At 39.0% G+C, this 60,948-nt stretch overlaps 1 non-coding gene across 1 annotated transcript; it reads right to left on the bottom strand.

The window, feature by feature from the left end:
• Positions 1–51,395: 51,395 nt before the first annotated feature.
• Positions 51,396–51,501, bottom strand: LOC125997669 (U6 spliceosomal RNA). The gene has a single exon (XR_007491708.1). It is a non-coding gene; the product is annotated as a U6 spliceosomal RNA (small nuclear RNA).
• Between the last annotated feature and the right edge of the window lie 9,447 nt (positions 51,502–60,948).

Raw genomic sequence — 60,948 nt, forward strand, 5'->3', positions numbered from 1 at the left:
ACTGCCCGTGTCCACTCTGCGGGTGTCCAGCGGTGTCTCTGGACTGCCTTGGGTGGGATCCCTGTCTTCCTTTCACTGAAGATCCAGCCTGCCCTTGTTGAGATCCAGCCTGTCCACGAGTTGATCCGGAGAGTCCATGAGAACCTCTCGAACGACCCTCACTGTCACTGGTTTCACTCTGACCAGATCCTCTTTTCCCAGTGTGACTGGAGCTCGTACGCGACCTTTGACCTTGGCCAGCCTGGGAGTGTGCGGAGGTGTCTCTAGACTGCGTTGGGTGGGATCCCTGTCTTCCTTTCACTGAGGACCCAGACTCTCTCTGTTGACTTCCAGCATGTCTGCCAGGTGATCTTGATTGCTCCCTAGAAACACCAGACTGACCCTCACTGTCACTGTTCTCACTTGTGGTAGATCCTCTTCTCCCGGTTTGACTGGAGCTTGAATGAGGTGACTGCCCGTGTCCACTCTGCGGGTGTCCAGCAGTGTCTCTGGACTGCCTTGGGTGGGATCCCTGTCTTCCTTTCACTGAAGATCCAGCCTGCCCTTGTTGAGATCCAGCCTGTCCACGAGTTGATCCGGAGAGTCCATGAGAACCACTGGAACGACCCTCACTGTCACTGGTTTCACTCTGACCAGATCCTCTTTTCCCAGTGTGACTGGAGCTCGTACGCGACCTTTGACCTTGGCCAGCCTGGGAGTGTGCGGAGGTGTCTCTAGACTGCGTTGGGTGGGATCCCTGTCTTCCTTTCACTGAGGACCCAGACTCTCTCTGTTGACTTCCAGCATGTCTGCCAGGTGATCTTGATTGCTCCCTAGAAACACCAGACTGACCCTCACTGTCACTGTTCTCACTTGTGGTAGATCCTCTTCTCCCGGTTTGACTGGAGCTTGAATGAGGTGACTGCCCGTGTCCACTCTGCGGGTGTCCAGCGGTGTCTCTGGACTGCCTTGGGTGGGATCCCTGTCTTCCTTTCACTGAAGATCCAGCCTGCCCTTGTTGAGATCCAGCCTGTCCACGAGTTGATCCGGAGAGTCCATGAGAACCTCTCGAACGACCCTCACTGTCACTGGTTTCACTCTGACCAGATCCTCTTTTCCCAGTGTGACTGGAGCTCGTACGCGACCTTTGACCTTGGCCAGCCTGGGAGTGTGCGGAGGTGTCTCTAGACTGCGTTGGGTGGGATCCCTGTCTTCCTTTCACTGAGGACCCAGACTCTCTCTGTTGACTTCCAGCATGTCTGCCAGGTGATCTTGATTGCTCCCTAGAAACACCAGACTGACCCTCACTGTCACTGTTCTCACTTGTGGTAGATCCTCTTCTCCCGGTTTGACTGGAGCTTGAATGAGGTGACTGCCCGTGTCCACTCTGCGGGTGTCCAGCAGTGTCTCTGGACTGCCTTGGGTGGGATCCCTGTCTTCCTTTCACTGAAGATCCAGCCTGCCCTTGTTGAGATCCAGCCTGTCCACGAGTTGATCCGGAGAGTCCATGAGAACCACTGGAACGACCCTCACTGTCACTGGTTTCACTCTGACCAGATCCTCTTTTCCCAGTGTGACTGGAGCTCGTACGCGACCTTTGACCTTGGCCAGCCTGGGAGTGTGCGGAGGTGTCTCTAGACTGCGTTGGGTGGGATCCCTGTCTTCCTTTCACTGAGGACCCAGACTCTCTCTGTTGACTTCCAGCATGTCTGCCAGGTGATCTTGATTGCTCCCTAGAAACACCAGACTGACCCTCACTGTCACTGTTCTCACTTGTGGTAGATCCTCTTCTCCCGGTTTGACTGGAGCTTGAATGAGGTGACTGCCCGTGTCCACTCTGCGGGTGTCCAGCGGTGTCTCTGGACTGCCTTGGGTGGGATCCCTGTCTTCCTTTCACTGAAGATCCAGCCTGCCCTTGTTGAGATCCAGCCTGTCCACGAGTTGATCCGGAGAGTCCATGAGAACCACTGGAACGACCCTCACTGTCACTGGTTTCACTCTGACCAGATCCTCTTTTCCCAGTGTGACTGGAGCTCGTACGCGACCTTTGACCTTGGCCAGCCTGGGAGTGTGCGGAGGTGTCTCTAGACTGCGTTGGGTGGGATCCCTGTCTTCCTTTCACTGAGGACCCAGACTCTCTCTGTTGACTTCCAGCATGTCTGCCAGGTGATCTTGATTGCTCCCTAGAAACACCAGACTGACCCTCACTGTCACTGTTCTCACTTGTGGTAGATCCTCTTCTCCCGGTTTGACTGGAGCTTGAATGAGGTGACTGCCCGTGTCCACTCTGCGGGTGTCCAGCGTTGTCTCTGGACTGCCTTGGGTGGGATCCCTGTCTTCCTTTCACTGAAGATCCAGCCTGCCCTTGTTGAGATCCAGCCTGTCCACGAGTTGATCCGGAGAGTCCATGAGAACCACTGGAACGACCCTCACTGTCACTGGTTTCACTCTGACCAGATCCTCTTTTCCCAGTGTGACTGGAGCTCGTACGCGACCTTTGACCTTGGCCAGCCTGGGAGTGTGCGGAGGTGTCTCTAGACTGCGTTGGGTGGGATCCCTGTCTTCCTTTCACTGAGGACCCAGACTCTCTCTGTTGACTTCCAGCATGTCTGCCAGGTGATCTTGATTGCTCCCTAGAAACACCAGACTGACCCTCACTGTCACTGTTCTCACTTGTGGTAGATCCTCTTCTCCCGGTTTGACTGGAGCTTGAATGAGGTGACTGCCCGTGTCCACTCTGCGGGTGTCCAGCGGTGTCTCTGGACTGCCTTGGGTGGGATCCCTGTCTTCCTTTCACTGAAGATCCAGCCTGCCCTTGTTGAGATCCAGCCTGTCCACGAGTTGATCCGGAGAGTCCATGAGAACCACTGGAACGACCCTCACTGTCACTGGTTTCACTCTGACCAGATCCTCTTTTCCCAGTGTGACTGGAGCTCGTACGCGACCTTTGACCTTGGCCAGCCTGGGAGTGTGCGGAGGTGTCTCTAGACTGCGTTGGGTGGGATCCCTGTCTTCCTTTCACTGAGGACCCAGACTCTCTCTGTTGACTTCCAGCATGTCTGCCAGGTGATCTTGATTGCTCCCTAGAAACACCAGACTGACCCTCACTGTCACTGTTCTCACTTGTGGTAGATCCTCTTCTCCCGGTTTGACTGGAGCTTGAATGAGGTGACTGCCCGTGTCCACTCTGCGGGTGTCCAGCGGTGTCTCTGGACTGCCTTGGGTGGGATCCCTGTCTTCCTTTCACTGAAGATCCAGCCTGCCCTTGTTGAGATCCAGCCTGTCCACGAGTTGATCCGGAGAGTCCATGAGAACCACTGGAACGACCCTCACTGTCACTGGTTTCACTCTGACCAGATCCTCTTTTCCCAGTGTGACTGGAGCTCGTACGCGACCTTTGACCTTGGCCAGCCTGGGAGTGTGCGGAGGTGTCTCTAGACTGCGTTGGGTGGGATCCCTGTCTTCCTTTCACTGAGGACCCAGACTCTCTCTGTTGACTTCCAGCATGTCTGCCAGGTGATCTTGATTGCTCCCTAGAAACACCAGACTGACCCTCACTGTCACTGTTCTCACTTGTGGTAGATCCTCTTCTCCCGGTTTGACTGGAGCTTGAATGAGGTGACTGCCCGTGTCCACTCTGCGGGTGTCCAGCGGTGTCTCTGGACTGCCTTGGGTGGGATCCCTGTCTTCCTTTCACTGAAGATCCAGCCTGCCCTTGTTGAGATCCAGCCTGTCCACGAGTTGATCCGGAGAGTCCATGAGAACCACTGGAACGACCCTCACTGTCACTGGTTTCACTCTGACCAGATCCTCTTTTCCCAGTGTGACTGGAGCTCGTACGCGACCTTTGACCTTGGCCAGCCTGGGAGTGTGCGGAGGTGTCTCTAGACTGCGTTGGGTGGGATCCCTGTCTTCCTTTCACTGAGGACCCAGACTCTCTCTGTTGACTTCCAGCATGTCTGCCAGGTGATCTTGATTGCTCCCTAGAAACACCAGACTGACCCTCACTGTCACTGTTCTCACTTGTGGTAGATCCTCTTCTCCCGGTTTGACTGGAGCTTGAATGAGGTGACTGCCCGTGTCCACTCTGCGGGTGTCCAGCGGTGTCTCTGGACTGCCTTGGGTGGGATCCCTGTCTTCCTTTCACTGAAGATCCAGCCTGCCCTTGTTGAGATCCAGCCTGTCCACGAGTTGATCCGGAGAGTCCATGAGAACCACTGGAACGACCCTCACTGTCACTGGTTTCACTCTGACCAGATCCTCTTTTCCCAGTGTGACTGGAGCTCGTACGCGACCTTTGACCTTGGCCAGCCTGGGAGTGTGCGGAGGTGTCTCTAGACTGCGTTGGGTGGGATCCCTGTCTTCCTTTCACTGAGGACCCAGACTCTCTCTGTTGACTTCCAGCATGTCTGCCAGGTGATCTTGATTGCTCCCTAGAAACACCAGACTGACCCTCACTGTCACTGTTCTCACTTGTGGTAGATCCTCTTCTCCCGGTTTGACTGGAGCTTGAATGAGGTGACTGCCCGTGTCCACTCTGCGGGTGTCCAGCGGTGTCTCTGGACTGCCTTGGGTGGGATCCCTGTCTTCCTTTCACTGAAGATCCAGACTCCACATTTTGCGATCCAGCCTGTCCGCTAGTTGATCCTGAGTGTCCATGAAAACCACCAGAATGACCCTCAGTGTCACTTGTCTCACTTGTGGTAGATCCTCTTCTTCTGTTTTGATGGGAGCTTGTATGAGGTGACTGCCCATATCCACTCTGTGAGTGTCCAGTGGTGTCTCTGGATTGAATTTGGTGAGATTCCTGTCTTTCTTTTCTTGAGCTATACTCATATTTTGTGGAACCAGAAGATTGTCCTGATCCTGAACTTGAATTCTTTTTTCCAGTGCATGAAGACTGACCAGAGCTAGACTCATTTTGCTTAGTACCAGATAACTGACTATTTCCAGACCTATTTTGACCAATGCCAGAAGACTGACCTGAACTTGAGCCCTGATGGGCAATGCCAGATGACTGATTTGAACTAGTCCCATGTCCAGAACCAGATGTCTGATTTGAGCTTGATCCATGATGTTCAATGCTGGAAGACTGATGTGACTCAGATCTATGCTGTCTAGAGGTAGAAGACTTACCTAAGCTTGATTCATGCTGTCCAATGCCAGAGGACTCTCTTGGTCTAGATCCATGGTGTCCAGAATGGGAAGATTGACCTGAGCCAGACTCATGCTTTCCAGAGCCAGTAGAATGACTTGAACTTGACTCCTGATGGCCAATTCCCGAAGACTGTCCTGAGCCAGACCTATGAGTTCTAGAACCAGATGACTGGCCTGAGCTTAATGCATGTTGTTCAGAGTTAGAAGTCTGACTTGAGCTTGGTCCACGTTGCCCAATGATAGAAGACTGACCTGAACCAGACTTGTTACTTATGGAGCCAGATGATTGACTTGAACCAGAAGACTGGCTTGAACTTGACCCATGCTGGACAGTGCCTGATGACTGGCCTGAGCCAGACCCACGTTTTCCAGAGCCTGCGGACTGGCGTGATCCAGATCCTTGTTGTCCAGAGCCGTAGGACTGGCCTGAGCCAGAACTTTGGTGCCCAGAACCAGACTGACCTGAACTAGACTTATGTTGTTCAGAGCCAGAGGAGTGACCTGTACCTGACCCCTGTTTTCCAGAACCAGAAGACTGACCTGAGCTTGATCCATGTTCAGAGCCAGAGGAGTGACATGTGCAGGACTCATGTTGTCCAGAGCCATAGGACTGACCTGATCCAGACCCATGTAGTCCCGTACCAGAAGACTGACCTGAACTTGACCTATGTTTACCAGAGCCAGAGGACTGACTTGAGCCAGACCCATGTTGTCCAGAGCTGGAAGACTGACCTGAACTTGACTTATGGTGTCCAGAGCCAGAAGACTGTTGGGATCCAGATTCATGTTTTCCGGAGCCAGAGGCGTGACTTGAGCTAGACCCATGTTGTCCAGAGCCATAGGACTGGCCTGAGCCAGACCCATATTGTCCAGAACTGGAAGACTGTCCTGAACTTGACCCATGTTTTCCAGAGCCAGAGGACTGACCTGAGCTAGACCCATATAGTCCAGAACCAGAAGACTGACTTGAACTTGACCCATGTTTTCCAGAGCCAGAGGACTGGTGGGATCCAGATTCATGTTTTCCAGAGCCAGACGCGTGACTTGAGCTAGACCCATGTTGTCCAGAGCCAGAAAAACCAGACCCATGTTGTGCAGAACTGGAAGACTGTCCTGAACTTGACTTATGGTGTCCAGAGCCAGAGGACTGATGAGATCCAGATTCTTGTTGTCCAGAGCCATAGGACTGGCCTGAACCAGACCCATGCTGTTCAGAACCAGAAGACTGACTTGAACTTGATCCATGTTTTCCAGAGCCATAAGACTGGTGGGATCCTGATTCATGTTTTCCAGAGCCAGATGCGTGACTTGAGCTAGACCCATGTTTTCCAGATCCAGAAGACTGGCCTAAGCCAGACCCATGTTGTCCAGAACTGGAAGGCTGACCTGAACTTGACTTATGGTGTCCAGAGCCAGAGGACTGGTGGGATCCAGATTCATGTTTTCCAGAGCCAGAGGCGTGACTTGAGCTAGACCCATGTTGTCCAGAGCCAGAAGACTGGCCTGAGCCAGACCCATGTTGTCCAGAACTGGAAGGCTGACCTGAACTTGATTTATGGTGTCCAGAGCCAGAAGACTGGTGGGATCCAGATTCATGTTCTCCAGAGCCAGAGGCATGACTTGAGCTAGACCCATGTTTTCCAGATCCAGAAGACTGGCCTGAGCCGGACCCATGTTGTCCAGAACTGGAAGGCTGACCTGAACTTGACTTTTGGTGTCCAGAGCCAGAGGACTGGTGGGATCCAGATTCTTGTCCAGAGCCACAAGACTGGCCTGAACCAGACCCAGAAGACTGACTTGAACTTGACCCATGTTTTCTAGAGCCAGAGGACTGATGGGATCCAGATCTATGTTTTCCAGAGCCAGAGGAATGACCTGAGCAAGACTCATGTTGTCCAGAGCCACAGGACTGGCCTGAGCCAGACCCATGTTGTCCAGAACTAGAAGACTGACCTGAACTTGACCTATGTTGTCCAGAGCCCGTGTTTTGGCATGACCCAGACCCATGTTGTCCAGAGCCAGAGGACTGACCTGAGCCAGATTTAGGCTGGCTACATTTTGAATATTCATTTGAACAAGGCTCTTTTTGATGAGAATTTGTAGAGTGTCCACAGGAACCGGATGCACGCTGACCAGAACAGGAAGATTGTCTTGTTTCAGACCCATATTGTCCACAGCAAGAAGACTGAGTTGAACCTGATCCCCGTTGTCCTCCACAGTTCTGTGGTTGACCACATGTGCTAGACCCATTTCTCCTTTGACTAGAAGACTGACTACAGGAACTAGACACAGGCTGACCATATCCACAACATTGATTTCTTGAGTTACTTCCATAACTTTGTCCTCCACTACTTCCTGATTGACAACCAAATGGAATACAGCTTGATTCATTTCCTTGCCTCCCCTGTGTACCTGCCTGACAAGAACTAGAAGCATTTTGTGGCCTTCCGCAGTCACGTGAATGATAGAAACTAGAGGCACAGCTTTGCTTTTCATTGCCTCCCAGATTGTTAGAGCTGGAGTCAACATTTCCCCCTACATTCTTTCTTGGCCCAATAGAATTTGACTCCTCCCTGTCACTCTCCAATTCATGTGGTATTCCATCATTACTTCTCCTTGACCCATTATCTGATTGATATTCAAGTTCATACTCCTCTCCAGATTTCCTAGAGGGCCTAGCATATGCTTTGTTTCTTCTTTTCTCCAGCTCTATGGAATCAGAACCATGTCTTTCTTTGCTACTATTCCATGAGTGACCAGAGCTAGACCCATGACGCTTTCTCTCGAAATTATCTTGATCATCTGATCTAGATGAACTATCTTGTCTTTCCAGTTTCCAGGAGACAGACCCATGTCTATGTTTCATACTTCCTCTCAAACCCTCAGTATTGTGACCATGCTCCTCTCCCCCACTCCATCTCGAATATCTGTAACCTGATTTCTGTCTTGATGTATCCTCTTCTTCATCTTCTGTTTCACTTTCTTGCCTTTTTTGTCTGTGACCACGCTTGTGCTTCTTTGACCCTGAAGCTTTGCAGTATTCTTTGCCAAGAACTTTGTTGCAGGCCATTGCCAACTTGAATACCATGAGAAGAAACTCAGTAAAATCCAGTCTTCGGTCATGATCTCGATCCAACATATGCATGATGACCTCTACAGTATCTGGATCATCTGGGTTCTATATTGTAACAAAATAGACAGAAAAAGGAAGAAAGAACATAGCCTTTTAATGCTTGCCTTGGGGAGAGAGAGAGAGAGAGAGAGAGAGAGAGAGAGAGAGAGAGAGAGAGAGAGAGAGAGAGAGAGAGAGAGAGAGAGAGAGAGAGAGAGAGCAAGTGAGAGCTGGTGAGGAAGGTCCTGGAACTTCAGGGCCAAACTACTACAATTCATGGGAGAAAAAGAAAGATAAAGTGTGGAGATGCTGTCCTGGCCTGCCTGGCTTTCCCCCAGTTTCCTCTGGGCTCCTCCACTAACTATCAGAATTCACCCTTTTATATTCTGTTCGTCCCAGATTATGGACAGTTACGGGGGCATTTTATAAGTGACATCATCCCCCTTTAAAGATAAAGTAACATTTGTACAGTAATACTATATATAAACAATACATCAAAAAAGACCTAGTTATCCTAGTTCATATACTCAGTTAAATATTCAGAACTATAGAATAGTGGATCTTTGTCACTCAGTGTTTTAATTCAATCAAAAATTTGTTCAGGCTGGGGCCAGCCATATAGTGTAGTGGGTAAAATTTGGTTTAAGTATGACCAACACAGGTTCAATCATTGGCACCACATATGATTCCCCCAACCCTGCAAGAAGTGATCTCTAAGCACAGAGGCAGGAGTAAGATCTGAGTACTTCTGGGTGTGACTCCTCTAAAAATTTTAGTCTGGGCTAAGGCTTCCTAATAAGTGTGAAGAGGTGATGGAAACCAAAATAAATTACCTACTTTAATCCAATGGAAAAATATAATGCCAGGATCTAATTTAGAATAAAAAGTATTCAGATATGGCATACAAGTTTAGTAACTTCTGTTTTTTAGTTTTATACAAATTTAAAACTTGCTAGTATATTCTATATTGGGTCTATAATCTTGAAATTGAGTTTGGTATAGATGAAAAACATGCTTGTGTTTTGATTTTAGTTTTTCATCCCCTTGGCGCTATGTATCCCCTCCCCTTTTCACAGAGTAGATTACTAACTCATATTCTGGCACAAATTTTATTATCTGCATTTTTAGAAGGGAAAACCAGAGGGCATGAAAAAAATGAGTCTATCTGGTAAAAACTCACAGGAAAACAAGGAAAAACATTCACCTTGTTAAAGAGGTGTTTCCTCAATAGATATTCTTTGCAATGTTTTCAAAAGCTCTGCTAATGAAGTTTTTTCAAAGACCAATGAGACTGTCTACTTGGGTTAGGGGCAAACTGTACTCAGTGCCTACTTCTGGTTCAGAAATTACTTCTGAAGAACATCAGGGGAATACTTATACATGATATCAGGGATTGAAATCCCCTAGGCTGAATGAAAGTTAAATGTTGACTCTTTGTAACTGTGTGCTCTTTTTAGTTCATATTTGTCCATACTATGAAGAAGTTATGGAGCCCTTATGTTTTTTAGTCCTGTCATATGGTACTCACCTTCAAAATTGGACGAAACTCTTTCTCCAGAAGTTCCTTTAATTCATCCTTGCTCAGAGTGCCACATTCTTCATCTTGGTTGGTATATTTGTAGAAAGTATCAATGACATTGACAACACTTCTCAATAGATTTGTCATCTTTGGCAAGTTTAAAGTGAACCTGAAGAGAAAATTAAAAGGATCTTACTAATTTTCTTTCATTTATCAGCAGTTCTGATTTTAATAATAATAATTATTATTTCCAAAACAGCTGTTCTTTTTTAAGCATGAAATATATTAGCAAACAAGCATGCATATAGGATGAGATGTACCGTTTAAGCAATAAAAGATAACTTTATTAATTTTTAAGTAACTTAGCTGAAATCATTTTGGGATATTGCTGCTTGATCTGGGATAGGTCTTAGATCGGCATTCCTTGATGAGCAATATTTTACATAATATGTCTATTACAGTTCATGTACTCTGGTATATGTGCTGTTCTGGAACATCCAAAGTTTTCCGTCTCTCTTGCTAGTTTCAGTGTTTTAAGTCAAAAGCAACAGATATTCTCTCATGCTTGTCTACATTCCTTCTGGACACCAGAAACTAAAGTTAACATTGTTAAAAGTCTTCACAGAATTAAAAATGGATCAAGTCATATTTTGACAAAACTTGGTTTGTTCTTATGTATCATTGGAAAAGGCTCAGAAAAGCAAGAGATGCTTTGACTAACAGTTTGATCTTGGAAACTGGAGACATAAAACAAGGAAAGAACCCTGTAATTATGCTCGCAGATAAACCCGAATAGATAGCATGCAAAAGATTAGGAAGAGAGTGTGAGAAAACTAGTAGAAGGCACATTTCTATATACATTATTCTCCACAGTGACAGCTTTACTCTAAGAAGGAAAGCCTAAAAAAAATGAACATGAATTGAAAGATCAAGTACATAGTAACTTGACCTAGTTCATACTTCTGAATTTCTACTATTAACCACAACCAACCAAGTAGTCATTGAGATATCTGGATAAAATGTCTCTCACCTGGATAACCAAAGGTACAAGTAGGACAAAGCTCTAGGCAGCTTGCAGGGTGAGAATGGATTGAGATAGCAGCCCTTATATAGGTTATGGGTGCTGCTCTCTGTGGGATGGACTGACTCATTTCCTCATATTTACCTTCTTACTTCTTCACATACTCTGTGATGATTGCTGAAAAGACTGGTACTACCCACCTTCTCTATGGGACATATTGCAGGCACTTTTCTTTTAAGGTCATAGTCTTGTATAAGCAGAGACTGTGTCAGAAGATTTGTGTAGCACATTCTCTTTATCTAGAGCTCACAAAAAATGAACCAGACATGGCAGGATGCAATAATTGCTTACTTAGTTAAAAACCAGGCTTACTTCACTCTTGTTTTATCAGAAATAACTATCATATATTTGGAATTTATGATGTGCTAGATACTGTGCTGAGCAATTTTAATGTGCCATCTTAACAAAAAATGTCTAGGACTTTTTTTAAATTATTTTTCTCATCTTACGGATAAAGGAACAGCTTTTGAGAGAATAGAATCCTCTTTAAGGTATCACATGTCTTTAGCTGGAGAATTTAAAATTTGAACCTGACTATGATAATGTCCCTTCTCCAAAGGGTGAGCTTATCTCTTTGCATCAATTTGATAATAAGTTGATAATAAGTTTAACAAGTAAAGATGTATTGTTTTGATAGTGTAATTTCCACCAACACACACACACAAATAAAAGAGTCATATAAGAAGTGTTCTTGGCAAGAAAGAGAAGTATATTTTCTGATGTAAAGTCTTATTTCTAGTCTAGATAAATATACTAATGAACTGTACAGCAAATTCATGTTTTCAGAATTATCCATATTGAACTTAGAAAAAACTATATTGTAGCATCCTCCCATGACAGTGATCCAAGGCATAGAAAAATGTCATGTATATACAATGTATAGAGAAAGAAAAGTTAATTATGCATGAGCTTGAAGAATCAGCTTCTCCAATCAGGTGGTGTTGCTGTTGCTAAAGATAACAACTATCAATACCTGGTTACTATCTTCTAGGCATGATGGTATAACAAGATTATTTATTTATTTTTATTTAATTTTTTGTGGTTTTTGGGTCACACCCTGCAGTGCTCAGGGGTTATTCCTGGCTCCAGACTCAGAAATTGCTCCTGACAGACATGGGGGACCATATGGGACGCCGGGATTCAAACCGAAGACCTCCTGCATGAAAGGCAAATGCCTTACCTCCATGCTATCTCTCCGGCCCCAAGATTATTTATTTTTAAGATAACCCTGTAAGGTATGTATTGTTGTCGTTTTTATTTTATAGCTAATGAAATAAAAAAAACAGAAAAAATGCATAATTTATCTCAAAGTGACAGCACTGAATAATTTCTCCTCTCTGATGATAAGTCTAGCACTGTGCCTTGAATATATCACATTCATGTAGTCAATAATCTCTGTCGGACTTTTATTAATCTACTTATTTATGTATTCTAGCGATGACTGCTATGTTAGGATTTTCAGGGTGCTAGACTGAGATAGAGTGTTAAGGTTATCCTTATATAGCAACTCTAGGAATCTTATTTATTTACTTATTATTATTTTTTGGGGGGATGGACCACACCGGTGATGCTCAGGGGTTACTCCTGGCTATGTGCTTAAAATCACTCCTGACTTGGAGGACCATATGGGACACTGGGGATCGAACTGAGGTCTGTCCTGGGTCAGCTGCATGCATGGCAAATGCCCTACCGCTGCGCCATCACTCTGACTTCTTCAGGATTATTTTATAATTTGAAACTGGTTCCATAAATATCTGCTTTCAGAACTTCCCCACTCTTTGTATTCATTGTGTTCAGATCTGTTTTCCTATTCCAACTTGCTATAAATAGTATATACTAGAAAAAGTATATCAGATAAAAGTAAGGGTTTACAACTTAGACACCATCCGTCCAGCCTTGAACCCTGGATCCCAGACATAGAATCAACACAGTTCTTCACAACAGCTACAGGAAACAAACCCCATCCGGGACATCCTTAATACCACTGGGCCACCAACAAGTACCAGCTCTAATATGGTATCCTGACAACAAAGAAAATGGGAACAACTTGACCTAAGAACAGGTTATCCTACCTCACCAGCTAACGATAAGACAAAATCAGAAGACTGGTCACCCTTTGGTCAGTCCAAAAGCCAAGACCGCGATTTACAGATGACTGGCTGCTAGAACCATGACTGGACTGAATATATCTTGAGACCAATAAAAAAGCCCTAGTCTAGGGTTTGAACTACGACCCGCACAACAACCATGATCCCCAGTCCCAAAGGTCCGGCAGAGACAATCGCAACGGAATGGGGCTTCTGGAAACACAATGAAAGACGCTATCCTAGGTTCCATCCCAGGATCAGTGCAAAGATCAAGACCACCAACCACAGAAGATGAATTAAAATGACACTAAGGGAACAGAACTTCTAGAACCACAAAGAAAGACTTCATCATAAGTCCCACTCCTGGACCTGTGCAGATACTGAGATCTCTAGATACAGAGGTCTTATCTCATCACCCAGGATGGAGCAGAAGTTTTCCAAACACCATGAAATCACCACTGGTAGAGTAAATGAACCTGAATGCAGTCTATAGTTAATCCCGTGACAATATACCCCAAGGGTGGAGAAACCCCATAGCACTTAGGCCAAGTGAATTCCTTTTTGAATGACCCCAATATTTACTGTGCCAGTGCAGGAGGGAAAAAAGGGGCAAAAAGCACAACACATTTTTTATCTTTTATATATTATTTTTTCTTCATTTATTATTATTATTATTATTATTATTATTATTATATTTTTATTTACCTATCTACTTTTTGTCGATTTCTTTGTTTTGGTGTGGTTATTGAAGTTGTTCTCCCCATTTATATTTATATTGTTTTTTTTTCTTCTTTTTCTTTCTTTAGGTGCTCCACCATGTTTTTTAACTCAAGACCATGGTTTTTTTTGTGGTGCCTATCGTTATCACTGGAGTGCTCACTGGATATTTGACAATTCTTTTTGTACTGTTGGGGTGTTTCACCTTATTTTTCTCCTTCATCTCTCAAACCGACGATGAGAGCCTCTAGAAGGATTCCACCCATTTTCAGCATATTAGACTTTTACCCCAGTTTACTACTTTTCTCTTCTTCAAATAAAACCACATAACTTGAACTATGTAGTCCTTCCTTCCAGTTAGAGGGGGAAATAAGGGAGGCACCAAGACCAAGACTACTAAGTAGTAAGCTAGGTACAGAGGGGACCACATATTCTCGAAGCCCCGGGAGTGAGGGAGGAGGATATGGGAGGTAGGACGAACACGGAGGGGTGGGGAGGGCAAATCGGTGATGGGAACCCCCCTGATTTTATGTAAATATGTACCCATAATATTATTGTCAACAATATGTAAACCACTACGATCAAAATAAAAATTATATTTAAAAAAAGTAAGGGTTTAGAAATCTAAAATATTTCTGTCTGAACAGATCATTTTAGCTGTATCTTCTTGAATGCATTTCTTGGGTCTCAGTTTCCCAGTATTTATAATGTCAATAATAGCACTTATTTCATGGTGAATATTCTTTAAGATAAATGTGAAACTACTTAGGACCTACCTGGGATAGAATAGCTGTCTATTCAACCATATAATTACTGCCATCTCAATAAAATATTCCATCTGGTAGACCTTTATACATAAAATTCTATCATAAAAATAAAAAAATGGAAAAACTAGGTCAATAATAGTCCCATGATATTATTTCTATGTCAAAGGCATTGCCTCAGAAGACCTGATTGTTTTAAAAGATATTTTTATCGAGATATAATTCATGTACCAAAGTGTACAGTTCAGTGGTTTTAGCATATTAAGAGTTATACAACTAAGTCATAATTGTTAGGGTGTGTATCCTTAAGTTTCCTCCCCTGTAAATGCCTCAATTTTCTCTTGTAGTAACCACAGGGTATTATTAGTGTCAGGGTACAAGTGGAAACATAACTCAGCTGACATTATGGAATAGTTATGGTTCTAGTATGGACATAAGGACTATTTTGGAAGGAATCAAAAATGGTTTCTCAGAATTGATGGTATCTGCAGAAACTTTTGCCTACCCGAGTTCTGTGGGACTCTTGAAGTTAATGAAATAGGAGCTGAGAATCCATAGGGAAGACAATTTAAGCCATGCCACATCTCTGGGCCTGAGCCTATTTATATCTCCCTCTACTTAGCTCAAAACCCTCTGCTCATTCTCCACATTCTTTCCTTGAGTTCTTAGGAACTATTCTGCTCTTCTAGTTTAGGCCTATTGGGTGAAGCCTGTGCACCATTGAACACTGGATAGTCTTGAAGAAGAAGCTATACTTTGTGAAGATTGAAAAAAACAAACAGGGGCCGGGTAGGTGGCACTGGAGGTAAGGTGTCTGCCTTGCAAGCGCTAGCCAAGGAAGGACCGCGGTTCGATCCCCCGGCGTCCCATATGGTCCCCCCAAGCCAGGGGCGATTTCTGAGCACATAGCCAGGAGTAACTCCTGAGCGTCAAATGGGTGTGGCCCAAAAACCAAAAAAAAAAAAAAAGAAAAGAAAAGAAAAAAACAAACAAACCCTGGTTGTATCTACAAATTCTCCTGATTTTGATTTCTCCACTGAATTTCAGCTTAATTTTGATTCCACACCTCAAGGAGGGTCTTTCTTCAAGTTAGTTTGCTTTAGCTTACTCTCATGTTCAATAGAAATACTTAAGGACTTGCTGAGGGTTAAAGTGGGTCTGTACCCATTATAAAAATTAATCAGGGCTAGAACTATAGTTTAAGGTGTAAGGCACTTGCCTTGCATGCCACCTATCCTGGTTTGATTGCTGACGTGTGAGATTATGGTTCCTTTTGCATGGCCAAGTTGTGACATCCCCACCTCCCCACCCCACTCACCTGTTCCCCACTACAGAAACAGAATTGAATTTTCTCTGTTCTAGAGCTATATTTTGCCTCATACATATTTTGATTTAGTAGAAAGAATGTCTTTGTAGTAAAAATAATTTTTTTGATTCACAGTTCCAATTTATACTACCTATAATGTCTTGGGCAAATTTCTAAGTCTAAATCTCTAACCCAATAAAATGAAGGTAGTGTCAGCCATGTAATGCTTAAATGATATAATACTGGGAAAATGTTGAGTGCATAGGAAGAATTCAGCATATCTTCTGTACTTTTCTTGTTTATATTCAATATTAATTTCATTGTAGAAGGTTATCATTAGGTTTTGGGGGTGCTGGTTCCTGAAAGTAATTCTTAACTCAATTCTCTCCTGGCATTCCCCCGAGATGAAGTCACACATTAGTTATGCTGAACTATTAGAAGTCAGCCTTAAAAAAGAATTTGTAATTTCTGTTATGAAAAGCTCATAGGAACAGTAGAAACTAGCTACACCATTTGAGATTTTGAGACTTACCCTATCTCTAGCCCCATATTATTTTGCAACATCGTTATTGATGTTTCAAGTTCCAGGTACTAAAGAAACAATCTCACCAGCTGATAACAACCATATTTTCAGATGTTACATGAGACTGGGACTAGGCTTTTCTTCAGATCTGAGATAAGCCATTGGAGACCTTCAGATGTTAGGTGGCATCTCTCTGAGCCCATTTCTGACAGCTGATGGTCATTGGTGTCACACTACCAATAGCTTGGGTTGATAATGTAGGTAAAGATGTTGCTCCTGGGAAGATTTGTAAGTGTATGGGCTAGATTAAGGTGAAAGGAAGGAACTAGGGTTAGTATTGGATAGTCTATGGGATTATTATTAAGGCAGATTTTTTTCCTTAAAGGAGCCTAGGATTGGTACAATCAACATAATTTCCAGTAATATGCCTGAAATGCTCTTAAGTATTTGCTCAAAATACTGGGGTTGGGGAGTTTGTCTTTCTGGAGTCTTCCATCCTGTTGAATATCACCTGGAAAATGAAAATAAAATGCTATCATTTTAAGTTGAATACAATTTAGTAAATAAAGAAAATGGCAGTTTTTAAAAAAAGGAAGACAAATTGTAAAAGTATCAATTTAAAGGAACCAGACTAATTCCTTCAGTTTATGACTCTTAAAGAAATTTATTTTTACGAAGGTTTATTTTTTTTCTTCATTTTATATACTTTTTAAAATAGTCACTGTGAAATTGCAAAGTTATTTATGATTGATTTTCAGGCATCCAATGTTTTATCACAGATCTCTTCACCAGTGTCCCTTTCCCTCCACCGATATACCCATACCCATTTGCCTCTCCTAGACTGCTTCTAAGAGAGGTGCTTTTGTTTTTGGATATACATTTTTTGCACACTGCTTTACAGTACTCTTGCTGATAGGATTTCAGACATGATACCTTGCCACCTTTCAGCAACACCTCTTCCACCTGGTTGCATTCTTTCCTCCAATATAGGCTCCCCGCTCCCCACTTCCATTACCTCCATACTCTATCTACAAGAGTCTTGTTTCCTACTGAAATCGACTGTTTCCCATGCTCTTCGTTTCCGTTATTTCACCATTATCTTTCTTTTCTTTCTTTCTTTCTTTCTTTCTTTCTTTCTTTCTTTCTTTCTTTCTTTCTTTCTTTCTTTCTTTCTTTCTTTCTTTCTTTCTTTCTTTCTTTCTTTCTTTCTTTCTTTCTTTCTTTCTTTCTTCTTTCTTTCTCTCTTTCTTTCTTTCTTTCTTTCTTTCTTTCTTTCTTTCTTTCTTTCTTTCTTTCTTTCTTTCTTTCTTTCTTTCTTTCTTTCTTTCTTTTTCTTCTTTCTTTTAGTTTTTGGGCCACACCTCCTGTTGATGCTCAGGGGTTATTCCTGGCTACGTGCTCAGAAATTGCTCCTGGCTTGGGGGACTATATGGGATGCTGGGGATTAGGTCAGTCACGTGCAAGGAAAACGCCCTACCACTGTGCTATCACTTTGCCCATCAGTCTCTGTAGATCTCTCCCTTGTGAAGTGTTTTTCTTTGTTTATTTGTTTTGTTTGTTTTTCTATCCCTCGATTGTTTTCTTTTAGGGAACATTATTTTGCATTTTAAACTATTTATTTATTGATTTATTAATTGATTGGTTGTTGGGCCACACGCAGCGGTGTTCAGGGGCTCCTCCTGGTCCTGCACTCAGAAACCGCCCCTGGCGATACCTGGATATCAAACTGAGTCCCTCCTGGGTTGGCCGCATGCAAGGCATATGCCCCACCTCTGTGCTAACTCTCTGGCTCCTTGGGAATGTTCTTCCAATGATGAAGTAGTCCACAATCATGAGAAGTAGTACAATTAAACTAAACAAGGACTTTGTTTGGGGTCTGAGAATTAGGAAAACTGTTGAAGATTCATGTGTCAGAAACAGATATAAAAGTAGTGTTGCTCCTCTTCACATACTCCCATACAAAGATAATATTCTTTTAGAAAATCTATCAAAAATAAAACACCAAAGCTCAGGGGTATGAACCATATCTTCATTGAAATTATTTTCTTTTAGATGATTTATGATTTTGTAATTTTTCAATCTTTTTCTAGTAAGTTTGGTGTTTGGGCCACTCAGGACTTATTCTTGGTTCTTTGCTCAGGGGCTCAAGATGATATGCAATGCTAGGTATCGAACCTAGGTCAGCTACATGCAAGTCCAGTGTCTTACCCCCTGTACTATATATATCTTACCCCATTTATCACTTCTTTTCAAAGAGCTTGATATCTTCTTGTTTGGAAAAATATTCAAGATTTTCCCATGTAGGATTGCCTACAGGGGTCCTCAAACTTTTTAAACAGGGGGCCAGTTCACTGTCCCTCAGACCATTGAAGGGTCTGACTATAGTAAAAACAAAACTTATGAATGAATTTTTATGCACACTCCATATATCTTATTTTGCAATGAAGAAACAAAACAGATACAAATACAATATGTGGCCCGCGGGCCATAGTTTGAGGACCACTGGCTAGAATGTATCACACAAATATATATGCACATTTGGTAAAAGATGTGAATATCCCTCTGCCCAATGGAGATCACGATTATTTTCTGTTGAATAATGTGGGGTTAGGTCTTTCTATATTTGTTTCATTGTCATGAATATATGATTTGTATTTTATGTTATGAAAAGTCCACAGGAACAATGGAAGCTAGCTACCCCAGTCTCAGGAATGTATTATATTCCTGCTCTCGGTAGTAAGCTGAATGAAATTATATTAAGGTTTCTTTAGATTTTTAAATATAAATGTGCTTGGGGTTTGCTCTTGAAATAATTTTAATGAGGGATAAAATTGCTCAGTAATGCCCAATAAGGCTTTTGAATGACTTCTGATGAGAAAAAAAATTAACAAAGCTTTTCTTTGCTGTTATCTCTGATGATATATTTGAATAGGACTAAAGAAAACCAAACCCAAGACCTCTTATATAGCTGTCAGGCTTAGATAATATTAATTTTATATTTGTTTAGACTTTTTGTCATTATATCATTATATTGTTTTCCTTTTAAAATCAATTTTTTTAATAAATAAAGTGGCCCATATATGTGCTAATTCCTCACCTCTGGCACTATTTATGGTTCAGAGTTTGAATCATCTTTAAGAATTTGGACCATGGGGCTGGAGAGATAGCATGGAGGTAAGGCATTTGCCTTTGCATGCAAAAGGATGGTGGTTCAAATCCCAGCATCCCATATGGTCCCCCAAGCCTGCCAGGAGTGATTTCTGAGTGTAGAGCCAGGAGTAACCCCTGAGCACTTCCGGGTGTGACCCAAAAACCAAAATAAATAAATAAATAAATAAATAAAAGAATTTGGACTATGACAAGAAGAGTTGTAAAGTGAGATCTGAAAAGCTAGATCCACAGTATTTTACTTTTACTTCAGCCAGAGGTTCCCTTCCTTGTACACAGGTGTTTTGAATTAATGATACTAAAACACTAGATTAACTAGATCATTGCAAAAGGCAAATTCAGTAATTATTTTAAGTAACTATAATAGGGTGACTAAGATCTCAGGGATGGACCATGTTCTTTAATCCAATTGCCCTACCCACTGTCCCTCTTTTTGGTCAACTGAAAGATACTTGGAGCAGAATCTGAAACCTAGTGGTCTAAGATTCCCACATAGATTTTTGAGATTTTCATAGGTGACATCCCACTCATTTCTAAGGTGGGTGTGCTTTTAAAAAACAGATATATCCATGGAGAGTGAGACTGAAACTTTTCCCTAATAAGAGAATATATTAGCTTAAATTTCTGTTAGGGTTTTTCTCATTACTGCTTCCTAAGACTAGTGCTTAGAGGACTCATTGCATTTTTATTATAGAAAACTTTTAAAGTAATGTTTCTTGGCTTCTAAAATTAAAACAAAATCTAGAGCAGTATTTTTTGGTTCAGAATTTAGAAGCTTAAAATTTCAAAGATTACAGTTCTGGTTTGAAATCTTTCCTTTACCACTCACTGGTTATATGACTTAGTATCTCTAAAAATATTGGGAGTTTTTTTATAGGCTGGTTATAAGGCTTAAAAGAATCATATGAAATGTCTGCAACAAAAGAACCATTCAATACGAAGTAGCAGAAGTTTATTTTCATTATAACAAACACTATAATTTTGCATGTTATTGATGTACTCTTATTATCCGTGTTTTATGGATTAAATCATTATCATTAATATCACCCTTACAAATTTTTGTTTTTTGGGACCATGCCTGACAGGGCTCAGGGCTTACTTTGGTTCTTTCCTGGCAATACTGGTGATTTAATCATGGTTGGTTTTGTTCAAGACAAGTTTCTTAATCCCTTTACTATCTCTGGTTCCTGATAAGTTTTGTTTTTAAAGTTAAAATGATGTCAGACATGATTCTTGGGATTTATTAGCACTTCTGGGCATCTGACACTGTACTAAGCAACTTGTGGTTTGGTGTGCTCAGAAGAGTCTTATTTCATGCCCCATTGACTCATAAATCACATGATTAAAATAAATTAGAATTCCAATTATATTAATGTTATATATACTGATGATGACAGATTATCCAGGAAACGGAATTCTGATAGTAGACTTATTTATGTAAGATACATTGATTATTTTCTTCTCTCTCTTCACTTTTGACAGATATTCTACAGGGGTTCTGGATTTGAGGTGTGAAGAATTTGATATATGTATTACATTTTTCTAATTTATAACCTTTTTTTCTCATTGCACTCTAACTTTTTAATGTTGATCTATGGTTCGTAGGCAACACATTACCACTAAGAAGACTGATTCTTCTCAAATCTCGGCACCATAAATTATTTGGGATTTTTATATAGATTAAAATTTTTCTCTTTTCTTTTATCAAGAATTAAGAGTCCCAGAATTGTCTAATATATTATGAACTGATTATCCACTGTCTCCTGCCTTTCTACCCTATATCATTTTGAAAGAGAATTCTGATCAGTTCATATTGGTCTGTATACCAGGGAGACATTTGCTTCATGATATATATTTTTACAGCGTTAGAATATCCAATCTCAGGGCTGGAGCAACAGTACATCAGGTACTTGCCTTGACACGACTGATTCAGGTTGGAGCCTAGAGTCATATAGTTCCTGGAACTTGCCAGGAGTGATCCCTGAGCACAAATGAGAAGTAAATCCTGACAACCACTAGATGTGGCCCCAAAACTAAATATATATATATATATATATATATATATATATATATATATATATATATATATATATATATGTGTGTGTGTAAAGCTGACCTATGATATTTTTGGACTGTCAGTGGATAGAGCTCAGCTGAAACAGAACTGATTTCAATATAGATCTTTATGTAAAGCCAAAGACAAGTTGAGTCATCTGCATACCAGCCAAGTTCAGATACTACCTGCTATAGGAGTGGTTCCTTTACCATTAGTTCCACAACCCAGCAATCTGTGGGTGAGACCAAGAAATTTGTCAAACAACATTGTTAATGATAAGGCAATTTAGGTCTCTATTTTGAGAATGATAATGAGGTAGAAGTAAAACATAGCCTTTATCTATTCATTTTAATATAAATTCAGTGGCCACCGCCTTAAAAATCCAAAGATTGACTGCTCTAAAATACACCTGCACCAAGACTTTGACAGCTGTTTTAAAAGCGTCCCTTATGATTTGAGCATAATACCTAATAAATATTTATAGGAACTGATATACACTCAGTGCTCATTCCTAGATAGATGCTCATTAATAGGAGTTTTAATGCAAAACCTTTCTTGAAAATAGAAAAAAATCCCACCATCAATGTTGCACCAGTGAAGGGTGTGTTCTTTCCATGACTGAAACCCAACTACAATCATATTTGTAATCATGGTGCTTAAATAAAGATATTAATATCAAAATATAATAGAAAAAATTAAGACTATAGACAGGTATACATATGATATATTTTTATATATATAAATGCAGTACAGTGCAAAAAAAAACCCTCCAGATAATTCTTGACTTTTTTATAACTCAAAGATCAGCTTTCAGAAAACCCCATCAATTATACCTTCATATTGTAACCCAAATGTGCAGTCCTCATAATTTTTCTCATAGTCCTCACAGATAGTTGAACCACCCTAGTTCAACTGCCATCATTTCTTGCTTTACTCTTAACTTCCTCACTGATGCGCTTGCTTCTTCTTTTAATTTTATGTGGTCCATTGTATGCAACAGTTGAAAAGGTCAACATTTTAATTTATTTATTTTTTAAGTCTTTGTGACATATGAAGTGCTTGAGGACGATTCCTGTCCCTTACTGTGGTCATTCTCTGTGATACTTGAGGGACCATATAGTACTGGTGGGCCTCCTGATTGCGAAACATAAATTCTACCCCAATATAATTATAGTTGGGTTTCAGTCATATAAAGAACACCTGCCTTCACGAGTGCAACCTTCCCATCACTAATATCTCCCTCCTCCCCACCTCACCTCCACCTGTATTAGAGATAGGCTTTCTACTTCCTTCCTTCATTTACATTGTTATGATAGCTATCAGTGTAGTTATTTTTCTAACTGCATTCACCACTCTTGGTGATGAGCTTCATATCATGAGCTTGGCCTTTCAGCCCTCATCTCCTTTGTCTCTGAGAATTATTGCAAAAATGTCTTTTATTTTTTTTAAAACCCATAGATGAGTGAGACTATTCTGTGTCTATCTCGCTCCCTCAGACATTTCACTCAGCATAATAGATTCCATATAAATCCATGTATAGGAAATTTTCATGACTTCACCTCTCCTGTTGGCTGCATAATAATCCACTGTGTACAAGTACCACAGTTTCTTTTAGCCATTTCTCTGTTAAAAGGCATCTGGGTTGTTTCCAGAATCTGGCTATTGTAAATAGCACTGCAATGAATATAGGTGTGAGAAAGGGATTTTTGTATTGTATTTTTGTGTTCCTAGGATATATCCCAAGAGTGGTATAGCTGGATTGTATGAATCATAAACATTTTTTATTTGGACTTTTGGTAACACCCAGCAGTGCTAAGGGGTTACTCCTGGCTCTACACTCAGAAATTGCTCCTGGCAGGCTCAGAGGACCTTATGGGATGCCGGGATTTGAACCATTGTCCTTCTGCATGCAAAGGAATAATTTCTAAGCACAGAACTAGGAGTAACTTCTGAGCACTGAAAACAAAACAAATATGTATGTAACTTAAGTATTTTATGAATCCCCAAATAAATAGAAATACAAATTATCAGTAACCTATAGTCAGAAACTCCTTACTCAATAATTTATAACAGAAAAAATTTAAAAATACAAACAATAAAAGAAGTCAAAGGAAAACCTAACTATATTTACTAAGTCTAGTCTTTCAAGATTCAATATTGTTTTCCCACAAATTTGTGTCGATTGAACGACTTCCTATTAAAAAGTATGCTAGATCTTTGGGTGTTTGTGAAAGTGAACAAGTTTATTCTAAACTTTATAGGGACAGCATCCCCCCCAAAAATACTAATTGAAAAGGAACACAAGTTGCTTTTCAAATCACATTATTTGATTTCAAGATTTACTTTACATTAGTTGACTTCAAGGCACAATAAGCAAGAAAGTGTCTTATTGACAAGTTTGGTTCTTTCAGATTAATGGGGAAGAGTTGAACATTTAAAAATTGACCCATTAATTTTCAACCATTTGAAGAAATATGGTCAGCACCAACATATGATGCAGGAATTGTTGGATATCCAGATGAAAAATAAATTAAAAAACTTTAAATCAAGCTACATATACAAACAATTACACGAAATGGGATGCAGACAATAATCTCAAAAGCAAATTAATTTACTGGGGGCCAAAGTGATAGCACAGAGGTAGGACATTAGCCTTGCATGTGGATGACTTCGGACAGATCCCTCTCTGATCCCTGGTATCCCATATGGTCCCCGAGCCTGCCAGGAGTGATATCTAAGCGCAGGGCCAGGAGTAACCTCTACTGTGGCCTCGAACCAAAAAAAAAAGTAAATAAATATAAATTTTAGAAGAAAGTGAGACAATTGAATCTTTGAATTAAGCAATATTTTTGTTTATTTTAGGGCCACACTTGGTTATGATCAGGGTTTATTGCTGATTATGTTCTCAGGAATCACTCCTGGTGGGCTCAAGGGACCATATGCAGTGCTACCTCTAATATGATATCCTGACAATGAGGAAACTGGGAACAACTTGACCTACAAGCAGGTTATCCTACCTCACCAGCTAACGATAAGACAAAATCAGAAGACTTGTCACCCTTTGGTCTGTCCAAATGCCAAGATCGCGATTTACTGATGACTGGCTGATAGAACCATGACCTGACTATATGTATCCTGGGACCAATAAAAAAGGCCTAGTATAGGGATTGAGTTATGAACTGCACAACAACCATGACCTCTAGTTCCAGAGGTCTGTCTGACACAATTTGCAATGGAATGGGTCTTCTGGAAACATAATGAAAGACGCTATCCCAGGCCCCACCCTAGGATCAGCGCAAAGACCAAGACCACCAACCACAGAAGAAGGATTAAAATGACACTGAGGGAACAGAACTTCTAGAACCACAAAGAAAGACTTCATCAGAAGTTCCAATCCCTGACCTGTGCAGACACCGAGATCTCTAGATACAGAGGTCTGATGTTATCACCCAGGACGGAGCAGAAATCTTCCATACACCACAAAAGCACTAAGAGGAGAGTAAATGAACCTGACAAGAGTCTATAGTTAATCCCATGACAATATACTTCAAGGGCAGAGAAACTCTGTATTTCTTAGGCCGAGGGAATTTCTTTTCGAATGACCCAGTTATTTATTGTGCCTGTGCAGGAGGAAAGAAAAAAGAAAAAAAAAAGGCAAAAAAAGCACAAAACAATTTTCTTTATTTATCTAGTTTTTGTCGATTTCTTTGTTTTGGTGTGGTTATTGAAGTTGTTGTCTCCATTTATATATTTTTTTTCTTCTTTTCTTTTTTTCCTTTATGTGCTCTGCCATGTTTTTATTCTCAAGACCATGGCCTTGATGTGGTGCTTATCTTTATTGTTGGAGTGCTCACTGGATATTTTACTTGACATTTCTTTTTGTACTGTTGTGGTGTTTCACCCTCCTTTTCCCCTTCATCTCTCAAACCTAGGGATGAGAGCCTCCAGAAGGACTTCGCCCATTTTTGGCATATTTGATTTTTTTTCTCTTCTTCAAACAAAACCACATAACTTGAACCATCTAGTCCCACCTCCCAACTAGAGCTGGAAATAAAGGAGGTACCAAGACCAAACAGGTGTAGGACCACTAAGTAGTTAGCTAGGCCCAGAGGGGACCACTTATTCTGGCAGCCCCGGGGGTGAGGGAGGAGGATATGGGAGGTAGAACAGGAGCGGAGGTGGAGGGAGGACAATTCGGTGATCGGAACTCCCCTGTTTTTATGTTAATATGTACTTAAAATATTATCATCAATGATATGTAAGCCACTATGATTAAAATAAATATTATATTAAGAAAAGATCGATGTTGGAGGAAAGTATTTTGCAAACAACACATCTTATAAAAATTTTAATGGACAGTAGAGAGAAGATCTAGCAATGAAAAATGATCATATAAAATATATTTCGTAATCTTAGGACTAGGAAAGTACAAATTCGAATCAAGTAGTTCTCAGTGTTAACTTTTATGCAGAGCAACTCTTTTGAACTCTTGGAATGGAATAATAAAAGTTATTTGGAATAACTAAAAATAAATAATAATAATAATAATAAAATAAAGTTATGGGGTCTGAGAAGAAGTACAGCAGGTAGGGTCTTTGTCTTGCAACTCCAAGGTCCCGGGAACAACTCAGGTTTGTTTCCCAGCATCCTATATAGTCTCCTGAGCCTACCAGAAGTGATTTCTGAGTACAGAGCCAGGGGTAATCCCTGCGTGTCACCAGGTGTGGCCCACATGTTCCCCCCTTACCCCCGAAAGTTACTTTGGTAATGAACAGTTTTTTTTTTATAAAGGTAAATATCCGTTCACCATCTGAAAAAACGATGCCATGCTGAAATATTTACCCAAGTGAAATAAAATTAACATTCACCCAAAGTCTTCATGCAAATATTTGGAGAAATTGTGACTGTATATCTATCCAAAGACTGAGAACAACTGAAATGTACATCTAGATAATTATTTAAATAACTGTGATATATTTAGATATATACAACAAAACAATTTCCTGTTTCAGATGGCCACATAACCCATTTATATGATGTTTTGGAGAAAAAAGAACTATAGCTTTTGGAACAAATGAAACCAGCTGCTTCCAGAACCAGGTGTTAGAGGAGCTTGGCAGTATTTTTTCTGAACAAAGGTTGTGCTTTCTATCTTTATTATGACAGTGGTTATAAATGAAAAATAAAATTTTAATCTAAGTAAAATAAATCTATGTACGCATCAATAAGCATATAACAAGCAAAACTATTTTATTCATAATAAGACCTTCTCTGGCCATTTTATTAGTCCCCCCTTCTCTTTTCATGCACTCTCATTTTTAGTTCCTTTTGCTTTTTCCCACGATTCTTATACAATAGTCTATATAATTTACTTAGCTGCTAATGATAGTTTTTTCTCCCCACAATGGTATATAAGTTCTATGAGGGTGGCTCTTTATCTTCTTTGTTTACTGCAGTACTACAGTCATCTAGAGTGGTGACTAGCACATCATAGGTATTCAAAATATTTTAACTAGGTCGATAAATTCACGAATTAATGACTTATTATCAGGAGATCTGTATTGACTACCATCCCTTCCTGGCTATATTTGTCCCCAGACAAATCTGAAATCTGTATTGACCTTACTATCTCATTTACAAAATGAAGTGAGAATGAAATTTGCCTAACGAGGATAAAACTTAAAATAATATAAAAGGTTGTAATAAGCTATAATAAATCATAATCATTATATAACTTAAAATTTTATATACTGTTTATTTTTTTGCTTACACAGCTCTTCTTTTTTTCACTTATATAGTGTTAATAACCTCATACATAAAACAGTGCTCAGTATTATATTGATCACCTAATTATCAAATAGTTTGATAGCCCAACAAGAATTTAATTGAGAATTATATATATAATTATGTGTATATATTTTGGTTTTTTGGGCCACACCCGGTGACGCTCAGGGGTTACTCCTGGCTATGTGCTCAGAAATTGCTCCTGGCTTGGGGGGCACTGGGGATCCAACCAAGGTCCATCCTGGATCAGCCACATGAAAGACAAACGTCCTACCACTGCACTATCACTCCGATCCCTAGAATTATATTTTATTTATTTAAAAATTATTCCTGATTCAATCTAGAGAGTGTGTACAGTGGGTGGATGCGCACAGATGACCTATCTTTGATTCCAAGCATCTCATATTGCTCCTGAATCCCACCAGGAATGACCTCTGAGCACAGAGCACTAAATATCACTGGGTGATACACAAAAACAAAATAAAATGATTTCACAATTAAACATAATTACTTCTTTTATTTTTCATTCCCCAAATCAACCAGTGCAAAGTTACCAAGGTGAACTATACCTGGAAAATTCAGTAGGTTGCCAGGAGGTTGCTGATGTGACAGTGAGTAGGTGGGAGGGAATGCAAAATATGTTCTGGGCTGGAACTATGTTACACTGGATAGGGCACTTGCCTTACATATGGCCAAACCTGGGCTTAATCCCTTAAATCCTATATGGCGTCTAAGCCTTTCAGGAATAATTCTCGAGTACAAAGCCAGAAGTAACCTTTGAGCACTGTTGGGCATGTCCCCCAAACCAAAACAACAATACCAACAAAAATGTGTGGTCCACATTTCTACTTCTTAAATTTTACTTTTATTTCAAGGGATATGAAGAAGTAATGTCAGAACAATGCCGTGATCTGATTTCCTCTAACATATTTTTTTTTTATCAATATAGGAGTGCAGATAAAATATTATGTGTTTTCTTGTTGTTGTTTTGTTTTTGGACCGCACTCAGCAGTTTTCAAATGTCGCTCCATGCTCTGCACTCAAGAATCACTTCTGGTAGGTGTGGAAGACGATAGTGGATGCCGGGGATTGAACCTAGGTCAGCTTCGTGCAAAGTGAACACCCTACCCACTGTCCTATCCCTCTTGCCCCACGATTTTAAATCTTGATCAAACATTTGATTTTTATAAAGAGAAAACATTAGGAAAAGTATTTTGTCAAACAATCTGTTGTTTTGCTTAGAAAACAAATTATTTTACTTAATTGTAAGCATTTTATTTCAATACTTTTTATTGTGACCAAAGTGAAATACAGATCTTTCACAGTAATATTTTTGGTACATAATGACATTGAATCAGGGGCATTCCCACCACCAATGTTGTCCTCCCTCCACCCCTGTTCCCAGTATGCATGCTATATACCCCTCGTGTGCCCCCCAGGCTGCTAGAATAAATGGTCCCCTCTGTGTCTAGCTTGTTGTAGATTGGGTATAGATTCTGTTGTGGTTGGCTTTAGATTTGGTCTTTAAGTCTGATCATTTTTTTTATTTCTATAAATATTTTATGTCAATAAAAGTGCTAAAGATAAGCTGAATGGTAATAAGATTTGACATTTTAATGGCCCTCAAATTTGACTTTACAGTGTATTAAAAAGAGAACCCAAAAGTTGTCTAGCCTTCTTGAAAAGTCTAAGATCATCATTTTAGTTGATGTTATTTTGGCATGTACCCGGGTATAGGTAGGACCTTTTTCAGCTGGAAGTTTTCGTTGTGAAGGAGCCAAGTTAAATGACATAATTGCATAGGACTGCTGTATCACAAGGCCCTCCCAGTTTCTAGGGTTGCTATGCTGGGTTACCAATACCAGTCTGAGCCCTTGACATAGAATATGGAATGTTAATATACCAGTGCACAGCCAGAACTGATGGCAGTCAGCACAAATCATTTCCCAGACCAGAAACCTTCACTACCTTCATGACCACCACTGGCCTGTTTATTGAGCTTCATAACTCCACAACTGAGTTACTTTAGTGTCTGGAAAATTTTATTTACCAGGGCAATTTAGATCTCTAGGACACTGACAAGTGTCTCACCAAAAAGAAATTTTCTTCATTGACGAGCCTAAGAGTTAATGTGGACTAACTGAATTTAATTCTTCTTTCTGCTACTTTGCTATTAGAAAGAAAATCTCTTTGAACAGAAACTCTATAAAATATAAAATTTATATGCATTCAATTGCTCATCAATAAAATTTTTATTAATGATGACCTAGGTATTATATTTAGTATTTGGAATATCACTGTCTATATAGATGTGATTTTGTCTTCAGAGCATTTACAGTATAAAATATAGTACTAGACATATATAAACGGGTTATTTGGGGGATTGTTGTTGGTTTGGGACCATAAGTAGTGGTAGCCAGGGGTTTATTCCTGGATCTATTCCTAGGAATGATTTGAGGCAGAACTCAGAAAACAAACTGTGGTGATGGGTATTGAAATGAGGGTTCCAGTTAATGCAGTGGCATGTAACATAGTTATCTTGTTTTCTGTATTATCTCTCCAGCCAGCCTCATTACAGTGCTATTCTACGTATAAATAAAAGCAAATATTGTATAGTAGATAACTTGGGATAACTTCCCCAAATGCTTTCAAACTTTTCTAGGAATTTTTTCCAAATTACCTATTTGATATATTTTTCTGGATTTTATTATCTGCTTTATGTCATCACAGACTTCGTCTCTGGTTATTACAATAGCTTATATGACTGTTTTATTAACTCTAGAGGTATGAACAGCCTTGTAGCTTGAGAATCAGGAAAATATATCTCGTAAGGAAGAGGAGAGAATGAAGAAAGTAAGACACAAAGAAGGTTATTGAAAATGAAATAGAAGTCCTAATGGTAAGCTCCTCCCTGGCTCCAGTCTTTGCTAAGGCCAACCTAGAAGTATCCCTATGTATAATTTTTTGTGACATCTTTGCATTTATGTGATAATATTTTCAAAATTGACTGAAAGTGTTATTTTTACTCCCCACCATCAGTGTTTCAGCACACTGAAAGTGATCAAAAAGTAGTACCTTTTATAAGTATTTTTCATAAAAAATGCTCATATTTCTTCCACCACGCAAAAATTTTATGTAGAAATGTCACTATCTCTCATTCTAATAATTCCCATAGGCTGGGCCATGATCTGGAGAGCATCAAACCCAAATTTTACAGGCCCCAAACTAAAATCCCCCATCCTCATCAGTTAACCTAGTTTCTTATACTTCTGACGGTAGTGAAACCAATCAGCTATTTAGTTGGTAAAGTCATCATTGTTCCTTCATTTTCCATATTAAATGCATTTAACAAATGTTAATGTTTATATTTTTGATTTATTAACACTTTTTAAACTTTTCCTCTTGATTGAATTCCTACTGCTACTCTCCCCTCGATGCCTTTGTGGTGTATGGAAGAGTTCTGCTTCATCATGGGTGATAAAATCAGACCTCTGTATCTAGAGATCTTGGTATCTGCACAGGTCAAGGAATGGAGCTTATGAGGAAGTCTTTCTTTGTGTTTCTAGATGTTCTGTTCCTTCACTGTCGTTCTAATCTGTCTTCTGTAGTTGGTGATCTTGGTCATTGCGCTGATCCTAGTAAGGAGCCTGGGATAAAGTCATTATGTTTCCAGAAGACCCGTTCAGTTGCAATAGTCTCAGACAAACCTCTGGAATTAGAGATCTTGGTTGTTGTACAGATCGTAGACCAAAACCTAGACTAGGGCTTTTTTATTGGTCCCAGGATACGTTCTGCTCAGTCATGGTTGTCATAGTCAGTCATCTGTAGATAGCGATGTTGGCTTTTGCACAGATCAAAGGGTGACAAGTCTTCTGATTTTGTCTTATCGTTAGATGGTGAGATAAGACAACCTGTTCTTAGATCAAGTTGTTGCCATTTCCTTGTTGTCAGGATATTATATTAGAACTGGTGCATGTTAGTGCCAGAGTAGTATTAAGGATGTCCCAAAGGGGATTTGGTTCCAGGAGCTGTTGTGGAGAACGGTATCATTTCTATGTCTGGGCTCCAGGGTTCAAGGCTGGATAATTGGTATCTAATCACCTGGGGTCTAAGTTGGTTCCACATGACATATATTCAAGGTGGGAGGTACCCCTGTATTGTGAAAAAGTATGAATTCTTAACCCTAGTAGATAAGAGCTTGTTTTTATACATAAGATTTTCCCTTTTTTTTAGCATGCCTTTGCAGGAAGAAATGGTGTTACATTATATTACTGATGCATTTGGGGGTGGAAAGAGAAGAAAACAAACAAGACAAAAATAAAGATATATATATATATATATATATATATATATATAAGCTCACATATATAAAGAAAAAAGAATTTTTAAAATGTATTAAAAAGTAATTAATGCAAAAAGGGGGGGCGGAGAAATAGCATGAAGGTAAGGTGTTTGCCTTCCATGCAGAAGGACGGTGGTTTGAATCCCGGCATCGCATATGGTCCCCCGTGCCTGCCAGGAGCGATTTCTGAGCGTAGAGCCAGGAGTGGTCCCTGAGCGCTGCTGTGTGTAACCCAAACAAAACAAACAAACAAACAAAAAAATTAATTAACGAAACAAAGTGATGCAGGAGACTACCTTACATTTTGGGGAAAACAAGTTAAGAAGTAATGTTATATAGGTCTTACACTTATGAAAGAAGTATAGGCTTCCCCATTGTCTTTTGAGATTTTCTTGTGGGGTGTGGACTCTAGGGCACATTTTCATCACACACCCTGTCCTTCTTGAAATTGAGAAAAGATTCCTGGCAGAGAGGTCTTGGGTAGAGTTCTTGCAGTGGGGATCCTTTTGGATCTAAGTCTGGTATCAAACAACAGTCCACATTAAGGAGAGGTGATAAGGTGGGTCACACAGCATAAGTCAGCAGAGGTGTTGGTTGTATTTTCTTGCTGTGGACGATGTATGGGTCTGCGTGGGTGTTCCTTTGTTTGGGTGCTAGGTACTGGCTCATTGGGGTAGGAATTCGGTCTTGATGCCTAATGGATTAAGAGCTGAGGCTGAAGAGTTTTAATAAGGTGTGAAATCAAGTTGGGATTGGGGGATAAAGGGATAGTCAGATTTCTGAAGGGGGAGAGGGGATAATATATAGGAGGGGCTATATACACTATAGGTATGGGTTGTTTACAATTTAGGTTTGGCTCTCAAGGATGAGTCTAATCTCTGTGTGTTCGTGCCCACATATAAACATATAATAGTTAGCTTAGGTATAGCTTAAGAAAAAGAGGAAGTGGAGAGAAAGAAATAAGCTGAGTACAGAAAGATAGGTAAATATAGTACCTGTAAGGTAAAAGAAACTAATAGATCAACTTTTGGGTACTTATAGGTTTCACATCTTGAGTACTAAACAATGTGTTAGTGAGGTCTATCTACCTAGATGTTTACCCTATGCATTATTGTCCGCAGCACCTTATATAACAACTTCCCTTTCCTAAAGAGGAGGTAACAGTGTGGTTTCTATTTGACATGGATTGAATTGATGATAATGAGGGGGAAAAGGTAGAAGAAGAAAAGGGGGAAAAAGTAGTGAGAAGAGAGGAGAAAAGGGCAAGGGAATGTTAGTTTTCTTGAACGTGTTCGACGACTAGGCCCTGTAGTATAAATCTGTGGTCACAGTTGCTGCTTCAGGGGTCTGGATGGTCACATGCTTCATCTCCTAAAAGAGGGCATAACCTCTTTAGAGGCATAACCTCTCTAAAGGGTATGTTAAAGTGTTTTATCAAGATATTCTCATAATGCAAGCTGAGTATGGTATCTAGTGTGACTGAGCTCCAAGGTGCCACCTTAGGTTGTCCACCCTTTGTTTCCAGAACCCCTTTGGACAGAAAAGCTGAGAGGTTAATTTAAATATAGTAAGAGTAAGGCATTAAAACATATTGTGGTGAGATTGTTGTGGGAAGTCAGTGACTTCCCATAGTATTCTTTACCTGTAATCCTGTATAAGGTCCCCAAGATATTATTATAGGCCTTTGCAATAAAAGGCTGATTACATACTTATTCTCTCTATGCTGCTGTTCCTGCTGTTGCTGGTTTCTTTATGGTATAGTATGTAGTCGAGGCTTTTTGTTGTTCCTCTTCCACTTGTTTTGGGGACTACTCCCCAGTAAATGTTGACAATTACAGTGTTTGGAGTTTCTACCCTGTTAAACCCTGTTATTTGATCATGGAGTATTGCCTGTACATATGGTGTATATTCTAGGTATTTCAGAATAGTGCTATCATTCTGTGTTTATCTTTCATCTTCTGACTTACTTCATTTAACATAATATTTTCTAGATCCATCCACGTTGCTGCAAAGTCTATGATTGTATAATTTCTAACTGCCATGTAGTATTCCATTGTGTATATGTTTTTGAAAAGGGCTGGTATATTAATTTTCACTTTATTTCGTTGGCGCATGAAAATATTTAAAAAAGGGGGAAATGTGGTGTACCCCAAGACCCGCCCATATCTGGGAGGAGTTTTGGAAACCGGATAATAGGTGTAACTACCTGCAAGACCTCCCATTTCTGGGAGGGGTCTGGAAAAGGATAGATAAACCTCTGAGCCAGGGGATTCGGGCCTTTGGCCGTTTCTCTCTTGGCCCGGCTTGGCTTCCTGGCTTTTGGATCTTTGGGCCGCATGGAGCCCAAAGGGAAGATGGCTAACAGGAGAAAAGATGCAGGGCTAGCATAATATAGCTGAATGCTTAAAAGGTTGACATAGGCCACACACCTGTGGTGGCTAGGGCATAAATAAAGATGATTCTTCCTGAAGGCTGCGTGTGAGTGAGTGATTTCACCTGGGCCTGGAACTCGCCGGCTGCATGGAGGTTGCAGAGCCATGTGGGCTGGATGGTATCCTCCACCATCGAGCCCCATCGTTAATTATTTAACACAACAACCACATCTTCATGATCCACTCCTCTGTTGTTGGACATCGTGGTTGGTTCCAAATCTTGGCTATTATATTGAGTGCTGCAATCAATAGTGGGGGTGCATACATACTTTGGGATGAATGTCCTTCCAACTTGGGGGTAGATACCTAGAAGAGCAATTTCTGGGTCAAATGGTATTCAATTCTGAGTTCCCTGAGCACTTTCCAGACTGTTTTCCATAGGGGTTGGACTAGGGGGCATTCCCACCAGCAGTGGATGAGAGTTCCTTTCATACTGCATCCCAACCACAGAGATTGATCCCTTTATTTTTGATGTGAGCCATACTCACTGGTGTAAGGTGGTACCACATTGTTGTCTTAATTTGGATTTTCCTAATGATGAGTGAAGATGAGCATATTTTCATGTGTTTGTTGGCCATCTTTTGGTCTTCCTTGGGGAAGTATCTATTCATTTCATCTCTCCATTTTTTCTATGGCTTTATTAGATTTTAGGGGGCTCAGCTCTATGAGTGCTTTGTATATTCTAGATATCAGCACTTTATCTGACATGTTGAGTGCAAAGATTTTTCCCATTCAATTAATTGTCTTCTTGCATTAAGTAGGTTTTCTTTCGCCATGCAGAAACTTTTTAGTTTGATGTAGTCCCATTTGTTTATGTTTGATGCTAAAGTTCTTGCCATTGGTGCTCCATCCTCAAATACTTTTTTGATATATATATATATATATGTCTTTGAGTGTTCTGCCTATTTTTCCTCAATAAACTTTATAGATTTTGGTCTGATTTCAAAGTCTTTAATCCATTTTGAGTCGACTTTTGTATAAGAAGTGAGATATAGGTCAATTTTCAGTCTCTTACAGGTGTTTTTCTGGTTATACGAACAATATTTGTTGAAGAGACTTTCTTTGTTCCATTTCAAGTTCTTGGCTCTTTTGTCAAATATTAGTTGACTGTATATCTGGGTGTTTATCTCTGGAAATTCTAACCCACTGGTCTAGGTTCTGTCTTTGTTCCAGTACCATGCTGTTTTGATTACTATGACTTTATAGCATAGCTTCAGGTTAGGTAAAGAGATGCCACCCAGCTTCTTGTTTCTTTTTAGCATGTATTTGGATATCTTGGGTCTTCTGTGGTTCCAGATGAATTTTATGATTGATTATTCTAAGTCTTTAAAAAACGATGTCTGAATTTGGAAAGGGATTGCTTTAAATCTATGTAAGAGTTTAGGTAGGATAGCCATTTTGACTATGTTGATTCTACCTACCCATGAGCATGGGATGTTCTTCCATTTCCTTATATCCTTTTCAATTATTATTCTGAATTGTTTTGAAGTTTCTCTGGTATAGGTCCTTCACTTCCCTTGTAAGGTTGATTTCTACTTACTTAATATTTTTGATACTATTTTAAATGGTATTGTATTCTTAATCTCTTTACTTTGTTATTTGTATAGAAGAATGTGACTGTCTTTTGTATTGACTTTGTAGTTAGACACTTTGCTGTATTGGTTAATTGTTTCTAGGAGTTTTACTGAGGACTCTTTAGGGTTTTCGATGTATATCATCATATTATCTTCAAAAAGAGATAGTTTGAGTTCCTCTTTCCCAATTTGAATTTCTTTGATTCCCTTCTCTTGTCAGATTACATTTGCTAGGACTTCTAAGATTATATTGAATAAGTGTGGAGAGAGTGGACAGTCTTGCCTAGTTCCTGACCTTAGTGGAAATGCTTTCAGTTTTTCCCCATTAAGTATAATGTTGGCTGTGGGCTTTTCATAGATAGCTTTAACTATCTTGAGGAAGGTTCCATTCAACCCTGTTTTACTGAGTGTTTTCAACATGAATAGGTGTTGGATATTTATCAAACATCTTCTCTGCATTAATTGATATGATCATGTGGTTTTTTACTTTCTTGTTGTTGATATGGTGTGTGCGTATATTGAACCAACATTGCATCCCTGAGATGAAACCCATAGTGTGTAATCTTTTTGATATAGTGCTGTATTCGGTTTGCTAAGATTTTGTTGAATATTTTTGCATCTATGTTCATTAGTGAGAACGGTCTGTAGTTTTCTGTCTTGGTGGTGTCTTTGTCGTCTTTGGGAATGAGTGTGATATTAGCCTCATAAAAGAATTGGGGAGGATTCCTGTCTTTTCAATGGTTTGGAAGAACCTGTGGATCAATGGTACTAAGTCTTCTAGGAATATATGATAGAATTCATCTGTAAAGCCATCTGGACCTGAACTTTTGTTCTTAGGGAGTTTCTTAATTACTGCTTCAATTTCCTCTGAAGTGATTGGTCTGTTTAGGCTTTCTATATCCTCCTTTTTTAGTCTCAGAAGATGGTATTTTTCCTAGGAATCTGTTGATTTCTACTGGATTCTCTAGCCTTACTGAGTATAGTTTTTCGTAATAAGACCTCTTGATATGATGTATTTCTTGGGGTTCTGTTGGAATCTATCCCCTTTCACTTGTGATGCTACTAATTTGGGTGTTTTCCCTCTTTTTTTTTTTTTTTTGGTGAGACTTGCCAGTGGTTTGTCTATCTTGTTTATTTTTTAAAAAAACCAACTCCTGGTTTAATTGATTTTCTCTGTTGTTTTCTTAATTTCTATGTTGTTTATTTCTGCTCTGGTTTTTATTATTTCTTGTCTTCTGGTTGTGGTTGGCTTTCTTTGCTGCTGTTTCCCCCTAATTACTGCTTTTGCTGTGTCCCACAAATTTTGAAAAGCTGTCTTTCCATTATCGTTTGTCTCCACAAATCTTTGTATTTATTCCTTGAGTTCCTCTTTGATCCAGCTGTTGTTGAGCAGCATATTGTTTAATCCCCAGGTGTTGGACTTTCTACAATGTTTCTTCTTACAGTCAATTTTGACCTCTATTGCATAGTGATCTGATAGTGTACTTCTAATGATCCTTACATTTGTGATTTTATACAAGTTAGACTTATAACCTAAGGCATGGTCTATTCTAGAAAAGGTTCCATGTGAGCTTAAGAAGAATGTGTATTCTGCTTTCTGGGGGTAACGGGCCCTATATAAGTCTATTAGTCCTAGATCTTCTAATTTTTCATTTAGGGCTCTTATTTCTTTGCTATTTTTTCTATCTGGTGGATCTGTCCAGTGGTGATAGTGGAGTATTGAGGTCCCCTACTATTATCACAATTCCCTTCATGTGTTTCTCCAGGTTTGTCAGTAGTTGCCTCACATATTTTGGCGATTTTACATTAGGTGCATAGATATTGACCAGGGTTAGCACTTCTTGATCTAATGTTCCCCTGATCAGTAAGTAGTGCCCCTCTTTGTCTCTGATCACTTTCTTGAGGTTGAATGCAATTTGGTCTGATATAAGAATGGCCGTCCCTGCTCTTTTTTGTTTTCCATTGGCCGAATAATTGATTTCCATCCTTTTATTCTAAACTGTGTCTATCCTGTACTTGTAGATATTTTCTTGCAGGCAGCAGAAGTCCGGTTTATGTTTTCTAATCCAGTTCTCTACTATGTGTCTTTTAATGGGAGATTTTAGTTCATTATCATTTTGGAGATTATTGACAGAGAGGCCTGATGTGCAGTTGTGTTGTGTAGGATGGTTGTTGCTACAATCGGGGGTTTGGGTTGTGCAATTCATCTCTGAGTAGGTCATTTAGAATTGGTTTTGTTTTCACAAATAATGCAAGTTAGTTTTTGTTTGAGAATGTTTTTATTCTACCCTCCCATATGAATGAGAGTTTTGCTGGGTGTTGGACTCTAGGTTAGACATTTCTTTCATTCAGTCATTTAAATATGTAATTCCACTGTCTTCTTGCTTGAATTATTTCAAATGGGAGATCTGTCTTAATTTTTATGTTACTTCCTTTGTATTTGAGGTTCTTCCCTCCCATATTGCTTTAAGGAGTTCATCTTTCTGTTTGTTTTTTGTTTTGTTTTGTTTTTGCCATTAGTATTACTATATGTTTTGGTGTTGGTTTATTAGGGTCTATTTTATGAGGGATTCTTTTCGCCTCCTGGATTTTCACTGAATCCTCTTGCTAGAGGTTGAGAAAGTTTTCTGCTATTTTTTTAATATAATTTTTATTTTGATCATAGTGTCTTACATATTGTTGACAATAACATTTTAGGTACATATTTACATAAAATCAGGGGGGATTCCCATCCCCAAATTGCCCTCCCTACCCCTTCGTTTTTGTCCTACCTCCCATTTCCTCTTCCCTCACCCCCAGGGCGGCTAGAATATGTGGTCCCCTCTGTATCCAACCCACTACTTAGTAGTCTTGCACCTGTTTGGTCTTGATGCCTCCCTTATCTCCCCCTCTAACTGTAGGCAGGACTAGCTAGTTCAAGTTGCGTGTTTTTGCCTGAAAAGGAGGAGATAAATAAACTGGGGTAAGAGTCTAATACTCCCAAAATGGGTGGAATCCTTCTAGAGGCTCTCATCATCGATTTGGGAGATGAAGGAGAGAAAGAAGGTGAAACACTCCACCAGTACCAAAAAAAGTGTCAATTATCCAGTGAGGACTCCAGCTATATCGATAAGCACCACAAAAAACAGACAAAAAACAAAGCAAAACAAACAAACAAACAAACAAAAAACAAAACAAAAACAAACAAACAAACCAAAAACACGCCATGGTCTTGAAATAAGAAACATGGCATAGCACATAATGAAGGAAAAAAAAAGAATAGAAAAAAATAAGTATAATTGGGGACAACGATTTCAATAATCACACCCAAACAGAGAAATCGACCAAAATTGATAGGTAAATAAAAATAATAATAACAATAATAAATGAAGGTAAAAGATATATATATATATATATATATATATATATATATATACATATATACATAAAATACCAAGGTTTTGTGCTTTTTGCATTTTTGTTTTTTTTTTTTCCTCCTGCCCTGGCACAGTAAATATTGGGGTCATTCGAAAAGGAATTCACATGGCCTAAATATGGGGTTTCTCCGTCCTTGGAGTATACTGTCATGGGATCAGCTCTAGACTTTGCTCAGGATCATTTATTCTCCCGGTGGTGTTTTTTGGTGTGTGGAAGACTTCTGTTCTGTCCAGGGTGATACACTCAGAGCTCTGTGTTTAGAGGTCTCAGTATCTGCACAGATCCTGAGGTAGGACTTATGGTGAAGTCAGTCTTTGTGGTTCTAGAGGTTCTGTTACCTCAGTGTCGTTTTAGTCCATCTTCTGTGGTTGGTGACCTTGGTCTTTGCACTGAACCTAGGATGGCACCTAGGTTAGCGTCTTTCTTTGTGCTTCCAGAAGGCCCATTCTGTTGCAGTTGTCTCTGTCAGACCTTTGGGACTGGGGATCATGCTTATTGTGCAAGTCATAGTTCAATCCCTAAACTAGGGCTTTTTTATTGGTCCCAAGATGTATACTGTCTGGTCGTGGTTCTAGTAGCCAGTCATCTGTAAGTTGGTTGATTTAAGTTGGTTGATTTGTTCACGATCTTGGCTTTTGGAGCTACCAAAGGGTGCCGAGTCTTCTGGTTTTGTCTTGTCGTTAGCTGGTAAGGTAGGCTAATCTGTTCTAAGGTCAAGTTGTTCACATTTTCCTCTTTGTCAGGATATCATGTTACGCTGGCCCTTGTTGTTGACCCTGAAGTTTTCTGCTATTAATTCCATGATCAATTGTTCTTCCCCTTTCACTGTTTCCTCCCCTTCTGGTATACCTACAATTCTTATATTATTTATTTTGTCTTTGTTCATTAAATATTGGACTTTTTCTTCCAGTGCTTTACCTTTTATTTCCTTGTTGGCTTCTTGGTCGTTTTTTGTTTGCAGTTTTTCTTCGAGTTCTTCTATGCGTTTCTGAAACTGTGTGATTCTGCTCGTATGGCTTTTTATGGTGTCTTTATTTCCTTTAATTCCACTTGTATGGAATCTCTCATGTTCTGTAATAGGTCTTCTTTAAGTTGGTTGATTTGTTCATCTATGGATTTCTTATACTCACTGGCTAGTAATTCTTTCATTTCTTTTCTCATGGCTGCTTTTAGATCTTCATCTTTTGGATCTGTGCATTTTGGTGGACTTGGAAATTTGTTAGGATTTCTCTCCATGTCCCCGGATGTTAGACTCTTCCTTAGTTTACCCATTTTTTTTTCATTTATTGTTTGGACTTGGAGTGTATTCCCTTCAGATTTCAGCCCACTTTTGTTACCTGTGGCAAGGGGCTGGAGTGTGGTTCTAGGTGGGTATGCTGGTGAGGTTGCTGAGATTTGGTCCCTCCCATGTTCTTCACTCAAGCCTGACCAATTGCCCCCCCTTTCCTGCCAGCCAGTGCAGTTCCACTCCTGGCCACAATGGTGGAGGACCACGCTGTGTGTAGATCGCTCACTCTTCTTCCTGGTACCTGAGAGCTGGTGCCTCTGGTTCTAAGACCTGGTTGCTCTGAGAGTAGGTTGCCTGTTCCCCCTCCCCCCAGATCCTGAGTTCTGGGTGCTGCTGGGCTCTGGGACCTGGTCTCTCCAAGCTCTGGTTGCTTGCTCTCCTTCGTCCAGCAATGAAGATCTGGGCATCACTGGACTCTAGGGCTTGGTTGCTCTCAGCTCCGGTTGCCTGCTCTCCCCCTCCCCCGCAACACCTGAGAATTGGGCTCCACCGGTTTCTGGGACCTGGTCGCTTTGCATTCTGGTTGCCTGCTCTTCTCCCCCCAGCATCTGAGAACTGGACACCACTGGACTCCAGGGCCAGGTTGCTCAGAGATCTGTTTGCCTGCTCTCCTCCCCCCAGCACCTGAGAGCTGGTCACTGCTGGGTTCCCAAACTAAAATTTAACTTTAGGTACATACTTATCAATATTTCTTAATCTTATTTTATACACACAAGTAGCTCATATTTATTTTCCATAATACAGATAATTTCCTCTCTTTTTATCCCTCATTTAATAATATGCAATATAAAATAGTGACTTTACTAGACAATATACTTACAGGACAATAACATATTCATTTTGGTTTGTTTGGGAATTTTTTTTGTTTATATCACTAAAAGATGGAGAAATTGGAATATTGTGCCAAACCTTACATCAATATATGATTAATGCATGGGAATAAAATAATGTCTTCCCCAGTGATCTGTGTAGGCAGGAAAACTCTTTAAGAAACTGGAGTATGGAGAAACAAAACATGACGAATTGAATCAGTAGTTGTATGATATGTGGTGATACGTAAGAGAAGAAAAAAGTAAAGCCAGATCAGTAAGAATTATAAGGTATGTATGAGGAACTGGTGACAGCAGGTGAGGTGCTTGCCTTGTTTCTGTTGAACTGGATTCAATCCTCAGTATCCCATGTAGTCACCCAAGCCCTACAGAAATGACTCCTGAGTGCAGAGTCAGAATTAAGTGTTGAGTATTGCCTGCTATGGTCCAAAACCCCTACCCCCAAAAGAGAAAAAAAGGTGTGTGTAAAGGGAGTTATTTATACAAGCTATTCAGAGAAAGACTGCCAAAGAAGGTAACGTTTGGGAAAGACAAGAAGTTAGTGATACGTTAAGCCATGCTAGTAGTAGAAGAGATTTTCTGCAGAAAAGTCAAGAATAAAGACCAAAGGTTAGCATATGCTTGAAAAATTTAAGGGATAGCGAGAAACCAGCATAGTAGAGTTGATGAGCAAGGGAGAGCAGAAAGAAACATGTATGTTGGATAGGAAAGTTTTGATGTATAATTAAGCCAAATATGAACCAGGTACAAATAAAAAGGATATTTTAAAATATGTATTGAATAGATGGAGATGAAGATAAATAATAGATATGGCAAACCTAAGCTAAAACATTATTTGTAATATTTGAGAGATAAACCAATAAGAGAACAAATTTGAAGAAAAAATAGATTTTAGTGAAAATCAATATTACTTCAGCTTATAATGTGCCAAGAACAAAAGTACTTAAAATGGAGTCCTCCTTTAATTTCACTATTATTGTCCCTGTCCTATAGGTGATTTACAAAGATTGCAAGTTTTCCTTGGATCTAAGCAAAATTTAACCTTACTATTTCTGACTGAAAGGCTGACACTCTTGATCACATCAGTAATTAGCCTTGCAATTCAGTACTCAGTGAACTGACTTCCTCAGAGAATTAAAACCCTAAGTTATGTACAACTCAAAGTTCTTCAGTGTGCTTAAAATTGATAGGACTTCTCTGTTAAATGAGATGAACTTGGATGACTAAATTCTGATGCACCCTAAGTAATAAACCAAACTTTGTGTATACAGCTGACTTTGGAGCTGGCACTCCTTGAGGCATGGTTTCCCACAACATAGTAAAGTGCCATCTTATTTTCTCAACAACTGACTGACGGTGAATCATTACTTGGGAAGTTATTAAAGAGAATCCAGGATTAGTCTCATGATGCATCTAAATCCTATACCTGTCATTGCTTCACTATTGATGAACCCTTCCAAGAATGCCAGGGTTTTGTCTAAGTGGACAATATCCAATTATACTTGGGAATGAGACACTCAAGAAACTTCTACTCAAGAATGCAGGAAACATCTTATGATAAATGTTTCTTCATGAATCCTGGATTCAAGAATCTAAAATATTAGTCTGAGGAGTCTCCAGATGTTTTTCCAAAAAACATTGTCAAAGAAAATAAAGTTAAATAGAGGTCAGGATCATTTTATTTTGTTTCTGTTTCCATTTCAAAAAGGGTGGGTCTAGCTATGTAAATACCAAGGACTTCTGTGCATGTCTGGTGTTGATCAGAAAAAGAGAGGCTCTCTGAGGATTATGGGAAGAAGAGTTTTAGAGCAATCAGAGATTATGTAAATATGTGCAGAGTTGGTTGAGAGAGCATGAACTCTATACATTTACTTTTACAATGAAAATTATGCTTTCATAACTTTTATGGTGCTATTTAACATTCTTTTGTTTTAAGCTTAACAAGATGACTCTGGCATGTACCACCAGTGGCTCACATATGAATATGGCTTTGTTATTATACATTGAAGTGTTAGTGTTAGCATGTTAATAATTCCCCATCCTAGCACTCCTAGAAATGCAAGTCCTACACTCATTAATTTCCTTATTTATTTTTAGTCTGGAAACATCTTTATCTCTTTCTGATGCCTTTGTTTTTATTAAGTTCACTTTGATTTGCAATGGTATTAATAGCAGAGTTTCAGGCATACAATTTTCCAACACCAATCCCACTTCCAGTGTCAACTTCCCTTCATCAATGTCCCCCGGTTCTCTTCCAGACCATCATTCAGGCGGCTTCTTTTACAGGCACATTTGAAAACTTGGTCACTGTAATTTGTGCTTCATCTCTACATCCCGTCCCTAACTCCTGTCTCTGTTACCCCTTTTACTCTTTTTCATGGTTTGAAGTGTTTTTATATTATTTGGAATAGAATGTTCTATTTTTTTCTCAGCATGTAAAATTTCTATTGGGGAGTTCTCAAATAGTCTTAAAGGGATTATCTTGTATATGACAACTTTTTTTTCCTTTCTGTTTTCAAAGTTATCTCTTTGTGTTGTTGTTTTTTTTGTGTGTGTTTTTGTTTTTGTTTTTGTTTGCTTTTGTTTTTTGTTTTTGGGTTACACTCGGCACCGCTCAGGGGTTACTCCTGGCTCTATGCTCAGAAATTGCTCCTAGCAGGCTCAGGGGACCATACAGGATGCTGGGATTCGAACCACCGTCCTTCTGCATCTAAAGCAAACGCCTTACCGCTGTACTATTTCTCCGGCTCCATCTCTTTGTGTTTGACTCTTAACAATGTAAATATAATTGTCTTCATGTATGATTTTTAAAATTAGGATATTTGAAGGTCCATGAGATTGCATATTTTTCTCCCTAAACTTTTTGAGAAGTTCACCACAACTATTATTTCCTTGAATAAGCTTTTTGGTCCCTTTTTTTCTCATCTCTTTTTAGGACTCCCATACTGTATATTGGTTTACTTGATAATGACTCATAAAGTTTTGTGACTTTAAAATATTTTTATTTTTTTCAATTCCTCTGTGTTCTTCTGATTTTTAATGTCAAATGATTATATTTAAACATATTAATTCTTATTTCTGTTTGATCAAGTCTGTTATTTTCCTTTCTACTAAGCTATTCTGCTTTGCAATTTATTCTTTAGTTCTAGCTTTCCCTTTTGGTTCTTTGGTATGAATTCTATCTCTGTTGAGCTTTTCATGTTGTTTGTTTATTTTTTATGATCTAATATAGTTTCCAATGTTCTCTTGTAGCTAACAAAACATCTTTCATCTTGAATTCTTTTGTAGGTAAACCATTTCTTTAGAGTCACTAGGGTTTTATTTTATTCTTTTTGTGGTATCATGAATTCTTGATTCTTCATGATATTTGTTGTCTTAAACTGGTATTTGTGCATTTGAAGACATATTACCTCTTACAGTTTGTATTTCAATAACGAAAGCCTTTTTTTTTTTTTAATTCAGTCAGATTATGGAAGGCCATTATCTGGCATAGAAAATAAGTGGATCTGCTGCCAGAACCCACAGATGGAAAAATCTCTTGACCCGGGAAAGTGCATCTATTCCTGGGGTCAGAGTCCACAATGAAGCTAAATTTTCTCTTCACTCTCTTTCATACCAGAAAATTTCTAAATCAAGCATTCTTGCTGCTGCACTGCAAGAGTGGTGAGACTGAAGTGATTTAGCCTTCCTTCCTTTCAAAAAATTAGGATTTATACCTAGAAGTGTGGTGGGCCTGGGAATATTCCTGGTGGTGTTTTTCCCTGCATTATCAGCTTCATAGTTCAATATTTGTCTATTGCAGTACTCAGGAGTCCCCTAGGACACACTTGGTGGTGTTTGGGGAGAGATGGATGGAAACTCAATGCGATGCCATTGATCAAACTCAGGACTTCATGCATACTAGGCTCTACCACTTAAGCTATTTCAGTGGACTTTGCCTTCCCTCTTTCTTAAATTCATCCTTTTTTATTTCTGGTTTCTATTAGAGTGTGCCATAATATTGTGAAGATCTTGTTGTCTCTGAATGATTGTCAAATTGGTGTTTTTATGGAGGATGAATTCACTAAACCAATATGATTATAACTGATAAATCTACGTTTTACAAACATTTTCCTGCTATAATCAAATACATATTTGTGTATATATCCCTACTTAGATATGGTGTGAGGTAGACTGTTAGTCTGTATGCCTAAACAAACATATTAAAGTTCTAGTGGATTAAAGAACAAAAGTTCAAGATCTAGAGAGATAGTGTAGTAGATGAGTCACTTTTGTACACACAGCCAACTTTGTTTCAATTCCTGCCACTACATAGAATTCCCCAACCCTTGTCAGGAATGTTCTTTGTGCACAGTGCCAGAATTAAGTGCTGAGCATAGCCCAAAGTTTCCTCCAACCTCCAAATTAAAACACACACACACACACACACACACACACACACACACACACACACACACACACACACACACACACAATTTTACTTTCCTTTTGTTAACTACAAGAGAGTTCCTGTAATTAAGCAGAAATCTTTTGTAGATGCAGAGACCTGGGCTAAAATGTGCTCTGTCTTCCTCAGGGCATAACTTCCTCGAATATATAGGTCATTATCATCCCAAATAATAAAAGAAGGTAAGAGAGGAAATCCACGAACAAAGATTTTTCCTTAAACAAGTTAAAGAGAACTTGCACACCTCTTATTCTTGGTCTTAGTCCATTAACAGATCTCTGTTGTATTTTCACTACCTCCTTCTCCAAAAAGAAAATGAAAATGTAGGTACAAAGGTATAATGGGCAACTGCATCCTACGCTAAAAGGAGAAAATGAATCCTAGTATATAGGCAGCAGTCTTTCCATAGGAATCATGTATTAAAGAGGACTTCACAGTCTCTCTGTTTCAATTTTTTCTTTCCCATTTTTTTTTTAAATTTTGAGCAACACCCAGTGATGCCCAGGGGTTACTTCTCCTGGCTATGCCCTTAGAAATCTATCCTGACTTGGGGATCATATGGGACCCCAGGCATTGAGCCACATTCAGTCTTGGGTCAGCCCCATGCAAGACTACTGCCCCAAGCCCTACTGCTGCGCCATTGCTCCCGCACCAGTTTTTTATTTTCTTTTGAATCATAATGCATTTTGTTGCATGTTATGGAAACTAGAGTCATATTTTAGCTCACTTCTATTTCCAAAATTGAGCAAATGTTTATAAAAAATTTCTATTATATTTTTCCAATTCTATGTTAAAATACTTCCTCATTTTCTTATTCTCACAGCCATTGCTTTACTTATCACTGATTTCTGGAACAGCTTAGTATGTGTCTCCAATATTGTTGCCACTTAAAAAATCCACTATTCACTAGAATGAGCTTTCTAATGTATTTAATTTGATGATAGGACCCCTCTTCAAGTTCTTCCATATTTTGATTAAGACCAAAATTCTTAGGAAGTACTCTGTGAGTAGGTGGTCAATAAATATTTATTAAGTTGATGAATGATTTAGTTCTTGTTTACATCTGTGATCTGATCAGCTACCTGGTCCCCTGGGTATCACTCAGACCTACCCATGAGAACCACCAGGTGACCCAAATACCAAACACACATACATATAAACATTGTTTACTTGGAACTATATTATTAATAACATTGTACATTATGCTGTTGGAAAAACTTAACTTGCTTAATTAAAACTGAACTTGCTTGAATGTATTAATTCAAACACTCCTTGCTTACTGAAGATACGTGTGTTTATGCGGTATAGCACTCATCATAATCTGCTTTACTTTTTCCTTGAAGTGTACTATTTAACATGTATTTATTAAGTATTTATGTCAAATCTAGGTAGCCCTGATGTCCTTATGGACTCTACAATGCAGTGCATAAATAAATATTTTATAGTAACTGTGAGTTCTATAGAGATAAATTAGTGAACATTAGGAGATAGTATAATGGATAATGACCCGAAAAACCTTCTTGGAGAAAATGACAATAGTCAAGAATTATAAACTTGAGTTCTAAATTTAGTGTATTATTGTTACTTTCTTTTCCGAATTTGACCTTTTTGTTTGTTTGTTTATTTGATGGGGTGAGGAATCCTATCAAAGCTTGAGAATTACATTTTGTTCTGTGCCAGAACCTACTTCTTGTAGTGCTCGGGAGATTGAACTAGAGACAGCTGCATGCAACTATACTGCAGGTGATGTATTATCCACCTTATCTCTCTCTCCCCCACCCTCACACCCTTAAAATTGGCATCTTTCACCTCAGTTTTGACCCTTGTAATAGGAATATGCATTTGTTGTTTCCTTGTCTCAAATGATATGCCCTGATGGTACTAAGATCCTTTCTGCTGTCTTTGAAGACAGTTCCAGATTTATCAGCTCTGTGAAAACTTTCTTATAGACAAGAACAATAAATTGTTTCCTATTTTGAATTTTAATACTGTCTTGCTTGAATTAGAACTCCTTGAGATGAGACCCTATTTCACATTTTCTTCATTTTAGTACTTTCCTGATCCTTCGTAGTCTTTGATTATTTTGTGCAGTTCACAATTAACGGCTATTTTCAAACATTCCTTTATGGCATAATTTAAAATCCAAAGATTTCAAGTGAATTTGAAAACATATTTTAGCTTATAAATATCTTCCTTAGAATGTTTCATCTTAAATAGATTCAACTTAATAGGTATCAGCTAGCTGCCTAAGAAAAATTAACATGAGGTAGAAGATCATTAACTCTCAATCTACTTATAATGCACCCCAAAATTGTACTCTATTTTTGGTAGTTATGTAACAATATGAAATCATGCTGAGTTGACTGTCAAGGGAGTGACTACTGCAAAACCTGTTCTATTTTGTATGATATGCATGCTGCGAGTGTCTTTGGGTTCAGAAAAGTAACCTAGTAGTTGCTCCTTTAAATTTCTTTTTTTAAATAGTAACTTTATTTAAGCACCATGATTACAAACATGTTTGTAGTTGCATTTAAGTCATAAATAGAACAGGCCCTTCATCTTTAAATTTCTTAATTTTATTGATCTGCATAATTGGAAACTAATTCACATTTAAGTGTATTTACTACCCTTCAGTTACCTGAAAACTTGATAGAGCTGTTTTAGAAATTATCTAAACTAATTTAATAATGAAGATATTTATCTAGAACAGGATTGGATAGAATGCTAGTAGGGTGCTGTACGTTCTCTGAATAAAGATATTATTTTATTAATCACCCCCTTTAGTTTTGCAGTTATAGAATTCCACAGACATGAATTTACAATTCTAACTTCTCTACAGTAGTACAAAATGTTCCATACTCCGTTGCAGTTCCATGACACAACTTGTCTGATAATAGAATGATTAAATTGTGTCTTAAAATCAGGAATGAGAGTCATTTTTTGAGTTAAAGCAGGTCATTGATTCCAAGTATTACAACAAATAGCACAAGAAGCTCAGAATTGTGATTCTTGAGATCTTTAGAAGAGAACTTTAAACTTAGAAATGTGAGATAATAGGAAGCAACGTTAATAGAGATATGGTCACCAGAAAAAAATCTAAACTGGCAATACAGAAAATTATCGGAACGAGTAGAGTACTTTAGTTACATAGCTTCCCTGCTTAAGTATTGGAATAATTCCTTGAAGTACATATTAAAGACTTGAAGAGGTATTTGTCTGAAGTCTCAAAGCCAGAGTTGGAGGATTTGATTATAAGGCAATTTTTTGCTAATTCTAGAAGAATAAGATTTTGTTTTGGTCCCCCCAAACCAGGGGCGATTTCTGAGCGCGTAGCCAGGAGTAACCCCTGAGCGTCAACTGGGGGTGCTCCATCCCCCCAAAAGATTGTGTTTTTGGAAGCTTGTTTGTTTGTTTTTATTTTTGTTGTTGTTATTGTTTATAGGATCCCAGCTAGCAGTGTGTAGGACTGGTTCTGCACTCAGGGACTGCTTTTGGCAGGGCTCAGTGGACCATATTTGGTTCTGGAAATTAAACCCAGGCAATCCCACATGTAAGGCAAGCACCCTACCTCATGTATTACTGATTTGGTTCTGTTTTTGTTTGTTTGTTTGTTTGTTTGTTTTACTCTATTAGATTGTATAGTTAATGAAGAACACTTTTAGGGGAAAATTTAGAAAACCAAGTATGTGTGTGTCTTCAGAGACAATAGTTTAGAATAGATTCAGATGAATGGATAATGCATCAATGCATAAAAAAGCTCAGTTTGAACTAGTGTTCACCCAGATTTTATGTATAATTTGTTTGTTCTAATGGCAATCCGGAAACATTATCTTGAAACTCAGATATAAGGTTAAAAAGATGACGATAGGCTGGAGAAATAGGTCAGCAGGTAATGCTGTTGCCTTACAAATGGATGACACAAGATCGATTTCTGGCAACCCATATAGACCCCAAGCCTGCCAGGAGTGTTTCCTTAGTGCAGGCAGGTATGCCCCAAACCAACCAACTAACAGACATACAAATAAAATGATTATTTTTAAAGTCAGAAAAAAAAATGCTGACTGTATTTGAGAATGGGACTTTGGACAGACTGCTCTTCACAGAAGAAGATATTGATGAGATGGCAGATATTTCTATAAACAGATCTTGGATTATGTCACACAGTCGCTGGGGGTAGGGTTAGCTGGCTGCCAAAGTGATTACTAAGTAGATATTAGTATGTCACACATTTTATATATTAGGCAATAGAGAGCCAAAGATATTAAATAACTTGTCCAAATTGTCTATTCAGTGTGTGGCAGAAGCAAGATTTTAACTTTGCATCCACCCTAGCCACTGCAAGTATGTTCTCTGAATCTCATCTTCTGAGAAGCATTCTCAGACACACCTGAATTTCTTTTTGTTTCGTTTTGTTTTGTTTTTGGGTAACACCCAGCAGTGCTCAGGGGTTATGGTTACTCCTGGCTCCACACTCAGAAATCATTCCTGGCAGGGACCATATGGGATGCCAGGATTTGAAACAATTACCTTCTGCATGAAAGACAAATGCCTTACCTCCATGCTAAATCTCCGGCCCCCATACCTGAATTTCTATAGACCTAAGTTGTACCTGGTTATACCATCACATATTTTTAGTTTTTAATTTTTTATGCAGCCGTGCTCTTCTTTTTTTTTTTTTGACTTTTTTATTGTGGGCAAAGTGAATTACAAATATTCACAGTAATATTTAAAGCACATAGTAGTAATGAATGAGGGGCATTCCCATCACCAGTGTTGTCCTCCCTCCACTCCTGTTTCCAGCATGCATCCCTCTTCTCCCTCTTTATCCCCCCATAATGCTACTGCAGCTATTGTCCCCATGTACAACTTGATGTAGATTGGGGATCATTTCTGTTGTACTTTTTTTGTTACTCCCATTTTGGTTTGTTGTTTTGTTTTTGTCTTGTTTCGTTTAATTTTGTTTTACTTTTTTTTTCTTCTTCTTTCTTCTTCCAAAGGGATACTTACAGCACCTAGATGGACTCCTCCCATATCCCTTCTTATATCACTAATAGAGCCACATTACTGGAATCACCTTGAACAGCATATTTAGAGGGAGAAAAATGGATGGTACCAAGACCAGACAGTCGTATGTCCATTTGGTAGAAATAAAAAATGAACAGACTTGACCACGAAATCCAAAGTCAATGACAGCTGTGCTCCTTTTAAAATAATGTCATTATTTATCATGACTTATACCACCATATATTTTGAATCATCTGGCATTTCTGTTTATTAGATCCCACACACATATGATAATTCCTCATTAGTAGGAATAAAGCCTGTAATCTATCTTCTACACAATTACTGTGTCTAGAATTCAGTGACAATAAGTGGAATTTTTCTAAATAGATTAGTAAAAAAATATGTTGATTGTAAACAGTTGTCGCCATTCTGGCTTATTTAGTCAGAACAGCATTCTATTTTTTACGCAGTCTCTATTGTTGGCATCAGGTTTCTGTATTAAAGATCCTGGAATCTGCATATTCTACATTAAAGTCAGGCTGGTGTGGAGCATCCTCTAGTTTCACTTCACAATTAAAGGGCAATGCAGAAAGCCCTGTCCAGTAAGCAGGTTGTTGTTGTTAAGTATTCTCAGTGTTAAGGGAAGTCTCTTTTGAATAGGTCGATGTCAGAGCAGTGGTAAGGTCTTCCCTGGTAGAGGATTGCTTCCAGGTGATGTTACAGACAACCTTGGATGTTTCGTAGATGGCTTCCCTAGATCAGGGGTGAATGGAGAATGCCTATTCTTCTGAGGCCTGTGCCAGGTCATAAAAATATGGAATGCTTCACGAATTTGCATGTCATCCTTGCGCAGGGGCCATGCTAATCTTCTCTGTATGGTTCCAATTTTAGTATATGCAACTGCTGAAGTGAGCACAAGAACAGCATTCTAAAGGAGGAATATTTAGATATATTATCTATAGAATCATCTGGAAGGTGAAACAAAGCTTTTATAATAAAATACATGGGAATTAAGAAGTTGAGGCCCCAGAGAAAAATAAGTGTTGGCTGTGCACCCTAAATACAGATTATTACAGTTAAATCACTTATTTTAGTGATATTGTAAGAGACTAATAATGCTTGCTCCTATTATAAGAACTTTATCTTGAAGTCTATCAGGTTTATCACCAAAGGAAGAAAAAAGCACATGTAAAAAATTTTTATCTAAGATGGCATGGTATGTTAAGAGAATTTCTGCATGCTTGATATAGGCAGGGACTAACAGAAGGGCAATACTGATTTAGATTTGTTCTAAGATAAAGAATGGTCTGTTGGCTTGTAATCAGGCCGAGTGATGTGCTCAGTATACTTAGGATTTGTTTTGCTTGGGTGTTTTCCAAAGCCCAAATAATCACCAATAACTGGATTTTCCTGCTGGGAGTGGAAGAATAGTCTAAGCATTTGGACTTCGTGTGGATTCCTGGACACTGTTGAGTATTAATATGAAAAGCATCAAAGAATTTACTTATAAATCTTGATCTCAACTTTACAGAGACTTATATGATGCTTTGACTAATAAAGTGATTCAGAGAAGGATCACTGGAGCAGGGAGACCTTGATCAGAGTTTGAAGGAGGGGTCATAGCCTGTCTGTGCACCTTTTCTTTTTTTGAAGGGTATGTGGGCCACACCTGGCTGTGCTCAGGGCTTATTTATGGTCCTTTGCTCAGGAGTAATATGTGGTGCTGCTTAGAGCTCATAGGTCCATATGGGGTGCCAGGGATTGAATGCAGATTAGCCACCATGTAAGGTATCTTACACTGTGCTATCTTTCTGGCCCCTGAGCACATCCACTTACCAGTGAAAGGAAAAAAAGAGCAGAAAGAGAGCCTGCCATGCCTGTTGTGACTTCACAGAATTTCATTGGCTTCAACTATACTGATCTGTTACAACACCTGTCTCCTTATGCCTCTTTAGGCAATAAGTCAAGGAGAAAGATCACAGCACAGCTTCCGTGGCTATTGGGGAGAAGCTCTCATGAAAATGGCCACAAAGTCATCTCTAAAATTCAAAACTCACATAAATGCTTTATACCAAAGTCCACATTGGTTAGAAATCTTTTCAATACCCGCAACCCTAAAATGTCCTTGTAAAGGGGCCGGAGAGATAGCATGGAGGTAGAGCGTCTGCCTTGCATGCAGAAGGATGATGGTTCAAATCCTGGCACCCCCCAAGCCTGACAGGAGTGATTTCTGAGCATAGAGCCAGGAGCAACCTCTGAGCACTACCGGGTGTGACCCAAATACAAAAAAAAAGTCCTTGTAAAGAGAGCAGATAGGACATAGAACGAAGAATTTTCCTCTGAGGAACTCTTGAATATGGGGGTCCTGCCTGTAAGGTTAGCCCCTTCTTAGCTAAGAAAATTTTATTAATTTATTATTTATTAAGAAAAGTTATTTGCTAAGCATTATGTTTGCCACAAAGTCAAGCAAAAAAAATTTTTTTAAAAAGGCCAAAGAGAAAAAAAAAAAAAACGGTCAGAGATATAGTATAGCATTGCCTTACACATAGCTTACCAGGATTGGTTCTTCAAGCCCATCATGAATGATCACTGAACAGAGAGCCAAGAATAAGTCCAAAAGCACCACTGGACATGACCCCAAACTAGGAAAAAAAAACAAACAATAATATTCTTTTTTTTCTTTTCTTTTTTCTTTTTCTTTTTTTTTTTTGGGGGGGGGGCACACCCGGCGTTGCTCAGGGGCTACTCCTGGCTGTCTGCTCAGAAATAGCTCCTGGCAGGCACTGGGGACTATATGGGACACCAGGATTCGAACCAACCACCTTTGGTTCTGGATCGGTTGCTTGCAAGGCAAATGCCGCTGTGCTATCTCTCCGGGCTCCAAACAATAATATTCTTGCTCTCTCAAATAGCTATGGTGATGCGATCTCTTTCAGATACTCTTCTAGATTCAAATAACCAAAACTATTAATATAAAATGTGTAACTATAATTAGTGCTAATGTATATGCAAATACTTTGAATTATATATGCATAATAAAATATATAGTTACATGAAAATTATATTTAATACATACACAGGCATACATAAACAATACAGACATGTTTTCAGATAGCATCCATGGTCTGAATCAAGCTTTGCCAGTAGAGTTTGGTGGTAGGGAGTTAAGTCACAAGGATTTAGACTTCAACTGTATACATTACAAAATGGGTATCTTTATTGAAGGTACCTGTATGTGTGAGCTCACTTAAACTAGATTAAATATAAAACATGCCAGAATGATAATAAATGGTTTGGTTGACTTACAGAACTAGGAATAGGCCCAGATGTGACCCACAAAATTATTTCTAATTTAAAAATGATAAAAGGTAGTGGAAATTTTACATACAAAGAAGAAAATAAAAAATGTATTTCACCTACATTCACTCAAACATTTAGTTTTCATAAGCTTTACTGATTTTTACTTACATATGCATTCTGGATGCATTGTACAAATTGTATAAATAATTCTTGTAAATTGTACATATGCCTGATATGTGCATATATAATGGTCAAATACACACAAATAAAATGTACCATTTTAATTTTTTTAAACTTTTTTGTTTGGTGGCTATACCTGAAGGTACACAGGTCTTATTCTTTGCTCCGCACTTGAGTAGTAGTCTGGTAGTACTAAGGGGATGCCAAAATATGGGGTGCCAGAATTAAACCCAGATCAACCATTTAAGGCTAGCACTTTGCTCAATATGCTATTTGTCCAGATCCCTATATCAATCATTTTTAGTATACCATTTTAGGCATTAAATATATTGACTTAATATGTGATAATAATCACTACTCATTTCAATTTTTTTCTCAAATTAAACTTCATACTTGTTAAATATGCCCTCCCTATACCTCCCTGCCCCTAGCCCTTCTTTTCTACTTTCTATATCTGTAAATTTTGGTTGCACTCTATGTATATAATTTAAGTGTTTATTACTTGTTTGTGACTGGATTTATATCATCTATCTTAATGTCTTTAAAGTTCATCCATCGTGTCACACTTGTAAGAGCTGTCTTCCTTTGGCTGAGTAGTATACCATTGCATGTATATACCCCTCTGCAAGATGATACCCAGCTATCAACCCAAACAAAGGTGTTCCCCCAACCTCCTTCTTCCTTAAACATCTTCCTTTTATATGTAAAAGCTGAATAGGCACTTCAATCTCATTCTCGACCTTCCCCCTTCTGGTGGATGGGTGTATATGGGTATTGGTATAATAAAGAAAAATCAGTTTTGGTTTGGAGCTCAGAAATACCACCAGGCACAGACTGGCTCCATGGTTCTCTCCGATCTGGCTCGGTGTATTATTTCTTCGCTGCTACCTTGCTTCTTCAGATCCATCTGTCTGGGGTTAGAAATATGAATGTGGGATAGTATCATAACTTGTGAATTTTTATTTTACAACTGGTGCTTGAATATGGGCCTGAACCCTGGACCCTCATTTGTTTATCCATTCATCCTTTAATGGACACTTGAATTGCTTCTGCCTTTGACTGTTGTTAATAATGTTTCTAAAAACACAAGTTTGCAATTACCTGCCCACTTTTAGTTCCTTTGGGCTATATAATCAGGAATAGAATTGCTGGGCACCATGGTTATCCAGATAGATATCAGTGTATATATAACTAATTATATGCTTATATTTTTGTGTCAGATTATGATAATTTCCGATGTAATTTTAATAAAAGGCTATTATTAGCTGCAAAGTTGTGGCAAGATTCTTAAATATTTTTATTGTTTGCATTTTTTTTTGTTTTTTCGGGGTCATACCCGGAAGCGCTCAGGGGTTACTCCTGGATCTACGCTCAGAAATCGCTCCTGGCAGGCTTGGGGGACCATATGGGATGCCGGGATTTGAACCACTGACCTTTTGCATTAAACGCCTTACCTCCATGCTATCTCTCCGGTCCCCATTTTTTTTTTTACTATAAGAACATCACAATAAGCAACCTGTACATAAGTATTTAATAATTATTTTCATTAAACTAATAAATTTCTAGACAAAATAATTGAACAAAAAGTTACTGATATAAATTCACGAATTTGTTTTCATAAAAATTGCTCTAATATTTTAATCTCTCTGATACTGTTTAGCCCATATCAGTCCAATATTTGTTAAAAATATAACTTTACTATTTTTGCAAACCTGTCTGGCATTCTAGGAGATAGACTCATTCACAATATAGTTTTTGGGTCTAGATTCCTGAGAAATTTGTAGAAGTATGGTTATAAGTGTATAGGCTAAAGAGAGGATTAGAGAACCATTATTAGATGAAAAAAAAAAAAACTCAGAAAAACAGGCATTTTCCTGTATGAGAAAGTAAAAATTGAAGGATATGTAGATATAAGAAGAGAAAGCAGGGTAGCAGTGTTTACTGAACACCTGAACATTATTTTATGTATATTGTTACTTTTCTTATAGCCCTATTATGAAGATCATGTGTTCCCCATTTCCAGTGAGGAGCCAAAACTCAGAAAGAACTCAGACACAAAGGTGGGAGGTGGCAGAGCCAGGATCCAACTCAGGTCTCTCTTACATTCTGATCCAGAAGACTGGCATTGGATATTTGATTCCTAAACGTGGTTCTCTCAGAGATAACAGAACTCTGAGTTTTAAAGAAAGCCTGAGGATATGGGAAAGTAAAAAACTGAAAAAAGAATGGCAAAGATAAATTTTATGATTAATTCCTAGATCCTTACCTGAAGGTAAAGGTTGTCATTCTATGCCAGGGGACAAAAGATGTCTCCATTGGTGTATGGTCAAATTCCCTGTGTAGGTGTGTGGGTTTAGCATGTATGGCATGTCACTGATCTGGATAATTTGATTGATTTCAACATACACCATATAGATCATAGGAGTCACCTGCAGGCCTCACCTCACATCCACTTGGGTGAGATATATAATTTATATACATATTCATATATATGAATATATATGTATATCTATATGGAAGGGTGGAAGGTAGGGAATTCAGCAATTTAATGGGATAGCATATTCTACATATGTATATTTATATGGTAGGATGGAAGATAAGGAATTCAGCAATTTAATGTGATAGCATGTTATAGAGGAGAAGCAGAGGGCCAGAACTAAGTGAGAAAGGCCACATCCTGTGTGAAAATCCTATGAATCTGTGGTTTACTTTAGGTCACTTCATTACTACTTAATTTGGGGGATAAATAGCACCTTGTGTTATGCTAAGGTGTGACTTAATCTTTTATTGATCGTGGTTAAGACGGTGTAATTAAAATGTGCAACACCCATTCACGAGACAAACATTTCAACAATAGGTAATGCTATTGATCATATCACAAAATAGAGGGTTATTAGAGCATCGAGTTCCTGGCTGGTGTATCACTGGCAATGACAGTGGATGTTTCGGGAGAGGGAGGTTGTGGCTATGGAGACTAGGGTTTCATTACAAACACAACTCTCAGCACCTCTGGGAAAAGGAGCAAACTGACATCTTCAGACTGGCTGATGGTTGTAGAAGTAACTTCTACAATCATACCACGGTGAAAGTTACTTTAGCAGGCCACAGGCAGTGAACTTTTGAGCCCTAAACTAAGATTATTTTTATTTCAATAAAAATATTCAAAAACTTTTCAATCAAAATGTATTTAAAAAACTAAAAAACAAGTAGTCATTTCAATAAACTTTTAACTGTGTCTATTAACTTGACTTTATTCTGTGAGGGGACACTGGATTCTTTAGGTAATTTATAAAATGCCTAGCAGGAAAGTGAGTCAATAAATTTATAGAAAGGTTTAAGCCTGTGGAACAGATTCAATTTTCATTATTTGGGATTATTTGTATTTAGGATTAGGTTTAAATTGGGATAGATTTTTATTTTTATATTTTATGTAATATTTTTATTTTTTATGTTGATATATTATTTACTTATTTATTTAATTTTTGGATTTTGTGTCACACCCGACAGTGCTCAGGGGCTACTCCTGGCCTTATACTCAGAAATAGCCCCTGGCAGGCTTGGGGAACCATATGGGATGCCGGGATTCGAACAACCGTCGTTCTGCATAAAAGGCAAATGCCTTACCTCCATGCTATCTCTCCAGCCCTATATTTATATTTTGATTTTTTGACTTTCCATTGGAACAACAACAACCAATAGAACCTAAAGGATGACTATATACATGGTAAAATGTATCATTAAACAAAAAAATTGATTACTTTGATTATTCTGCTCAGTGTATTCAGATCATTCTAGGTTATTGAGGTCATAGCAAATAAATGAGGTACCAGATAAGGTTGGCTAATAAATGTCTTTCCAACCCAAACATATCCACTCTTTCTGTGGCCAAGTTTAGGTGAAAATGAACCAGTTAGAGATCCACTTCCTATCTCCTCTACCTCATTTTAAAATAGAGATGGACAGATATAAATATATTATTTTTGCTTTGCTAAAATAGGTGCTTGAAGAGGAAGTGGGGAGGATTGTTTTTTAAAGGGCGCATGTAGGCTAAGACTCTTGACTTTCTTCCTTAATCTTTAGGTTTTCTTTGCAACTGAAGTCTTTATCAAATAACCATAGTCCAATGCGGCTACTAAAGAGATTGTGAACCTCAGAGGACAAATTGGTAGCTTTAAGAATCTTATATGGTAGCTCAAATTTAGACTGATTCAAATAATTTTTATCTTCTCATTTCTCAGACATTTTCATTGACTTTAAAAAAAGGCTCCATTCTATTCTTCTTATTATTTAAACACCATGGTTACAAGGCTGTTCATAATATAGATTTTCTCAAAAAGTTGTTCATGATTGAGTTAACAGTCACACAATGTATAACAACCTTCACCAGTACACATTTTACATCACCAAGATCAGTCATTTTCCTCTCACCTTCCCGATGATCTCTTCCCTCCCACCCACTCTCTCTTGCCTGCCTCCAGAGCAGGCATTTTACTGCACTTATTCTCTCTCTTGCTCTCTTTCTCTTGCTCCCCAATCTTTTCTTTTCTGACATTGTAGTTTGTACTACAATAAATGAAGAGGTGCCATGCATATCCTTTCCATATTAGATCTTCTCTACTCTAAGTGAACTCTCTGTTCTTTGGGGCAAGCTACCATGATATGGCCTCATGATTTTCACCTCTATTGTCTTTGGATATCATTCCCACATTATATATTTTATATCACAGTGATAAGTGAAATAATTCTATATTTATCTCTGTCCTTTTGACTTATTTAATTTATCATAAAACTCACCATGTCCAACCATGTATAAGCAAAATTTATGACTTCATTTTTTTCTAACGGTTACATAGTATTATATTGTGCCTACCAGTTTCTTTAGCCACTTATCTCTTGTGGAGCACCTGGGCTATTTCCGATTCTGGCTATTGTAAATAGTGCTGTGATGAACATAGGAGTGCAATGCTCATTTTTGTATTGTGTTTTTGTTTTCCTAAAGTAAACATTCCCCAGGAGTGATGCTGGATCATAAGGAAGCTCACTTTCCAGTTTTTTTAGAAGTCTTCATATTGTTTTCCATAAAGGCTGAACTAGACAACATTCCCACCAGCAGTGAATGAGAGTTTCTTTTTCTCCACATCCACAAAAGCACTGATTGTTCTTGTTCTTTGTGATGTGTGCCAGTCTCTGTGGCAAGATATGGTTCCTTATTATTGTTTTGATTTGCAGCTCCCTAATAATTAGTGATGTGGAACATTTTTTTCATGTCTTTTGGCCATTTGTATTTCTTCTTTGAGGAAGTGTCTATTCATTTCTTCTTCCATTTTTTGGATGGGGTTAGATGCTTTTTTTCTTAAGTTCCATCAGTACCTTGTAGATCTTAGATATTAGCCCGTTATCTGATGGTTATTGGATGAATCTGATGGATATTAGATATTGGTTTCTCCCATTCTGTGGGTTGTGGGTGGCTTTTGTATCCTCATCACTATTTCCTTTGAGATGAAGAAGCTTCTCAACTTAATATATTCCCATATGTTTATCTCCACTTCCACATTTTTAGACAGTGCTGTTTCCTCCTTGAAGATGACTTTAGTCTCAATGTCATGGAGTGTTTGGCCTACAAGTTCTTCTATGTACCTTATGATTCTGGGTCTGATATCAAGGTAGTCCACTTGGATTTGACCTTTGTGCATAGTGTTAGATGGAGGTCCGAGTTTGCTTTTTTGCATGTGCCTGACTAGTTGTCACAACACCACTTGTTGAAGAGGATTTCCTTGCTCCATTATGCATTTCTTACCCATTCTTCAAAGATTAATTGATTGTATGCCTGGGAAACATTCTCTGAATACTCAAGTCTATTCCACTGATCTGAGGGGCTGTCTTTATTCCAATACCATGCTGTTTTAATAGCTATTGTTTTGTAGTACAATTTGAAGTTGGAGAAAGTGATGCCTCCCATCTTCTTTTTTCCTAAGGATTGCTTTAACTATTTGTGGTGTTTATTGTTCCAAATGAATTTTAGGAGTGTTAGATCCACTTTTTTGAAGAATGTCATGGGTATCCTTAGAGGAATTGCATTAAATCTGTACAATGCTTTGGGGAGTATTGCCATTTTAATGATGCTAATCCTCCCAATCCATGAACAGAGTATGTGTCTCCATTTCCTTGTGTCCTCTTTTATTTCTTTTTTTTTTTTTTTTTTTTTTTTTTTGGTTTTTGGGCCACACCCAGTGACGCTCAGGGGTTACTCCTGGCTATGCGCTCAGAAGTCGCTCCTGGCTTGGGGGACCATATGGGACGCCGGGGGATCGAACCGCGGTCCGTCTCCTAGGCTAGCGCAGGTAAGGCAGGCACCTTACCTCGAGCGCCACCGCCCGGCCCCCTCTTTTATTTATTGAAGCAGTGTTATTTTTTAGTCTTCTTTTTATAGTTCCTTTACATTTTTAGGTCAATTGGCTCTAAGGTATTTGAGTTTGTATGGCACTAGTGTGAATGGGATTGTTTGTATAATGTCCATTTCTTCTCTATCATTATTGGTGTATAGAAGGCCATTGATTTTTGTGTGTTAATTTTGTAGTCTGCCATTTTGCTATATAAATCTCTTTTTTCTAGAAGCTTTTTTGTAGAGTGTTTAGGGTTTCCTAAATAGTGTGCAATCTACAAACAGCGAGAGCTTGACGTCTTACTTTCCTATCTGAATGTCCTTGATATTCTGGGCACCATCAAACAGATGCTCACTTCTGCCTCAGTTCTTGGTTGCAGGGGTCGCTTACCTTTTGCCACTGTCCTGGATGCCACCAAATACACCCCCCTTATGTCTCAGTCCTTGGTGGTTAGAGTTACTTGCCTCGTGATGCTGTCCTGGGTGCCACCAAACAGAC

Source organism: Suncus etruscus, chromosome 19 (assembly GCF_024139225.1).
Source record: "Suncus etruscus isolate mSunEtr1 chromosome 19, mSunEtr1.pri.cur, whole genome shotgun sequence".
Lineage (NCBI taxonomy): Eukaryota > Metazoa > Chordata > Mammalia > Eulipotyphla > Soricidae > Suncus > Suncus etruscus.